Source organism: Rhinoderma darwinii, unplaced genomic scaffold (assembly GCF_050947455.1).
Source record: "Rhinoderma darwinii isolate aRhiDar2 unplaced genomic scaffold, aRhiDar2.hap1 Scaffold_70, whole genome shotgun sequence".
Classification (NCBI taxonomy): domain Eukaryota; kingdom Metazoa; phylum Chordata; class Amphibia; order Anura; family Rhinodermatidae; genus Rhinoderma; species Rhinoderma darwinii.
The window spans coordinates 631,280-703,368 of NW_027464260.1; the positions used below are offsets into that span (position 1 = coordinate 631,280).

Below are 72,089 nucleotides of genomic sequence, written 5' to 3' on the forward strand. Positions count from 1 at the left end.
TATTATAAATTAGATTCTAATTTATAACATTTCCATGTGCTGGTCACTAGAGGGAGCAATTCCCAAAATTGCAGCATTGGCATGTGGTAAAGCAACCTCGTTGCCTTATGCTGCAAATTTGTAGTAGACACACTCACTCTAGTGTCCTCACAGAGTCCCCCCTCCTTTATCCTGGCTAGTGCCAGGAGAAAGGAGGGGGTTGAATGTTCACACCTCCTACACTGTGTGCCGCCATTTTCTGAGCGAATGCACAGTGTAGGAGGATTAGATACAGTGCTCAGCAGACAGTAAAACACTAACATACACACACATCACATACACAAACATAATTTACCTGCTCCTGCCGCCGCTGCCGCCTCCGCCCTGCCGCTCCTAGTCCTTGCGTCTGCGCTGCTTTAAACATATGGCCGGAAGCCACGACTGGAAGTCGTCATCTTACTGTCCGGCCGTGGCTTCCGGTCCACATGAAAATGGTGCCGGATGTCGCTCTACCAAAGACCTTCCTTTTGGTCTGTGTGGGAGTGGCGCATGCGCTGTTCCCACACAGACGGCGTACGCTATAGTGAATGGAACGGCTCCCGTTCACATTCTCTATGGGGATGTATGTGCCGAATTCCGTGACACCTTCCGTGACACCTTCCCTTTAAAGGGGTTTTCCACGTTCTGACAACTGATGACCTATCCACTTCATAGGTCATCAGTATATGATTGGTGCGTGTCCGACACCTGGACCCCGCACCGATCCGGCACTCCAGCTGCCTCCGTGCACCGGACAACACTGCCGGAAGCAGATGGCTCCGGTCAAAGAATAGAGGCCGAGCTGCAGTTCTGCCGAACGGCCGCTATGCAGTGATTGGAGGCATCTGCTTCAGGCAGTGTTGTCCAGTGAACGGAGGCCACTGGACTGGCAGATCGGTGCGGGGTCTGGTGTAGTAACGATTGTTTGCCCCCATACATTACCGATGATTGCTCCTTGTGACACGCTGTATCGACGATTGGCGCTGGTTTTCATGGTCAGTATCAGGAAGTCTAAAAGGACCTTTATTTCCTCAGACACCACCATAACTAGGCATTGGAACCAACCCTCCCACCTTAGCGGGTAAAGATTAACCTTCTAAAAGGGTCACTATATACACATAAGGGCTAAAGGAAAAACACAGAGGTGCTCACCATATATCCAGCGTATAACTGTGTCCTCCAAATCTTACGGAGCAGGAGTTGTTCTAGATTCCTGTTTATATCCCAGACACGTTCATACCATTTTAGACAATGAATCGACATATCGCAAACTTGTGGTGAAACCAAGCACCGCATGTAAAGAATCTTTAAAAAATCTGCTAGAAGAAGGAATTGGATTAGGAGTATTAGCCAAGAAACAGGCAGAATACTTACTGATAGAATTCCCTATTGTTCCCATATTCCATGGGATGCCAAAAATCCATAACTTTGCATGGCATTGAAACTTGGGTTATCTGTGACGTAGTTGGCTAGTACCCCTGCAAACATGCCTGCCATCAGGGTAGTACCGCTGGTACTACTGTCAGGGCCCTGGCCACAAAAGTAAAATTAATTGGGCAGCCGCCGCTCATCAAGGTTAGAGATGAGCGAAACGGGACAACCGAACCCAGTTTCGGTCCAAACATCGGGAAAAGTTCGGTTCGCAGCGAATCCGAACTTCACCGGGTTCGGCCGAACACGTTTTGACCGAACCCGGTCAAAAATATTATACAAATCGGCAGCCACTTGTCTCTATCAATCACTGATAGAGAAAAGAGGCTGCTGATTAAAAATAAAATAAAAAAGCATTTCATACGTACCCGGTCATTGTCTTGGTGACGAGTCCCTCTTCTTCCTCCAGTCCGACCTCCTTTCCTGACGCGGCAGCCTGTGATTTGCTGCAGAGGCCGCTGCAGCCTGTGATTGGCTGCAGAGGCCGCGGCAGCCTGTGATTGGCTGCAGCGTTCACATGGGCTGTAACGTCATCCAGGAATGTCAGGCCGGATGTCGAGAGGGACGCGTCACCAAGGCAACGGCCGGGAGACCGTACTGAAGGAAGCAGAAAGTTCTCGGTAAGTATGAACGTCTTTTTTTTTTACAGGTACTCTATATTCTGATCGGAATTCACTGTCCAGGGTGCTGAAACAGTTACTGCCGATCAGTTAACTCTTTCAGCACCCTGGACAGTGACTATTTACTGACGTCGCCTTGCAACGCTGCCGTAATTACGGGTGCACACATGTAGCCACATGGGCCTCATGCACACGACCGTAAAAACTCCCGTTATTATGGGTCGTAATTACGACCCGAAATAGCGGGCCCATAGACTTCTGTTAGCCACGGGTACCTTCCCGTTTTCTCACGGGAAGGTGCCCGTGCCGTTAAAAAGATAGAACATGTTCTATTTTTTTATTTTACAGGCCGTGCTCCTATACTTTATAATGGAAGCACGGCTCGGAAAAACGACCGGCTGCCCGTGGCCGGCCGTGCCCGGCCGTGCTCATCTCCTGAAATACTCTGTGCTGCCTTAAACTCTGTGGATTTCTAAATGCTGCTGGGGAACCCGATCGATCCACTATACAAGGCTGCGCTATACAAGAAACAGGATCCTGACCTGTCCACAGAGTTTAAGGCAGCACAGAGCATTTCAGGAGATGAGCGTGCGGATCTTGTGCGGGGTGGTGACTTGCCAATCATGTGAAGGTGTTATTGAGGACAGGAGTGGAAGAGAGGTAACAGACTGAGAGCTACGTAATGGTAATAGCAGAGTTCACAGCAGCACTGAATCTGCACGCTCCTCTCCTGAAATATTCTGTGCTGCTGTGAACTCTGCTCTTACCATTACGTAGCTCTCAGTCTGTTACCTCTCCTCCACTACTGTCAACTATAACACCTTCACATGATTGGCAAGTCACCACCCCGCACAATATCCGCACGCTCATCTCCTGAAATACTCTGTGCTACCTTAAACTCTGTGGACAGGTCAGGATCCTGTCTCTTTTAAATGCTGCTGGGGAACCCGCTCGATCCACTATATAAGGCTGCGCCTCCATCCTCTTCTGCCCCAGTCACTTATTCCCAAGCACTGTAGCGCAGCCTTATATAGTCGATCGAGCGCGAACTCTTAGCCATTAAGTCGGCATTTGAAGAGTGGCGCCACTTCCTGGAGGGGGCTAGGCACCAGGTAACGGTCCTTACCGACCACAAAAATCTGGTTTTCCTAGAATCTGCCCGGAGGCTAAACCCGAGACAAGCTCGATGGGCGCTATTTTTTACCAGATTCAACTTTTTGGATACCTATAGGGCTGGGTCTAAAAATATTAAGGCCGATGCACTGTCGCGTAGCTTCATGGCCAGCCCTCCTTCGGAGGAAGATCCTGCTTGTATTTTGCCTCCTGGTATAATAATTTATTCTATTGATTCTGATTTAGTTTCTGAAATTGTGGCTGATCAAGGTTCAGCTCCCGGGAACCTTCCTGAGGACAAGCTGTTTGTTCCCCTGCAATTCCGGCTAATGGTACTTAGGGAAAATCATGACTCCGCTCTATCTGGTCATCCAGGCGTCCTGGGTACCAAACACCTCATTGCAAGAAACTATTGGTGGCCTGGGTTGCCTAAAGACGTTAAGGCCTACGTCGCCGCTTGTGAGGTTTGTGCTAGGTCCAAGACTCCCAGGTCCCGACCAGCGGGCTTACTACGTTCTTTGCCCATTCCCCAGAGACCTTGGACCCATATCTCCATGGATTTTATCACCGATTTGCCTCCATTCCAAGGCAAGTCGGTGGTGTGGGTTGTAGTAGACCACTTCAGTAAAATGTGCCACTTTGTGCCCCTCAAGAAACTACCCAATGCCAAGACGTTAGCCACCTTGTTTGTCAAACACATCCTGCGTCTCCATGGGGTCCCTGTCAATATTGTTTCGGACAGAGGGGTACAATTTGTTTCATTGTTTTGAAAAGCCTTCTGTAAAAAGTTGGAGATTGATCTGTCCTTCTCCTCTGCCTTCCATCCTGAAACTAATGGCCAAACTGAGAGGACTAATCAATCTCTAGAACAATATTTAAGGTGTTTTATCTCTGACTGTCAATACGATTGGGTCTCATTCATTCCCCTCGCCGAATTTTCCCTTAATAACCGGGTCAGTAACTCGTCAGGGGTCTCCCCCTTTTTCTGTAATTTTGGGTTTAATCCACGGTTCTCCTCCGTTTCACCTGGTAGTTCCAACAATCCCGAGGTAGAGGTCGTTCATCGGGAACTGTGCACAGTCTGGGCCCAGGTTCAGAAGAACCTAGAGGCGTCCCAGAGCGTACAAAAATCTCAGGCTGATAGAAGACGTTCTGCTAACCCCTTGTTTATGGTCGGGGATCTGGTGTGGTTATCGTCTAGGAACTTGCGCCTTAAGGTCCCGTCCAAGAAGTTTGCTCCCCGGTTTATTGGGCCGTATAAGGTCATTAAAGTCCTCAATCCTATCTCCTTCCGACTAGAGTTGCCCCCATCTTTTCGAATACACGACGTGTTTCATGCCTCCCTCCTTAAACGCTGTTCCCCGTCCTTGGCTCCCTCGAGGAAACCTCCTGTTCCCGTTCTTACCCCTGAGGGGGTGGAATTCGAGGTGGCCAAGATTGTGGACAGCAAGATGGTCCAAGGCTTCCTCCAGCACCTGGTCCATTGGAGAGGATACGGGCCTGAGGAGAGGACTTGGGTACCCGCCCGGGATTTTCACGCTGGGGTATTGGTCAGGAAGTTCCACCTTCGTTTCCCCAATAAACCAGGTCCACTTAGAAAGGGTCCCGTGGCCCCTCATAAAAGGGGGGGGGGTACTGTAAAGGATCTGCCAGGGCCAACTTCTGTGTATACGCCCATAGGTAATCAGTCTGCACCTGAGTCTATGTCTCTGAGACTGACTCCATCTTCCACCACTCAGGATGGCAGGCTTAGGAGCAGGAGAGCCTATCGCAGCCTGGCCAGACGGAGCTAGCTCCCGCCCTCTGTCTATTTATACCTGCCATTCCTGTTCCTCCTTTGCTTGTGATTCTTCTCGTGTGGTTTCCTGGCCCAGCTACAGCTTCTAACTATTTGATCCTGCTCCATACTGACCCTGGCTTACTGACTACTCTCCTGCTCTGCGTTTGGTACCTCGTTCCCTCCTGGTTTGACTCGGCTTGTTCACCACTCTTGTTGCTCACGGTGTTGCCGTGGGCAACTGCCCCATTTCCCTTAGCTTTATGTACCCTTGTCTGTTTGTCTCGTGCACTTACTGAGCGTAGGGACCGCAGCCCAGTTGTACCCCGTCGCCTAGGGCGGGTCGTTGCAAGTAGGCAGGGACAGAGTGGCGGGTAGATTAGGACTCACTTGTCCGTTTCCCTACCCCCATCATTACATTGCCATTGATTGATTTGCCTAAACCTGTCCTGGTAGTGGGTATCGACTCCACTCCACTTGCTAATGGTTATTTTACGCAGCATACCCCTGTTTTTGAACTCATTGTTGGCTCCATGCATTTGGAGCAGTGCTCTATACTGGTGATGCAGGGATTATCGTCCGATTTGGTTATTGACCTTCCCTGGTTGCAGATGCATAATCCCACGTTTTATCTGGAATATTGGGGATCTTACCAAATGGGGTAATGAATGCATGACGTCATGTTTTTCTGTTAATTTTATTTCTCTCCTTGAGGAGGTGAACACTCTACCTGAGTTTGTTCAGGACTTCACTGATGTTTTTTCTAAAAAGGCCTCCGAAGTGTTACCTCCTCATAGAGAATATGATTGCGCAATCGATTTGGTACCAGGAGCTAAGCTCCCTAAGGGTAGGATATTTAATCTCTCTTGTCCCGAACGTGAAGCCATGAGAGAGTATATCCAGGAATGCCTGGCCGAGGATTACATTCGCCCCTCTACTTCTCCGGTAGGTGCTGGCTTCTTCTTCATAGGGAAGAAGGATGGTGCTCTTAGGCCATGCATCGATTACCGAAACATTAATAAGGTCACTGTAAGGAACCAGTATCCCCTTCCTTTGATTCCTGATCTTTTCAATCAGGTTCAGGGGGCCCAATGATTCTCTAAGTTTGATCTTCGGGGGCTTATAACCTTATCCGCATCAGAGAGGGGAATGAGTGAAAGACTGCGTTTAACACGCCCGAAGTTTATTTTGAATACCTCGTCATGCCCTTTGGGTTGTGTAATGCTCCCGCGGTCTTCCAGAATTTCATAAATGAGATTTTAAGAGACTACCTGATTTCTTGTAGTGTACCTTGATGACATACTTGTGTTTTCCAAGGACTGGTCCTCCCACATTGAGCATGTCAGGATGGTGCTCCAGGCCCTTGGAAAACAAACTGCTTGCTAAAACTGAAAAAAGTGTGTTTGGGGTGCAGGAGATACCATTTTTGGGTCAAATCCTCACTCCTCATGAAATCCACATGGACCCTGCCAAGGTTCAGGCTGTGGCTGAATGGGTCCAACCTGCCTCCCTGAAGGCGTTACAGTGCTTCCTGGGGTTTGATAATTATTACAGGAGATTTATTGCTAACTTCTCGGTTATCGCTAAACCTCTTACGGATCTTACTCGCAAAGGTGCTGATCTCCTCCACTGGCCTCCGGAGGCGGTCCAGGCTTTTGAGGTCCTTAAGAAGTGCTTTATCTCGGCCCCAGTGCTGATTCAGCCTAACCGAATGGAGCCATTCATTGTGGAGGTTGACGCCTCCGAGGTGGGAGTGGGTGCTGTCCTGTCCCAGGGTACCAGGTCCCTCACCCATCTCCGTCCCTGTGCCTACTTCTCCAGGAAGTTCTCGCCCACTGAAAGTAACTATGACATTGGAAACCGCAAACTCTTAGCCATTAAATAGGCATTTGAAGAGTGGCGCCACTTCCTGGAGGGGGCTAGGCACCAGGTAACGGTCCTTACCGACCACAAGAATCTGGTCTTCCTAGAATCTGCCCGGAGGCTAAACCCGAGACAAGCTCGATGGGCGTTGCTTTTTACTAGATTCAACTTTTTGGTCACCTATAGGGCTGGGTCTAAAAATATTAAAGATGATGCACTGTCGCGTAGTTTCATGGACAGCCCTCCTTCGGAGGAAGATCCTGCTTGTGTTTTGCCCCCAGGTATAATCATTTCCTCTGTTGATTCTGACTTAGTCTCCGAAATTGCGGCTGATCAAGGTTCAGCTCCCGGGAACCTTCCTGAGAACAAGCTGTTTGTTCCCCTGCAATTCTGGCTAAGGGTACTCAGGGAAAATCATGACTCTGCACTATCTGGGCATCCAGGTATCCTGGGTACCAATCACCTCATTGCCAGAAACTATTGGTGGCCTGGGTTGCCTAAAGACGTTAAGGCCTACGTCGCCGCTTGTGAAATTTGTGCTAGGTCCAAGACTCCCAGGTTCCGACCAGCGGGCTTACTATGTTCTTTGCCCATTCCCCAGAGAACTTGGACCCATATCTCCATGGATTTTAGCACCGATCTGCCTCCATCTCAAGGCAAGTCGGTGGTGTGGGTTGTAGTAGACCGCTTCAGTAAGATGTGCCACTTTGTACAATTTGTTTCATTGTTTTGGAGAGCTTTCTGTAAAAAGTTGGAGATTGATCTGTCCTTCTCCTCGGCCTTCCATCCTGAAACTAATGGCCAAACCGAGAGGTCTAATCAGTCTCTAGAACAATATTTAAGGTGTTTTTTCTCTGACTGTAAATATAATTGGGTCTCCTTAATTTACCTCACCGAATTTTCACTTAATAACCGGGTCAGTAACTCCTCAGGGGTCTCCCCCTTTTTCTGTTATTTTGGGTTTAATTCACGGTTTCTCCTCTGTTTCACCTGGTGGTTCCAATAATCCCTAGTTAGATGTCATTCATCGGGAACTGTGCACAGTCTTGGCCCAGGTTCAGAAGAACCTAGAGGCGTCCCAGAGCATACAAAAGACACAGGCAGATAGAAGACGTTCTCCTAACCCCTTGTTTGTGGTCGGGGATCTGTTGTGGCTGTCTTCCAAAAATTTGCGCCTTAATGTTCCGTCTAATAAATGTGCTCCCCGGTATATAGGGCCGTACAAGGTCATTGAGGTCCTTATCCCTGTCTCCTTCCGACTGGAGTTACCCCACGTCTTTTCGAATACACAACGTGTTTCATGCCTCCCTCCTGAAACGCTGCTCCCCGTCCTTGGCTACCTCGAGGAAACCTCCAGTCCCTGTTCTCACCCCTGAAGGGGTAGAATTCGAGGTGGCCAAGATTGAGGACAGCAGGATGGTCCAAGGCTCCCTCCAGTACCTGGTCTATTGGAGAGGATACGGGCCTGAGGAGAGGACTTGGGTACCCGCCCGGGATGTTCACACTGGGGTATTGCTCAGGAGGTTCCATCTTCGGTTCCCCAATAAGCCAGGTCCACCTAGAAAGGGTCCAGTGGCCCCTCATAAAAGGGGGGGGGTACTGTAAAGGATCTGCCAGACACAGCTTCTGTGTCGACGCCCGTGGTTAATCAGTCTGCACCTGCTCCTTGGTCTGATAGAGTGAGTCGATCTGCTATCACTCAAGCAGGTAGACTCAGGAGTGGGAGAATCTATCACAGCCTGGCCAGACGGTTCTAGCTCCCGCCCTCGGTCTATTTATACCTTCATTTCCTGCTTGTCTTTGCCTGTGATTTTTTCCTGTTTCCTGGCTCTGCTGCTCCTGCTATTATTATTGACCTTGCTTCATTTTGACCCTGGCTTTACTGACTATGCTCCTGCTCTGCGTTTGGTACCTCGTACACGCCTGGTTTGACTCGGCTCGTTCACTACACGTATTGCTCACCGTGTTGCTGTGGGCAACTGCCCCATTTCCCTTAGCTTCTGTGTACCCTTGTCTGTTTGTCTGTCGTGCACGTATTGAGCATAGGGACCGTCGCCCAGTTGTACGCCGTCGCCTAGGACGGGCGGTGCAAGTAGGCAGGGACTGAGTTTCGGGTAGATTAGGGCTCACCTGTCTGTCTCCCTACCCCATCATTACACGTGGTATCTAGGTTACATCAACACTTTCATGACGTATCTTGTGGTTCACGCTTGGGCATTGGAGATGAAGAAGACTGGAAGAAGTCATCATGGTGTTCTGGGCCGGATGAAGAAGAAAAGAGAACGTGAACGTCTCCAATCTAAGAAGATGTCACCAGTGAGTCACTGAATTTCACTGCACTGTATTCACTTTTATGTTCTGCAGAATGAATGTGTAGGACTGATATCTGTCACAATATGGTGGGAATATTGGTCTTTGTTTTACTACACACATTTTTAGTACACAATTAAGAGTGTTCAAATTATTTCTATATAGTTGAAGGGTAGACCCCCAAGAATTATTTCCTTTGGTGGGTCCAAGGTACCTCAGTCAGACACTGAGTGTACAGATCCTTGCAGTAAGATATTGTATTACTGTCTGTAGCCTTAGAGGAGAATTTATTAACCTTGCTAAGCCACTAATCTGGCATAGAAAAGTCCCAAAAGTGCGGGAAAGTTTTTGGGCAGTTTATGCTGCGCTTGGCACTTTTTGAAAAGTGTGTGGCGGTTTGCGGAAAGGGCAGACAATTTTACTATCATTTACACCAGTAACGGGCGTAATGTAAAGCAGAAATCAACGCCAGCTCCGAGCTAGTGTACAATTTTACATTGAGTGTGTAACAAAAGGCCTAAGCCAGACCCTGTATCTCCCCCACTAATCAGACTGTCTTGTGCCACAAGACATGTGTTTTGCTCACCCCCCTAAAAAAAAAAAAAAGATATATATATCTGAGACAGCGTATCTATAAGGGTATATTCACACGCTGTGTTTTCAGGTGTATTTCGGGGCGTAAACGCCTTAAAATACGCCTGAAAAATCGGTAGCCCAATGCCTACAAATATCTGCCTATTGTATTTTAAAACGGCACGTAAAAAGAAGGAGCATGTCATTTCTTGAGCCGTTTTTGGAGATGTTTTTCATTGTGTCAATGGAAAAACAGCTCCAAAAACATCTAGAAAAAAACACCTCAAAAAACTTTTCCAGCTTAAAAAACGGCTGTAAATCAAAGGCTGTGTTCTCTGAAAACAGCTCTGTAATTTTCAGCCATTTTTGACTTTGCGTGTGATCCCTAAGAATATGACACCTGATAGCTCTGCTACTTGATAGGAGACAGCGGCTCAGCAGACAGTATCACATATAATATGCTTAGATACAACTGCTTAGCAGACAGTTTCACACATGCTAGGCCCAATTAAAAGGTTAATTGGGAAAAATGTCTTATAGTGTTTTTCAATAAAGGTCACTTGAACTGGTATCATTTAAACAGTTAACCGATGAATGGCGCTGTTTACGTGGAATTTACCCTGCGGCCTAATGTACCATATAATGTATTTTAAAAAAATGTAAAAAAACCTACTTTTTGTGGGCTGAATTGAAAAAAAACCTGTAATTCCACCATTTCTGTTTTGATTTTACAGTGTTTATCGGGCGGCATGATTTGCATGATAACTTGTTTCTGCGGGTCGTTACGATTATTGCGATACCAAATTTATATAGTTTTATTTTTTACAAAATAATTTGTTTTTGTGACGCTGCATTCGAAGATGAACTACATAGTTTTTCAATGCAACAGCACTTCATAAGGCAGGAAAGTGCTAAAGCCCAATCTTTGAAGCCCCCCTTCAAGATACATTTCAACTAATCTGGCCCCCATGGCAGAAATATGTCTTTCCATCTGGCACCTCCAGCAGACTCCTTTCAGTCTAGTTTGATTTCTTTTACCTCAGAGTTCCTCTTTTTCCCTTTTTTTAATTTCTTCTTTCCCTCTCCCCTTCTTCTCCTTCTCCCCCAACTTTTTTTGAACTATTTCTAACAGGGGTTGTGCAGGATTAGAAAAATATGGCTGCTTTCTTCCAAAAACAGCACCACACCTATCTACAGGTTGTATCTGGTATTGCAGGTTAGCTCCATTGAAGTGAATGGTAATGAGCTGTAATACCACACACAACCTATGGACAGGTGTGGTGCTGGTTTTTGGAGAAAGCAGATAAGTTATCTCATCCTGGAAAACCCTTTGTCATGGATTGTTCTTGTGCGGAGATGCTCCCTGCATTATCCCTTTTCCTTTATGGCCGCTGATATGTTCTATTCAGCTTTATGGCATCTGTACTAAGTACATTACCAGTCATTAAAGGGTTAACACTTCTGACCACTGTGGGTGACGTCACAATGTATGAGTTGTGCAGTGGTAAGAAACTCCTGTAGTAATGATGATGAAGGTGCTGATGTCATAAATACAAATGTTTATGACATAAAGAAGATTCCATATTAGAAGGTTTTACTGCCACATTCAGCGCCATATTGGATGGGACTGAGGACCTTGAGCTTGACTTCCCCACCAATGCCGACCTGATGTAATTTGGAGGTTCTAGCAGGGAAACCCTACACCCAAGAGCACTTCTTCATTACAGTGATGCCGTCCTCTTCATACGGGTTGTCTGTAATAGAGGGGGGTTTCCAGCAGGAGATCCCCCCCTATTAGCCAGAGCGGAGACAGATGCTACAAGGAGGCATCTGGAGAACCCGTCTCATCCGTGGATCAACCATTAATTTTAATGGGTGCCCAGGAAGAGAGACATCCGCCTAGCCAACCAGATCAGCCGATTTATGTGTTTGTCTTTCGTTTGTTCATTCGTTCGTTCGTTCGTTCGTTCGTTCGTTCGTTCGTTCGTTCGTTCGTTCGTTGCATTGTCTTTCCTTGAAAATCTGAGAAAACGTACAAATTCTGTTACGAATTATATTTTGGCACCTTCTAAGCCCAGAGGAAGGGCAATCCTCCAGCCATGGTTTCCCTAGAGGTTTCCCCCACAGGGGGTTTTTCCTTTCCTGCGTGCTGGAGGGTGACTCTTCGTGAGTCGGAGGTTTGCCATTTTAGGTTTGGTCACATAATATAATAAAAGTTTTGACCATTTAACACCCAATTATAATGTTTTGTGTCTTTATTTTGCATTCTTTGGTTTGGTGATTGGGATTCTGGGTCTATCACATATCACAAAATCATAAGGCCGGACATCTACTTCCCACACTGACATAGAATGGAGACAACAAGCGTTGCTGCACAATTAAGTGTACACATACTTACATTAAGATATTGTATTACGGTCTGTAGCCTTTGGGGGGAATATATTAACCTTTCTACAACAGTTTACTAGCGTAGAAAATACACAAAATGCGCAAATGTCGATATTTTTGGGGGCAAAAAATGAGCGGGGCTTAGCAGAAATGGCCAATAATTTTACTATAATTTACGCCAGTAACTGATGTAAATGATAGCAGAAATCTATATGTATAATGCGGCCCAGATTTATCTCTGGGGGGCGTAACAAGGCAAAGGTCCGTGCCAGACCCATACCTCCTCTCAATCAGACTGTTTGCCCCCCCAATTAGACCATAAAATACATTTTAAAAATGTACTTACCTCACCAATCTGATTCTCCCTCCCGGATTCCCTCAGGCTCTTACAGCAGGCCGCAGCACCTAGAAAGTACTGATGACAGGCCGCGTTGCAGCTAAAAGATGCGACACATTTATTAAGAGTCGTTCGCCTGTTAATAAATGTGTTGCATCTTACTCCAGCAAACTGTTTAATAGGACTGGTGTATGAAACGCCAGTATTAAAGGGAATGTGTCGCTAGAATTTTATTTTTCAGTTAAACAGTTAGTATATAAATAAAAAAAGAACAAAAGGAGATAAAGGAGCTAGACAGCCAATAATAATAAAATATCTTTAATTGATACATAAATACACAAAATATTAAAATTACAAATGGACAAAAGGACTCTGTAGTTCCAAAACAGCACAACAGGAGAAACTCCCAGAAATAATCCAGGGCAAGATAATCAGACAATTAGGTCCAGAGTATGAGACACAGTGTCTAATGGTACAGGTGAATGTTTATATCCTATTACAAGTACAACCTTCACATACAAAGGACAGGGTAAAAGAGTGGAAATAAATCACCTGAAAAAGGTACACAGACTGAATAGTCAGTCACCACCCGTTTATTTAAAGAAAAATTGTCATAGTAAATGGACCGGGAGAATCAATCAAATGTGCTGTATAACCCCAACGGGCGTTTCGCAGTCTGCTTCCTCAAGGGGTATGATGTATCAGAGAATGGGACAGCAATATATATGGTAACCAACAGGTGTTCATCACTGGTTCAATTACCACCCTCCAATGAGCAGCGGCACACATTCCCTGCCGAAAACCGGAAGTGAGGAATGCCCCACCTCCAGCCCCCGGCGCCATAGCGCACATCCGGAATCCCCGACGCATACAGGGATCCCGAGCATGCGCAGTGCGCCAAAGGGGGCGGGAGCGAGATAGAGCCACACAGCGGGATCATACAGGAGACGCGCGCACCTCATTGGAAGGTGGAAAGAGGGCAGAAGAAACGATGCACTGTCAGAATACGTAAGTGGCTGTATGTAAAAGCGTATAAATCGAAATCATCGAAGTGAAACGATAACTAAGTAGAAAAATGGGTAATAAGAGTGTAGTACCAAGAGGGGTGAAATAAGAAAACGATAATATAAAGAATACATATAGTACTCTAATAATAGCAATGAGAAGTAAATGTGATTATGTATAGCAAACCCTACACATTAATCATGATTAAGACTGAGGATACTGAAAGACACAGTATAAGTCCGCAGATTTAAGAGAGACACTAAGGGTATGTGCACACACACTAATTACGTCCATAATTGACGGACGTATTTCGGCCGCAAGTCCCGGACCGAACACAGTGCAAGGAGCCGGGCTCCTAGCATCTATTTATGTACGATGCTAGAAGTCCCTGCCTCGCTGCAGGACAACTGTCCCGTACTGTAAACATGTTTACAGTACGGGACAGTTGTCCTGCAGCGAGGCAGGGACTTCTAGCATCGTACATAAGTATGATGCTAGGAGCCCGGCTCCCTGCACTGTGTTCAGTCCGGGACTTGCGGCCGAAATACGTCCGTCAATTACGGACGTAATTAGTGTGTGTGCACATACCCTCAGTCTCGTATTAAAGTAAGTGATAGGAAAAGGATAAAAAAAAGGGAGAGATGCAGGGATAAAATCACATGAACCAATATGTGTGTGTATGGTGTAAACATTACAGTGGCATAATTAATATATGGGTATACACTATTAAAAAGACGTGAAACATACTGTCAGCAGAATATAACCTTGAGCACAGTATCACTGATCAGGGAAATACGTATTAGCAATATGAAAGAAAAGCACAGAGAGATACAGAGCTATTGCTGCCTTAAACACATGAATTGTGATCAGTTCATAGATCAGGAATATACAAAAAGACATGTACATCCATTTCTGGTATTACGATGTTATCTTCTTTCATCTTGATAGTAGGATCCAGTGAGGGATTTCAAGGTCTCGTCAGAGATAAATGCTGTCACAGAGTTAATGCATCAAATGCCTATATAGCAAAATCAAGATACAACAATTAAAATAAAATGACATTAAAAGCAAATGGTGGTACGGAAATTTATAAAAAAGGGGCGAAATTTAGTTGTTCATTAAGCCCACTAGGGGTCACTAGTGATCGTTAGGGTATCTGAGCTCCTGTTGTATAGTTTTTGTAAAACCAATTTACGCGCAAACAGGTGAAGATCTTTTAATGCTGTAAAAAAAATCGAAAGGGTTGGTAGGTGAAAAAGTCAATCCCTTTGTAAAGGATCTGCCAGGCACAGCTTCGGGGTTAACGCCCATAGGTAATCAGTCTTCACCTGAGTCTATGTCTCTGAGACTGACTCCAGCTTCCACCACTCAGGCTGGCAGGCTTAGGAGTGGGAGAGCCTATCGCAGCCTGGCCAGACTCAGCTAGCTCCCGCCCTCTGTCTATTTATACCTGCCTTTCCTGTTCCTCCTTTGCTTGTGATTCTTCTCGTGTGATTTCCTGGCCCAGCTACAGCTTCTGACTATTTGATCCTGCTCCAAATTGACTCCGGCTTACTGACTACTCTCCTGCTCTGCGTTTGGTACCTCATACACTGCTGGTTTGACTCGGCTCGTTCACCTCTCTTGTTGCTCACGGTTTTGCCGTGGGCAACTGCCCCATTTCCCTTAGCTTTGTGTACCCTTGTCTGTTTGTCTCGTGCACTTACTGAGCGTAGGGACCGCCGCCCAGTTGTACCCCGTCACCTAGGGCGGGTCGTTGCAAGTAGGCAGGGACAGAGTGGCGGGTAGATTAGGGCTCACTTGTCCGTTTCCCTACCCCTATCATTACATATTCACAAGCCCATTACCTAGTCTACCCTGGTCCCTGTCTCTACTATGGACCCCCTTGAGACCCTGGCCCAGCAAATGCAGGGTCTCTCCCTACAGGTCCAGGCCCTGGCTCAGAGGGTCCACCAGCCTGACGCTACAATGGTAGTGCCCCTCACCTCTTGAACCCCACCTCAAGTTGCCTGACCGGTTCTCAGGGGACCAGAGGACTTTTCTCTCCTTTCGGGAGAGTTGTAGGCTCTACTTTCGCTTAAAGCCTCACTCCTCAGGTTCTGAGAGCCAGCGGGTGGGTATAATTATGTCCCGGCTCCAGGAAGGGCCCCAAGAGTGGGCCTTCTCCTTGGCTCCTGACGCCCCTGAACTTTCCTCCGTTGATCGTTTCTTTTCTGCTCTCGGACTCATTTATGACGAAACTGACAGGACTGCCTTTGCCGAGAGTCAGCTGGTGACCTTACGTCAGGGTAAGAGACCTGTTGAGGAGTATTGTTCTGACTTTAGGAAGTGGTGCGTAGCTTCTCGGTGGAATGACCCTGCCTTAAGGTGCCAGTTTAGGTTGGGTCTGTCGAACGCCATGAAAGACCTGCTAGTTAGCTATCCCTCTTCTGACTCCCTAGACCAGGTTATGGCTTTAGCGGTACGACTTGACCGACGTCTCAGGGAACGACAACTTGAACGTTTTTGTGTTTTCCCCTCTGACTCCCCCATGATGCCTCCCGAGGTCCCGTTGCTTCGCTCTTCCACGGAAGACTCGGGGCCTCCGTGTCCCCCCGACAACGTAGAGAGTTCCGCAGGATGAATGGTCTCTGCTTCTATTGTGGGGATGACAAGCATCAAGTGAACACCTGTCCTAGGCGTAAGAATAAGCAGCCGGAAAACTTCCGCGCCTAAGTGATCATCGTGGAGGTCACTTGGGCGCACAGGTATTTCCCGTAAATATGAAACATAATAAAATCTTGCTTCCCTTTCAGGTCTCTTTTGGTGGTAGGTCTGCTACCGGCAGTGCCTTCGTGGATTCAGGGTCTTCTGCTAATATCATGTCTGTGGAATTTGCTATGTCTCTAGCTATGCCTTTGATTGATTTGCCTAAACCTGTCCCGGTAGTGGGTATCGACTCCACTCCTCTTGCTAATGGTTATTTTACACAGCATACCCCTGTTTTTGAACTCCTTGTTGGCTCCATGCATTTAGAGCAGTGCTCTGTACTGTGGATGCAGGGATTATCGTCCGATTTGGTTTTAGGCCTTCCCTGGTTGCAGTTGCATAATCCCACGTTTGACTGGAATACTGGGGAGCTTACCAAATGGGGTAATGAATGCTTGACGTCATGTTTTGCTGTTAATTCTATTTCTCCCCCTGAGGAGGTGTACACGCTACCTGAGTTTGTGCAGGACTTCGCTGATGTTTTCTCTAAGGAGGCCTCCGAAGTGTTACCTCCTCATAGAGAATACGATTGCGCTATCGAATTGGTACCAGGAGCTAAGCTCCCTAAGGGTAGAATATTTAATCTTTCTTGTCCCGAACGTGAAGCCATGAGAGAGTATATCCAGGAATGCCTGGCCAAGGGTTACATTCGTCCCTCTACTTCTCCGGTAGGTGCTGGCTTCTTCTTCGTAGGGAAGAAGGATGGTGGTCTTAGGCCATGCATTGACTACCGTAACTTGAATAAGGTCACTGTAAGGAACCAGTATCCCCTTCCTTTGATTCCTGATCTCTTTAATCAGGTTCAGGGGGCCCAATAGTTCTCTAAGTTTGATCTACGGGGGTCGTATAACCTTATCCGCATCAAAGAGGGGATTGAGTGGAAGACTGCGTTTAACACGCCCGAAGGTCATTTAGAATACCTCGTCATGCCCTTTGGGCTGTGTAATGCTCCTGCGGTCTTCCAGAATTTCATAAATGAGATTTTAAGGGATTACCTGGGGGTATTTCTTGTAGTGTACCTTGATGACATACTGGTGTTTTCCAAGGACTTGTCCTCCCACATTGAGCATGTCAGGAAGTGCTCCAGGTCTTTCGGGAAAACAAACTGTTTGCGAAAACCGAAAAATGTGTGTTTTGGGTACAGGAGATACCATTTTTGGGTCAAATCCTCACTCCTCATGAATTCCGCATGGACCCCGCCAAGGTCCAGGCTGTGGCAGAATGGGTCCAACCTGCCTTCCTGAAGGCGTTACAGTGTTTCTTGGGGTTCGCTAATTATTACAGGAGATTTATTGCTAACTTCTCGGTCATCGCTAAGCCTCTTACGGACCTCACTCGCAAAGGTGCTGATCTCCTCCACTGGCCTCCTGAGGTTGTCCAGGCTTTTGAGGTCCTTAAGAAGTGCTTTATCTCGGCCCCGGTGCTGTTTCAGCCCAACCAAATGGAGCCATTTATCGTGGAAGTTGACACATCCGAGGTGGGAGTGGGGGCTGTCTTGTCCCAGGGTACCAGGTCCCTCACCCATCTCCGTCCCTGTGCCTACTTCTCCAGGAAGTTTTCGCCCACTGAGAGTAACTATGATATTGGCAACCGCGAACTCTTAGCCATTAAATGGGCATTTGAAGAGTGGCGCCACTTCCTGGAGGGGGCTAGGCACCAGGTAACGGTCCTTACCGACCACAAGAATCTGGTTTTCCTAGAATTTGCCCGGAGGCTTAACCCGAGACAAGCTCGATGGGCGCTATTTTTTACCAGATTCAACTTTTTGGTTACCTATAGGGCTGGGTCTAAAAATATTAAGGCCGATGCACTGTCGCGTAGCTTCATGGCCAGCCCCCCTTCGGAGGAAGATCCTGCTTGTATTCTGCCTCCTGGTATAATCATTTCTTCTATTGATTCTTATTTAGTCTCAGAAATTGTGGCTGATCAAGGTTCAGCTCCCGGGAACCTTCCTGAGGACAAGCTGTTTGTTCCCCTGCAATTCCGGCTAAGGGTTCTTAGGGAAAATCATGACTCCACACTATCTGGTCATCCAGGCGTCCTGGGTACCAAACACCTCATTGCTAGAAACTATTGGTGGCCTGGGTTGCCTAAAGACGTTAAGGCCTACGTCGCCGCTTGTGAGGTTTGTGCTAGGTCCAAGACTCCCAGGTCCCGACCAGCGGGCTTACTACATTCTTTGCCCATTCCCCAGAGACCTTGGACCCATATCTCCATGGATATTATCACCGATTTGCCTCCATCTCAAGGCAAGTCGGTGGTGTGGGTTGTAGTAGACCGCTTCAGTAAGATGTGCCACTTTGTGCCCCTCAAGAAACTACCCAATGCCAAGACGTTAGCTACCTTGTTTGTCAAACACATCCTGCGTCTCCATGGGGTCCCTGTCAATATTGTTTCGGACAGAGGGGTACAATTTGTTTCATTGTTTTGGAGAGCCTTCTGTAAAAAGTTGGAGATTGATCTGTCCTTCTCCTCTGCCTTCCATCCTGAAACTAATGGCCAAACTGAGAGGACTAATCAATCTCTAGAACAATATTTAAGGTGTTTTATCTCTGACTGTCAATATGATTGGGTCTCATTCATTCCCCTCGCCGAATTTTCCCTTAATAACCGGGTCAGTAACTCGTCAGGGGTCTCCCCCTTTTTCTGTAATTTTGGGTTTAATCCACGGTTCTCCTCCATTTCACCTGGTAGTTCCAACAATCCCAAGGTAGAGGTCGTTCATCGGCAACTGTGCACAGTCTGGTCCCAGGTTCAGAAGAACCTAGAGGCGTCCCAGAGCGTACAAAAAACTCAGGTTGATAGAAGACGTTCTGCTAACCCCTTGTTTATGGTTGGGGATCTGGTGTGGTTATCGTCTAGGAACTTGCGCCTTAAGGTCCCGTCCAAGAAATTTGCTCCCCGGTTTATTGGGCCATATAAGGTCATTGAAGTCCTCAATCCTGTCTCCTTCCGACTGGAGTTGCCCCCATCTTTTCGAATACACTACGTGTTTCATGCCTCCCTCCTTAAACGCTGCTCCCCGTCCTTGGCTCGCTCGAGGAAACCTCCTGTTCCCGTTCTCACCCCTGAGGGGGTGGAATTTGAGGTGGCCAAGATTGTGGACAGCAAGATGGTCCAAGGCTCCCTCCAGTACCTGGTCCATTGGAGAGGATACGGGCCTGAGGAGAGGACTTGGGTACCCGCCCGGGATGTTCACGCTGGGGTATTGGTCAGGAAGTTCCACCTTCATTTCCCCAATAAACCAGGTCCACTTAGAAAGGGTCCGGTGGCCCCTCATAAAAGGGGGGTACTGTAAATGATCTGCCAGGCACAGCTTCGGGGTTAATGCCCATAGGTAATCAGTCTTCACCTGATTCTATGTCTCTGAGACTGACTCCAGCTTCCACCACTCAGGCTGGCAGGCTTAGGAGTGGGAGAGCCTATCGCAGCCTGGCCAGACTCAGCTAGCTCCCGCCCTCTGTCTATTTATACCTGCCTTTCCTGTTCCTCCTTTGCTTGTGATTCTTCTCGTGTGGTTTCCTGGCCCAGCTACAGCTTCTGACTATTTGATCCTGCTCCATATTGACCTCGGCTTACTGACTACTCTCCTGCTTTGCGTTTGGTACCTCTTACACTCCTGGTTTGACTCGGCTCGTTCACCTCTCTTGTTGCTCACGGTTTTGCCGTGGGCAACTGCCCCATTTCCCTTAGCTTTGTGTACCCTTGTCTGTTTGTCTCGTGCACTTACTGAGCGTAGGGACCACCGCCCAGTTGTACCCCGTCGCCTAGGGCGGGTCGTTGCAAGTAGGCAGGGACAGAGTGGTGGGTAGATTAGGGCTCACTTGTCCGTTTCCCTACCCCTATCATTACACCCTTGCTCAGAACCTCAATTTGGGCATCAGAGAGAGTGTGAGAGGATAGGTTAATTACCTTAATTACCTCCAATTTATTGGCTGGGTTCTTATCTTGCTGGTGTTGTCGTATGTTTTTTTGTTTGCCATTTCTGTCATAGTGCCGTCTTGAAACGGGGGGTCCCTGATTAGTCCCAGCATTAGTATTGACATTAATATCCCTGATCTTATAGCTATCATCACCTGAAATTCGAGATGATGTGGATGAGGATCTAGAATGGGAAAAGGATCTAGATCTCAAACGACCCTGTCTCATGTGCCATCTATAGACTTTATTAGATGTATAGTCTAACAAGTCTCTTTTGAATTTCCCTGATTTAGTGGCACATATCTCCTTCTCCCATTTAGCGTGTTCCCTGTCTAAATCCTCTTGTATCTTAGTCTGTATCTCATTTGAAAAATCTTTTTTCAATGTTGCCTGGACATCTTCAATCTCTTTTTCAAGTTCAATAAGTGTGTTAGTATTGGATTGCACCAGGAGGTCCATAAAACCCCTAGAGCAGGTGTCAGCCAAAGACTCCCACTTATTTTTAAAATCGTCATGTTCTACATTAAAGGAAGGGAACACTTGAACCCTCAAGCCTCTGGGAATCAAACCCCTAGAAATATATTTGGCAAGGAAAGCTTTGTTCCACCAGATTTTTATTCTCTTATTCAAAAGGAGCTTTAGTTGGTTAAAGAGCTCTCTACTGTCCCTACCACCAATTACTGGGACTAAAACAGGGTCCTCATTAAATATTTGGTCCAATTGTAAGAGCCATGATTCATCACGTGCTCTGAAGTTCATCTTTTGCTGAGAGCCGGTTGCTGTGAGGAACACAGAATACAATATGGCTCATATGGCAAATAGAGTCAGGGGCTAGGTGCTATATAGTTAACGCATCCTCCCTCAATACCAAGAAAAGGCAACTCCTATAGATACATTAAAGAACAAAAGGAGATAAAGGAGCTAGACAGCCAATAATAATAAAATATCTTTAATTGACACATAAATACACAAAATATTAAAATTACAAATGGACAAAAGGACTCTGTAGTTCCAAAACAGCACAACAGGAGAAACTCCCAGAAATAATCCAGGGCAAGATAATCAGACAATTAGGTCCAGAGTATGAGACACAGTGTCTAATGGTACAGGTGAATGTTTATATCCTATTACAAGTACAACCTTCACATACAAAGGACAGGGTAAAAGAGTGGAAATGAATCACCTGAAAAAGGTACAGAGACTGAATAGTCAGTCACCACCCGTTTATTTAAAGAAAAATTGTCTTACCCATAGTAAATGGACCGGGAGAATCAATCAAATGTGCTGTATAACCCCAACGCGCGTAATTAATTGCATCACTGCTGATCTTAATGGTGACGATCCGCGGTGCACGCCATGTGCAAGTGCGGAACACAAGGCTACCTAGCCCGAATATCTTAATGTGCTGCTGCCTATAGTCTCTGACGCACCAGCGGAGATAACTGACAGCAAGCACTTAATACATCGCTGCTGATCCTAACAGAAGTGGTCAGCGATATGTAACAACACAGTGTGGGCTGCCGAGTTACTTCACTGATTAACGCACACAGAGTTTTATCAGCAGTTCAAGTTATAAATCTTAGCACGACACCTTATCGTGCTTTTGTCTATTGTATCTTGCATCTACACCAAGAGAATCCGAAGACACTGATACAATGTTTACTTACTAACAGCAAAAGCTGATCCACTCAGTGCACACAAGAGAACTGAAAGAAACGCATACAGTGTTCATTGACCATCAGCAAATGCTGATCCACTCAGTGCACACAAGAGAACTGAAAGAAACGGATACAGTGTTCATTGACCATCAGCAAATGCTGATCCACTCAGTGCACACAAGAGAACTGCAAGAAACGGATACAGTGTTCATTGACCAACAGCAAATGCTGATCCACTCAGTGCACACAAGAGAACTGAAAGAAACGCATACAGTGTTCATTGACCATCAGCAAATGCTGATCCACTCAGTGCACACAAGAGAACTGAAAGAAACGCATACAGTGTTCATTGACCATCAGCAAATGCTGATCCACTCAGTGCACACAACACAGCACACTTGCAATAAAGATCATTATACCTCTGTTATCAGATCTCTACAAAGTTTACCACAAAGCGACGAATATAGCTCAATTCAAAGTCATATTCTTACCAACCTCAGTCATTAAAAGGTTTGGTTTCTTGTATGAGAAGTAGCAAATGATAGCTAATTATACATAAGGCAAATTGTGCCTTCATGGAGCAGGATAGGGGGTCATCTGCACCGTCATTTAATTTGACCTACGTTGGACAATTGTAAAAAAAAAATAAAAAAAAATTAAATTTAATTTGTTAAATAAAGTTTATTGCTTTCACTATTTTAATTTCCCCTAGGAACCATGACTCTTATCCCTTCTTCCCATTTCCTTAATAAAAATGAGTACAATACTCGTGGTACACACCGTTGTGGTTCCCAAAACTCACTCTATGGGGGGATTCACACGAGCGTGATTTGCGTGTGTGCAGGCCGCGTTTTTTTCGCGCGCCACGCACAGCCCTATAGAAGTCAATGGGGCAGTTCAAACAGTGCGTGATTTTTGCGCAGCGTTTGTTTGCTGCGTACAAAACGCGACAGGTTCAATATCTCTGCTTATTTCGCGCATCACGCACCCATTGAAGTCAATGGGTGCGTGAAAATCACGCATGTCATACGGTGGCAGCAGCGCCGACACGTTGGCTCTATGCTAAGGAGTTTGAACTAACTAGTTGAAACCAGCAGAAAAGCAGGAAGTACCTTAGAGAGCAGGTTTTCAAAAAGAGGCCAAACCGTTTACTACAGCACCACAAGCAGCTTGCAGCCATGCCTCGCCAGATGGATGTTGCTAAGCTCATCGCTTTAGTTCAGGAGCGTCCGGAGGTCTGGAACACCCATGCGGAGTCATACCATGACCGCACAGTCAAGGAGGCAGCATGGGAGCATATTGCCGAAGCGGTGTTAGAGCAGGAGTGGGCCGACAGCCGCACCCGTGACCGCCAACGCATTGGTGAGTGTATATATGTGTGTCGACATATATGTGTATAATGACATCCATATTGCCTATTGCGTCCCTGGTGAATAAATGCCTGTCATTGGCAACGTTTCCGTTCAGTGGCATCTTTATAGTATCATCAAGTTAGGTGTGTTCTTGTGTGGACGTGTGGTACACCAGTTTATATGCACTGTCTGTGTGCGCAGTAAAATCTGGTGTGTTTCTTGAATGATGTGTTCTTTATTATTTATACAGTGGACGATGTAAAGAGACGGTGGCGAAGTTCAAGGGACCAGTTCCGGAGAGAATATGGTTCCGGCAGGCGCAGCGGAGAAGGTGGCACCAGGAAACGCCGCTATATTTATTATGAGCAGTTGTTGTTCCTGCGGGAGATAATGGACATGCAACCGTAAGTACTCGTTGTTGTCCCTTTTTGCAAACGTGATCTCCCAAAAATGTAAGATACGCCAAAGCAGCTTTGTGTTTGCACAGTAAATTGGGTTCCTCAACTGACGTCTCCCCTATATTCTAGAACTAGCGACACTCTTGACGCGTCTGAAGAGGAGGCACGGCCCGAGTCTATCCAGGCGTCCGAAGCCGCCGCTCCCCTGGTCACCCTAACCCCGGACCCCACCAGAGAGGATCCAGTCCCAGTCGCCTCAGCGCCTGAAGCTGGGTCACCGGACCAAGTGGCACCTAGCCATGCAGCACCCCGCCGCAGACGCCCTGTCAACCCACCCGCAGGTGCACTGGTGGACGCGCGTGTTCTGGAGTACCTGCGCCGTGCAGCTGATGAGGACAACCACAACTTTTTTTGTCGCAGCATGGCACCTTTAATGCGCCGGGTACCAGTGCATAGGCTGGTGTGGCTGCAATCGAATATGCTGTTGATAATCGACAGTGCTACACCCCCGCTTAGTCCAGGGCGGTGCTTCACAGCTATCGAGCAGTGGCGTAGTGTCTTTATGCCCTCCGTGGGGGTCCATTTTCCAGGGCCCTCCCAACCTGCCCCTGGAATATCGCAGATGCCGCAATATCCTCCAGGCCCAAGATACCTCTCCCCTGGCCCAATGGCTGGCCCTGTCCGTCACTTACCTCCATACTCCCTACCTGCCCCAAGTTTACAGTCTCCCATGCAGCCCCACGGCTACCAGACCCAGTATCACCCCCACTATGCTGTGCAGGAACATCCTCATCAGGGCCGGGGACAGCATAGTGGTGCGGATATGTCTGCTTACACCTCGCCGCCCCATACCTATCACAATCTGTAGGGGCGTGTGTGTTCTAAGGCCAAATGTTAAAAAGCCATGACACCCTAGGAATCCTTCCAGGTTTCTTTATGCAATGCATCATGTTGGTGCCAATTTTTGTTGGGGTATGTTCTCCCGTGTGTGTTTTTTTGTGTTATGGAGTGTATGTGCAAATAACATAAATGCCAATGTTTTATATATTTCACTCCCGTGTGGACAATCCTTCTGTTACATAGATCACCGATTTCTACAGCCTCTACCGCTATGAGGTGCCATGGCGTAAGAGGTTTGGACGGTATGACATTTCTCCACCACATCGTTGAGGTCTTCGTTGATCGGAAGGGGTTTGGAATACCAGGAACTGAGGTGTTATTAGTATAGTTATTGTTTGCCCATACCTACCTTTACGCAGAAAGGGGCACTGACATATAGGGCAGGAAATCCTTTGTCTACACAAGAGGATGTTATGTCCAGGAATTATTGGCTTAAAAAAAGGGTATTCCAAATGCCTCCCGAGCCCACGTCAAGGGGCCTCAAGTTTTGCGAGTCCCTAACCCCCCCCCCCAAACCAAAAAAGGACTAGAGGGATAAACAGATGTTCGACAAAAAAATACTAACTTCACCACACCTCAAATGGCTACGTTCTGGCAGGTTACATATCAAGGCTGGCTGTCAAAATACTCAGCAAATTGGTGGTGCACTCGCAGGCCAGATGTCGGTGGCCGCCCTGGCCGAGCAGCCTGGGCGAGGCTGGTGGTGGGTGCAGATATTAACATATATTCCCCATCATGAGTGGCATCATGGATGCGGGTAAAGTTGTGCAGCACAACACAGGCTTTGATCACACATGTCACATTTGACGGCGACATTTGCATTGCTGTCATCAGGACCCTCCACTTGCTGGTCATGATGCCAAAGGCGCATTCCACCACTTTCCGTGCTCTGCCTAGCCGGTTATTGAAAATGCGCCTACGGTTATCCATGCCCCTCCGCGCATATGGACGCATGACTTGTCTGCTGAGGGCAAAACCCTCATCTGCAACCATAACATAAGGAACGGGTGGACCGCTGGTGCCAGGGAGGATGCTAGGCTCGGGAACATCAAGTTGGTTAGACATTAGACGCTGGCCCATTCTGGACGAGCGAAAAATGCGGGCATCCGCAGAGCTTCCATAGGACCCGATGTCCACGATGGTAAAGCACAAATTACAGTCCGACAAGGCCAGCAAGACTATGGAAAAAAACTGCTTGTAGTTGAAGTATCGAGACCCAAAGTGGGGGGGGGGGTTTGGACACGGATGTGCTTCCCATCCAGTGCACCAATACAGTGGGGAAATTGAGTGTTGGTTTCAAACTGCTGGGCTATTCGAAGCCAGTGTTGGGCCGTAGGCTGAGGGATCACGCTGCTCTTCAATCTCAGCCACAGGACCACACAGGTTGCTGGGACAATGCCGGAAATAGTGGACACTCCAAGAAGGAATTCGAAATGAAGGGAATGGTAGCTATTGCCAGTCGCCAAAAATCTAAAGGAAATCAGGAAAACAAACCACAAAGCCAACATGTTAGGTAGGACATGAAGCACCTAAAACAGTGTGTAACCTGGATAACGAAACAGCACATACCGTAAGGTGACAAGGAGACGCTCCTCTGGGGAAATACAGCGCCGCATGTTGGTGTCCTGATAGGTTATTCCAGGCCGAACCAGCTCCAGCAGCATATCAAAGGCAGGCACAGACAGGCGGCAAAAGGAGCAAAAATTTTTCGGGTGACGACGGAGGTCAGCAAAGAGGGTATGAAAATGCCCTTTAGAGGTGCGTTGGGCCACTATTGGGTGAACCCACATCCTACCTGATCTCCGCCGGTGTGGCCATAGAATGCTACCGCGTTGGCCAAACCTCCGGGATACCATCCATGCTAATAGGACACGGGCCAGAGAGCTAGGTGGCATCAATGCAGTGTGGCATACAAAGTAACCGCAAATACTGGTTTGAACACTGGGTTGCACCAAAAGCACACAAATGAAGAAACACAGGTGCACACATCAAGCAGGGGTGTTGCTTTCTTGGCCTTTTTGTATGCTGGCGTAAACAGAACAGCTGCGTGCGTTTTTTACACGCGCAGGAAAAACGCATGTCTTACGCGCGTAATACACACACACATGGTTAAAATACGCATGGCACACGCTGCTGACATGCGCGCAAAACGCTGCGTTTTTTGCGCGCGCAAAAACGCAACGTTCGTCTGAATCTGCCCTATATGATATAAAAAAAGAGAGTGTATTTGCAAAATCCCTATTACTGAAAAAAAAAGTAAACCAATATATATTAGCCCATAATGGACAAGATTGTGGTATGCGATGTGAGCATTTACTGATGCATATGCCGAATGTGCACTGCAAATGCAGTGTGAATGGACCTTTAGACAACCTTTTTACACAACCCCTCAGTTGGGTAAAGCAGAAATCCAGTGTAAGGAGCGACTCTACCTTTGCAGGACTTTTCATATTTGTGTCTTACACTGACGTCCGATTTGCTGTCCGATTCCCCCATTGATAACAGCAGATTGTGGTAGGAGCTCAACAGAAGGCCCCCTGTGGTTAGCATATTGCTAAGGTTGTCCTTAACCCCTTCCTGCTCCGCTCATTACTATTACAACAAGCTGAGCAAATTGTTCGTGCTCAGCTCAGTAACAGTATGGTGCAGGTGAAATCCAGCGCCATTCCCAACCCCCGACACATTTATGAGTTGTGATACCTGCTGTATCGTACAGCAGTTATCACAGCTCATACCTCGGGGATCGATAGCAGTGGTTTACGCCGATTGACCCCTTAAATGCGGCGCTCAATAGCAATCACCAAAACTTAAGGGGTTACAACGCCATCGGCGACCTTGCGACGCAATTGCAGGGTGTCGATGGTTGCTATGGTAACCGGAGAACTAATAATAGCCACTGGGTCTGCCATCTGCAGAAGGCGATTACATAAGTATTGTAAGATATTATAACAGCGATCGGACAGTTGGACCTTTGGGGTCCAGTGGTGGTGGTGGTGGTTACTTGTTGTTGCTGTATCTTGGACCGTTTATGGGTCAGTTTAGTGGTACTTTTTAGTCCATGTGTCCTTAGGACATGTTTATTATGTCATCACGAACTTGAGGTTTGTGTCCCATATTTTTTGTGAAGGTTTTTTCTTTAGTAGTGTATCTAGCCTTATAGGGGATGTTGTTCCCAGTAAAATATCTTTTTGTGCCACTTGGGAAATCTCTCTACTTTGTGACTTTTGCCTGATCAAACCGAGTTGTGATACATTGTTTGCACCATATAAATAACTATATATTTGAAATTGTGTATTTTCTGACCACCACTGCAATCCTTTGTTTTAGATTATTTTAACTGTTTTTATGAGATTATATTATATTATCTGTATATATTGCACTAATAAAGATATTTTGTTATTGACCATGTGTCGTTTTGCTATATGGTTTTGTGGTATACATTTGTAGGTATTTGACAGGTATAATACCCTGCAACACATAAGTATTGTAGGATATTATAACAGCGATCGGACTGTTGGACCTTCAAGTCCCTAGTGAGACGAAAAAAAAAAGTACACATTTTTTTTAGACAAAAATAAAAAAGTAAGAATTTAAAGTAATAAATTTAAAACTCACCCTTTTTCCATTATCAAGAACTTAATTATTAGAAAAAATAAATAAACTATACGAATTGGCATCGCCGCATCCGTAATGGTCTGAACTATAAAAATATTATGTAATTTATCCAATGCAGTGAACGCCATAAAAAGAAATAATAAAAAACGATACCAGAATTGCTATGTTTTTGGTCATCAAAATTTTTTTTTATAAAAAGTGATCAAAAAGTTGCATGTATCCAAAAATGGTACAAATAAAAAGAAATATAGCTCGAATTGCAAAAAACAAGCCCTCATACAGCTCTATCGACCAAAAAATAAATAAAAAATGTATGGTCCTCAGAATGTGGCAACAGAAAAAATACATTCTCTTTACAAAATAAATGTTATTGTGCAAATAGTTGTAAAACATAAAAAAGCAATATAAATTTGGTATCGCCAGAATCGTACTGACCCGCAGAATAAAGTAAATATGTCAATTAGGCCGGATTTACACGAGCGTGTGTGTTTTGCGCGCGCAAAAAACGCTGCGTTTTGCGCGCGCAAAAGGCATTTGACAGCTCCGTGTGTCATCCGTGTATGATGCGCGGCTGCGTGATTTTCACGCAGCCGCCATCATAGAGATGAGGTAGTCGACGCCCGTCACTGTCCAAGGTGCTGAAAGAGCTAACTGATCGGCAGTAACTCTTTCAGCACCCTCATCAGTGAATGCCGATCACAATATACACCAACCTGTGAATAAAAAAAGACGTTCAAACTTACCATGAACTGCCTGCTTCCTCCAGTCCGGTCTCCCGGCCGTTGCCTTGGTGACGCCTCCCTCTCTTGTCATCCGGCCCCACCTCCCAGGATGACGCGGCAGGCCATGAGACCGCTGCAGCCTGTGATTGGCTGCAGCCTGTGCTTGGCCTGTGATTGGCTGCAGCTGTCACTTGGCCTGAATTGTCATCCCGGGAGGTCGGACTGGAGGAAGGAGCCGGGACTTATCGGTAAGTCCGAACTTCTGTGTTTTTTTACACGTATATGTATATTGTGATCGAAAGTCACTGTCCATGGTGCTGAAACAGTTTAAGTCTTTGAGCACCGTGGGCAGTGACTGTCTCCTGACGTCGCGTACCCGAACATTTTTTGCCGGGTTCGGTCAAAACGAGTTCGGCCGAACCCGGTGAAGTTCGGTGCGCTCATCTCTAATTTGACACTCCGTTTGGATGTTTGTAACCAGAAAAGCACGTGGTGCTTTTCTGTTTACATTCATCCTTTTGACAGCACTTGCGTGATTTTCGCGCATGCAACGCAGGACCGTCCGTGTGGCATGCGTTGTTTTCACGCACCCATTGAAGTCAATGGGTGCGTGTTGCGTGAAAAACGCAAGAATATAGAACATGTCGTGAGTTTTACGCAACGCACTCACGCAGCGCAAAATTCACGCATCGTCTAAACAGCCCCATAGACTATTATAGGTGCGTACGACACGCGTGAAAAGCACGCGCGTCGCACGCGCATATAATACGCTCGTGTAAATGAGGCCTAATAGTGCATGGTGAACGCTGTAAAAAAAAGAATAAAAAACAATAGCAGAATTGCTGTTTTTTAGTCACCACGCTTCTCAAAAAATAGAATAAAAAGTGATCAAAAAGTTCCATGTATCCAAAAATGGTACCGGTAAAAACTACAGATTGTCCTGCAAAAAATAAGCCCTCACACTGCTCTGTCACAAAAAAGAAGTTATGGCTCTCAGAATATGGCGACACAAAATGTGCATAGTGCAATCCAAAAGGGGGATAAGATCGGGCACCATTTATCAGTGTGACACAGGCCACAGAACTGCGGATTATTATTTATTTACCACATTATTATATCCTCTTATTATATACTGATGTACTCCGCACAGTTTACATATGCCCCCAGATTATAAACTGAAATACCAGCAAAACCCCAAACAGAAAAATTACTGAGCAAAATCTGTGCTTCATAAACCAAATGGCGCTCCCGCCATTCTGAACCCTTCAGTGTGCCCAAACAGCAGATCCACATCCACATATATGGCATTGCCATACCCGGGAGAAACGGCTTAACAGTTTATGATGTATTTGTCTTCAGGGACACAAGCTGGGTATAACATATTGTGCACTAAAATGGCATATCAGCGGAAAATCCACTGCACATTTTTCTAGTAAAAATAGTAGTATTGGGTCATACTCACTGCACCCCTTAATAAATGCCTTGAGGGGTATATTTTAAAAAATGGGGTCACTTCTTGGAAGTTTGTTTTACTATTTGACCTCAGAGCCCTGCAATTGGGGCAAACTATGGAAAAATCACTAACATAGACCTCAAATGTGCATAGTGCTCTTTCACTCCTATCATCTAACACCAATCCAGCAAAATCTGCGCTCCTACAGCCAAATGGCGCTCCTTCTCTTCAGAGCCCTGCCGTGTGCCCAAACAGCTGTTTAGGGCCACATATGGGATATTGCTGTACTCAGGAGAAATTTAGTAAAAAATTGTGTGGTGTTTTTTTCTCCAATTACCCCTTGTAAAAATAAAACATTTAGAGCTAAAACAGCAATGTTTCGGGAAAAATTTAATTTGTAATTTTCACTGCCTAATTCTAATAAAATCTATGAAACAGCATTGGGGTCAAAATATTCACTACCACCCTACAGCTGCATGCCAAACAGGGTACCTGCCATTCTGAGCCCTGCCGTATGTCCAAATAGCAGTTTATGACAACATATGGGGTATTATGCTACTTGAGAGAACTTGGTTTACAAATGTTGGTGTTCTTTTTCTCTTTCATTCTTTGTGAAAATGAAAAATTTTTAGATTTTACTTTCTATGACCTAATTTCAATAAATTCAGCAAAACACCTGTGGGGTTAAAATGCTCACTATACCGTTAGATGAATTACTTGGGAGTGTAGATCCGAAATGGTGTCTTTTTGGGGATGTTTCCTTTGTTTTGGCACCACAAGACCTCTTCAAACATGACATAGTGCCTAAAATATATTCTAATAAAAAGGAGGCCCCAAAATCTAGTAGGTGCTCCTTTGCTTCTGAGGCCTGTGCTTCAGTCCACTAGGGCCACATGTGGGACATTTTTAAAATCTGCAGAATCTGAACAATAAATATTGAGTTAAGTTTCTCTGGTAAAACCTTCTGAGTTACAGAAAAAAAAATGGATTATAATGGAATTTCTTTAAAAAATATATATATATTTGTAAATTTCACCTCCAAAATGTTAACTAGTAACTATTTTGTTTTGTATTACTATCTGTCTTAGAAGCAGATACACTCAAATTTAGAAAAATCTAAATTTTTTAAAAATTTCTCTAAATGTAGGTGTTTTTCACAAATAAACACTAAAGGTATTGACCAAATTTTACCACTAACATAAAGTACAATGTGTCACGAGAAAAAATTCTCAGAATCGCTTGGATAAAGAATAGCATTCCAAAGTTATTACCAGATAAAGAGACACAGGTCAGATTTGAAAAATGGTGTCTGAGCCTTAAGGCCCAAACTAGGCAGCGTCATTAAGAGGTTAAAGTGGTTTTACATCTCATAAAGTGGGGGAATACAATTAGGATATGCCATCACTTTCTGATCGTGGAGTTCTGACTGCCATGACTACTTGATGTTTAGTAAAGCCAATCCCTGTCTTTACAGTTTACCAAATGGGCCATCAATGGTCTAAGAAATGACCCAGATGAAGAGACTATGAAGAAATTCTTCGGTTCTCTTGACTATAAATGCAGCAGAGATTGTGGTATCCATATAATGCAGCCATTTTTAATGAATACATATGGTTGTTGGCCTTCTACCCTCTCTGGTAGGCCTATGATATATATAATTTACGCTGCATTCGTTCACATCAGGTACGACCGTCTTGTCTCAGGATGTCTCGATCGATTCTTACCCCCTCTATTACCTTTCCAGGACATGGTTCATGAGGTAATGGCTGCCCACAGCTGTTCTGATACCTATTACAAGCTGGTAGGGGAATTGTGAAGCAGTATGTATTCAGGATTGTAAGGAGTAAGAGGGCTGAGCACAGGAGATGCAGCATGTAGCGTGTTCTTACTGGTGCACAGTCACATCCTCTAATGGGGTTTTTTATTAAAAGTCAAAATTAAAATGATGTATTTTCAGATAATATAAATTATTTCCCCCATGTCACACAGACAGAAATGATCATTTATCACCTATAAAGAATTCATCAGAGTACGTTCCCATTAAAAACTACAATTTCATTTATTTTCAATAAAAAAATTCTCTATACAGTAAAGCAATTGATGAAAATACCCGGAAAAAATTAGCGCTCACAGATCACACTAAACTTTTCTAGAGGTACAAATCATACAATATCATCAAATTCATATTCCCAATACAAGTTATAATAACCTGAATAAGATTATCACTATCTCCCTGCTGTGTGCACTGATGTTCTCTAAAAAGAGTCCCATATTAGTTTGCAGGTTAAGAGAAGTATAAATCAATAGGTAACATACCCCAGGTGGATCTGCAGCGCTACCCCAACGTACGTTACGCTTCAGCTTCGTCAGGAGAGTGAAATGATAATTTATCAGATGTTCAGCAGCTGCAGATCCTTACAGATTGTAATAACTATACACACACTAAACCGACTGTGAGAGATGAACATTACAAGTTCTATGCACCACGAGTGACCCATATGCCCGACTTGTATCATATATTATGGGATTTAATTCTATTCCTGAGCTGTAATCTTGGCAGTGCTGGGTAAGAGTCTGACCACAGACAAACATTATGAATATAGAAATTGCATTAAAAATGTACATAAAAATCAAACAATAAAATGAATGGTGAAGCCATACTGATATATGTAAATGATAAGTGTGGTCATAAAAGCAGCTCACACCGGGTATATCTATTGTGATGTCACTACTATAAAAAATTATAGTAAATCCCTATTGAAATATGCAAATTATTGGTGTGGTCATAAAAGCAGCTCACACCAGGTATAGCTATTGTGATGTCACAGAGCGTAGGTATATACTATGGTGCTGGCCACAGATCTGTCACTCATCAGTTGGATGTGACCGGTAAGTTCTCTACCAATGCTACATCTGTACTTCTCGCTAATCCATTTCTTTTATTAGGAACATTGAATTATTCAATTTCTAGAAGATATTGTGTGATAGTGGTAGTAATATGGTATTAGTATTAGTGTGCAATTAAATTCTGAGCTTGGTGGTTTAAGTGGCTTGTGAACTAAGTGGAGTTCTAAAACCGGATTGTGTTGCTGTACTTCTGTATTGTGTTGCTGTATTTCTGTGTTTGTGAATCTGTTTTGATTGCTAGCAAATAGAAGATAGCAAAAACTCACACAATTTAAAAAAAAAATTTGTAAATTTTTTTTTTTTTTTCCCTTGCAGATTCGTTCCAGCTGAACAGCTGACGAGGGGGAAGGGGTTAACTGGACACAGGTGGTATAAATTAGTCAGCAGACCTCATTTTGAGCTTGCTCTTTCTGAGCTTGGTGGTTTAAGTGGCTTGTGAACTAAGTGGAGTTCTAAAACCGGAGTTGAAAAGAGGAGTTGAAGCCCCAGTAAGTACTCTTCTTTTTCTTTGACAATTATTCGCTGTTTTGGTGTAACTTGGATAATGGATAGCAAGATTGGAGGTTTTCTTCAGTGCACAGTTTGTCATATGTATACACGACTGGAGCCGGAGTTCCAGGGTGAATATCTCTGTGGCAGATGTGAGCATGTTGTTCACCTGGAAGCTCGTATTAGAGATCTGGAGGAGCAGAATGCAACACTGAGGAGGATAGACAATTTTGAGCGGAGCTTGCTGCTCACAGAGCATGCAGTTAGTGGGTTAGAACTGGAGGGTGAAGACATGGGTGAGCAGGATCAGGTAAGTAGCTGGGTTAATGTAGTTAGGGGCAGTAGAAAGGGGTCAAAGACAAGGAAGGCCGATCCGGTTTCTGGTATTCCAAGCAAAATTGCCAGGTTGGGTGATGATGCGAGGGTGTCAGTCTCAGAAAAGGCAGCCCTAGTGGATACTGATCTCCCTAACAGCCGGGAGAACAGCCCAGCTAGTAGTCGGCGGGATGGTAATGCAGGCAAGCCAAGACAATTGATAGTCGTAGGGGATTCTATAATCAGGAAGACGGATAGAATAATTTGTCGCCAAGACCGCCTCAACCGAATGGTTTGCTGTCTCCCTGGTGCCAGGGTTCGGCATGTGGTGGAACGGGTGGACAAATTGCTGGGAGGGGCTGGTGATGATCCAGCTGTCGTGGTCCATGTCGGTACCAACGACAGAATAAATGGTAGGTGGAGGAGCCTTAAGAATAATTTTAAAGAACTAGGCTACAAGCTGAAGGGAAGGACCTCCAAGGTTGTATTCTCAGGAATACTGCCTGTGCCATGCGCATCACAGGAAAGACAGCGGGAGCTTAGGGAGTTAAATGCATGGCTGAAGTCTTGGTGTAGAGGAGAAGGATTTGGGTTCCTAGAGCACTGGGCTGACTTTTCATTGGGGTACAAACTGTATTCTGCAGATGATTTGCACCTAAATGGAAGGGGGTCCGCTGTGCTGGGGGAGAGAATTCTAGCTGGGGTGGCGGAGTTTTTAAACTAGGGCTGAGGAGGGAGGTCAATGTAGAAAAAAAAGGGGTAGCCAGGTTAGAGAGGGGTCAGACTATATTGGTGGGGGGAGAAACAGAATGTGGGGAGAGGACTAGACAACAAGATAAGGAGATCCTTTCGTTACAAAACATCAGTGTAAATAAAAAGGACCGATTAATGTCAAATCACATTTCTGATAATAAAAGTGAAAAACTGACAGGCAAGTTAAAGTGTATGTTCACAAATGCCAGAAGTCTAGCAAGCAAAATGGGGGAGCTGGAGGCCTTGATACTGGAAGAAAATATAGATATAGTTGGTGTTGCTGAAACATGGCTGGACTCTTCACATGACTGGGCTGTAAATCTACAGGGTTTTACACTTTTTCGTAAAGACAGGACAAATAGGAAAGGTGGTGGTGTATGTCTGTATGTGAGAAGTGATATGAAGGCGAGTGTGAAAGAGACAATAGTGGGTGAAGACTGTGAGGAGGTTGAAACCTTGTGGGTGGAACTAGAAAGGGAGGTGATCACTGAAAAAATTACTTTTGGTGTAATCTATAGACCCCCCAATATAACTGAGGAGATGGAAGGTCAGATATATAAACAGATGGAGCGGGCTGCACAGGCGGGTACTGTAGTGATAATGGGAGATTTTAATTTCCGGGATATTAATTGGTGTCATGGTTCGGCTTCAACTGCAAAGGGGAGACATTTCCTCAACCTGTTGCAGGAAAATTTTATGGGCCAGTTTGTGGAAGACCCGACTAGAGGTGAAGCTCTGTTGGATCTGGTCATTTCTAATAATGCAGATCTTGTTGGGAATGTCAATGTTCGTGAAAACCTCGGTAACAGTGATCATAATATAGTTACATTTTACCTATACTGTAAAAAACAAACGCAGGCTGGGAGGGCAAAAACATTTAATTTTAAGAAAGCCAATTTCCCCAGGATGAGGGCTGCAATTCAGGATATAGACTGGGAAGAACAAATGTCAAATAATGGAACAAATGATAAATGGGAGATTTTCAAATCTACTTTGAGTTATTATAGTGCAAAATTTATTCCTACAGGTAATAAGTATAAACGACTCAAATTAAACCCCACATGGCTTACACCTTCTGTGAAAGGGGCAATACATGACAAAAAAAGGGCATTTAAAAAATACAAATCTGAGGGTACAGCTGTAGCCTTTGTAAAATATAAAGAGCTTAATAAAATCTGTAAAAATGTAATAAAATTAGCAAAAATACAAAATGAAAGGCAGGTGGCCAAGGATAGTAAAACAAATCCTAAAAAATTCTTCAAGCATATAAATGCAAAAAAGCCAAGGTCTGAACATGTAGGACCCCTAGATAATGGTAATGGGGAGTTGATCACAGGGGATCAAGAGAAGGCAGAGTTACTAAATGGGTTCTTTAGCTCTGTATATACAACAGAAGAAAGAGCAGCTGATGTAGCCGGTGCCAGTGCTGTTAATATATCAGTTGATATACTGAATTGGATGAATGTAGAGATGGTCCAAGCTAAATTAAATAAAATAAATGTGCACAAGGCTCCGGGACCAGATGGGTTACACCCTAGAATTCTTAAAGAGCTTAGTTCAGTTATTTCTGTCCCCCTTTTCATAATATTCAGAGAATCTCTAGTGACTGGTATAGTGCCAAGGGACTGGCGCAGGGCAAATGTGGTGCCTATTTTCAAAAAGGGCTCTAGGTCTTCCCCGGGTAATTATAGACCAGTAAGCTTAACATCCATCGTGGGGAAAATGTTTGAGGGGCTATTGAGGGACTATATACAGGATTATGTGACAATAAATAGCATTATAAGTGACAGCCAGCACGGTTTTACTAAGGACAGAAGTTGTCAAACTAACCTAATCTGTTTTTATGAAGAGGTGAGCAGAAGTCTAGACAGAGGGGCCGCTGTGGATTTAGTGTTTTTAGACTTTGCAAAGGCATTTGACACTGTCCCCCATAGACGCCTAATGGGTAAATTAAGGACTATAGGTTTAGAAAATATAGTTTGTAATTGGATTGAGAATTGGCTCAAGGACCGTATCCAGAGGGTTGTGGTCAATGATTCCTTCTCTGAATGGTCCCCGGTTATAAGTGGTGTACCCCAGGGTTCAGTGCTGGGACCACTATTATTCAACTTATTTATTAATGATATAGAGGAAGGGATTAATAGCACTATTTCTATTTTTGCAGATGACACCAAGCTATGTAATATAGTTCAGACTATGGAAGATGTTCATGAATTACAGGCAGATTTAAACAAACTAAGTGTTTGGGCGTCCACTTGGCAAATGAAGTTTAATGTAGATAAATGTAAAGTTATGCATCTTGGTACCAACAACCTGCATGCATCATATGTCCTAGGGGGCGCTACACTGGCGGATTCACTTGTTGAGAAGGATCTGGGTGTACTTGTAAATCATAAACTCAATAACAGCATGCAGTGTCAATCAGCTGCTTCAAAGGCCAGCAGGATATTGTCGTGTATTAAAAGAGGCATGGACTCGCGGGACAGGGATGTAATAATGCCACTTTACAAAGCATTAGTGAGGCCTCATCTAGAATATGCAGTTCAGTTCTGGGCTCCAGTTCATAGAAAGGATGCCCTGGAGTTGGAAAAAATACAAAGAAGAGCAACGAAGCTAATAAGGGGCATGGAGAATTTAAGTTATGAGGAAAGATTGAAAGAATTAAACCTATTTAGCCTCAAAATACGTCTGAAAAAAAAGCCTTGAATACGTCGGCAAACATCTGCCCATTCATTTCAATGGGTTTGCCGATGTACTGTGCCGACGACCTGTAATTTTAAAATTTAAAATTTTAAAATAACAGCCTCGTCAAAGAAGTGCAGGACACTTCTTGGGACGTAATTGGAGCCGTTTTTCATTGAATCCAATGAAGAACAGCTCCAAATTACGTCCGTAATTGACGCCTCGCAAAATGCGAGTACGAGCAATTACGTCTGAAATGCAGGAGCTGTTTTCTCCTGAAAACAGCTCCGTAATTTCAGCCATAACTGACGTTATCGTGTGCACATACCCTAATAGAAATACTTTATCCTCTGTCAAGAAAATGATTGTGTCTTAGATTTACAGTAACAGAAATATCAGTGTGTCTGGTGTACAGAGTGCGGACCCACATCATGGAACTCCACCAGTCTCATCTTCTAAAATGTCAATAGAAACCCTATTCAAATAAATACTATTTGCAGAAAATGAATTGTTGAGGGAACATTCAGACTACACAGCCCAAGAAGTAGATATGATACCTAGATAATATATGATAAAGAAACCTATTGTCAGAGAAAACTTAAATATGGTGGTTGTCCTAAATTCCAGGGGGTTATATTCACTGATATGTATATTTTTGGTTGGCAGTTGGGGCAGTCTACAAGAGGATCCAGGACTATAAAACTATCACCGAGGGTCTCCGTCTGCCTCAAATTATTCCGGAAAGAATAAACTCCAATGCCTGTGAGTATTACTTATGTGGTTGAACCTATCGATTCCTTTATTTATCTCCATTGAGTCTAATGCAGTCACGTGGTCTAATTGTGTCCTGTGTTTTTTTCATTCTACAGTGGACGTCACCAGCCGCTTTGATCGGGTTTTTTGGTTTGGGGATCTCAATTTTCAACTAAAAGAGGACAGAAAAAACGTGGAATCTCTTCTGAAAAACATTAAAGGAAGAGATATGACCAGTCTCCTCAAACACGACCATCTGAATGAAGCCAAGAACAACGGTACAGTTACTAGTAGACAGATCTCTATCACTCCTCAGCCATTACCACATACACCTCAACAGATCAATACAAATCACTGTCATGATGGTTCATATGTTCCCCACATTCTTATATAGTCCTACATCTCTTGCACATGTTTTTAATACTGACATGTTTTTTTTTCTTTTAACTTAAGGGTCCATATTTGTAGGGTTTAAGGAGCACACCATTGAATTCCTTCCTACATACAAGTTCGACATTGGCACAGACACCTACGATACATCAGAAAAGCAGAGAATTCCATCATATACGGTAAGATATCTTATTTCCAGGTCTACAGAGCTAAAGAAACAATAGATGTCATGGATAGATTTTCAAACCTTAAATGCAAGAAAGTCTCAAAATTGATATTACTTAAATAAAATAGGCCGAAATGTTCAGTCTATGATGCTATGAGGTTTATAAATAAATGATAATATGATTGCACTGATGATATTTGTTATTTTCATGACCTCTACAGGACAGGGTGTTGTTTAAGAGCCAATACGAGGGAGATGTGCGAGTCCTGAGATACGACTCATGCCCTGTTTTGAAGACCTCAGACCACCGACCCGTTTTTGGCATCTTTGAAGTAAAGCTCAGACCTGGTTCAGATAAGTAAGTCATGTCCATGTTGTTGGTATGATCCTTTCAGTAGCCGCCATTACTACATGGGCCTTATAACAGAGCTCACACTTTGGGGCAGGTGGCTGTATACCTGGGTGACAGTACTGGAGTAATATAGGATGAGAAACGAAACAATTATTGTGTGGTTACCCGCTAACATTATCATATGTCTTACATCAGTATATTTCTGATTCCAGCATCCCATTGGCTGGTGGACGCTTTGACCGCAAGATCTATTTGAAGGGCATTAGGAGGTTAGGACAAAAAAAGTAGCTGCGTCTGTTCATGTCCTGACAGCACATAAGGTGAGAGCATTGTACTTGTCTAGTATGTTTGCTGTGAGAATGTTCTTCCACCTCTTAAGTCTTCCTCTGAATCTGTCATTTAATTTATCAACCAACATAAAGAAATTGTAAATAAGTAATTCTATCTTCTAGTTACATTTTCTTGTTTTCAGATATTTTTTTAATTTCTAAATGAAGGTTGTGGGTTTTAGAGGAAAACTGTAAGCATGTATATAGTATAATAGATTGGTGGGAATTTATTAAGACTGACGTTTCTTATACCGGTCTTAATATAAAAAAAACTTGGAGTAAAATGTGCCTAATTTATGAAAACGCCCGCACCTTAATAACTAATAATCCATGTTATTATGATAAATGTGTCGGCCGCTGATGGCTCTGCTCCTCCAGCTACTCTCTGTCCACTTTTTAGAAAAGTGCCGTAAGCGCAGAAACTACACAGATCACAATTTTTACCGCAAATTGTGACTTTTGTTCCGTTTATAACTTTTCTACATAAAAAAAACTGGCATAGAAAAGTAAAAAAATGTCCCCATTTGAAGTGTCTTAAAGAATCCTGCCACTAGGATGGATGGATAAACTGTATTTTATGGTGCATTAGCTTCTAAGCAAGCATGATAGATACAAGGAACATTGTTATGGATGTAAGACATTACTTGGCATCTTGCAGGACTCCTAAGGAACATTTACCATCTCAGGTGCATAAAACAATGATTCCACCTTTGTGAACATCAGAAAGTTCCTGTAACATCCTGAACAGCGCAGCTTTAGATCAAACCCATCGCTTGGATCAACCATCTTCAAGGTTTGTATGTGTAATCCGCAATAAAACATCTTCTATATTTTGTGCCTGCTAAGAAACACACATTAGTAGAGCATTAATAGCAAATATTTCTCTTGCAGCATAAACATAAATTCCGCGTTATATCTGGCGAGAACAGCGCTCCCTGTCACCGGAGGAGCCGCCATCGTTGCTGATAGAAAGAAAGGTAAGTTCCTCTAGATATGTCCTCTCTATATTTGTTAAGCAGCCTGAAAAATGAATATTTAATAGGGTTGTGCGCTTCTCCCCCCAGAGCAAGTCAGCAGATATCAACAGAACATCAACATCAATGCCAATAACAACCAAGGGCAGAACCCGCCATCTTACAAGTATCCCAATGGCGAGACTTAAAATTGTCTACATCTGTCACGGAAGAGACATCAGTGTGGTTATCGGGACATCAATGTCACCCAGAAGACCAGGCCCAGAACAGGAGAACATGTCATCTCTTCCTGTGTCTCTGGAATACAGATTTACCACCCCTTACTGACATTACAGTATATACTGGGACATATTCCATTGTTTTTGCTGGATCTTGTATTACCATCATCTTTACCATCTTATATTTTGATCAACAAAAACCATAAATAAATCTTTAACATCAATCCATAAGTGTGACTGGTATTTATTAGTGTGTTAAGTGCCCGGCTGCAACTTACCACGGTGTATACAATTCACTTAACCGACTCTTCACAGCGCTATTTGTGTGACATCGCGTTTAATCCAGTGGTAGGTGACAGGACATTGTAAAATATGTACACAAGAGAGAGAGTATGGAATGTGCCGCCATATGTACTGGATTAGATCATATGTCGTAAAAAAAGTGACAGGAGATGTAAAACAGTGATATATTTGATAGTTGTTTAACCCCTTAACGCTCAGCGACGTAATATTCCGTTGTGCTGACCATCCCATCCCGTTCGCGCTCAGCGATGGAATATTAAGTCGCGGGAGTAACGGCCATTTCGGTCGTCTTCCCGACACATACAGGAGCTGTGACAGCTGCTGTCTCGTACAGCAGTTGCCGCAGCTCCTACAGCGGGGACCGATCGCTGTGTCACCGCTGATTAATTCCTTAAAAGCCGCGGGTTCAATACTGAACGTGGCTTTTTAGGGGTTAAGCTACCATCGCAGGCCTGCTACACGATAGCGGCCGGCGATGGTGACTATGGCTACCGGACTCCTAACAATGGCGTCCGGCTATGCCATCGACGGAAGCCTAGTGGGTCCTGTCAGTGAGTAGCTGACTGCTCTAATACACTGCACTACGCATTTACTAAATAAAAGTTTTAAAAGTAATAAAAGTAAAAATCCCCCTTTTTCCCTTATCAGTCCTTTATTATTAATAAAAATAGATAAATAAACAAATAAACTATACATAATTGGTATCGCCGCGTCCGTAACGGCCTGAACTACAAAATTATTTCGTTATTTATCCCGCGCGGTGAACGCCGTAAAATAAAATAATAATAAACCGTACCAGAATCACAATTCTTTGGTCACTTCACCTCCCAAAAAATGGAATAAAAAGAGATCAAAAAGTCGCATGTACCTAAAAATGGTACTGATCGAAACTACAGTTCGTTACGCAAAAAATAAGTCCTCGCACGGCTTTATTGATTGAAAAATAAAAACGTTATGGCTCTTAGAATAAGGTAACACAAAAAGTGAATGATTGTTTACAAAATGTATTTTATTTTGCAAACTCCATAAGACATAAAAAAAACTATAAACATCTGGTATCGCCGTAATCGTATCGCCTCGCAGAATAAAGTGAATATGTCATTTATAGCGCACGGTGAACGCTGTAAAGAAAATAGAATAAAAAAACAATAGTAGAATTGCTGTTTTTTAGTCACCACGCCACTTAAAAATAGAATAAAAACTGATCAAAAAGCCACATGCACCCCAAGAAAACTACAATGAATTCCTCAAGGGGTCTAGTTTCCAAAATGGGGTCACTTTTGGCGGTTTTCTACTGTTTTGGCACCACAAGACCTCTTCAAACCGGACATGGTGCCTAATAAAAAAGAGGCCTCAAAATCCACTAGGTGCGCCTTTGCTTCTGAGGCCGGTGCTTCAGTCCATTACCACCCGAGGGCCACATGTGGGATATTTCTCAAAACTGCAGAATCTGGGCAATAAATATTAAGTTGCGTTTCTCTGATAAAACCTTTTGTGTTATAAAAAAAAATGGTATAAAAAGGATTTTCTGACAAAATAAAATAAAAATGCAAATTTCACCTCTACTTTGCTCTAAATTCCCGTGAAACACCTAAAGGGTTCATAAACTTTCTAAATGCTGTTGTGAATACTTTGAGGGGTCTAGTTTCTGAAATGGGGTGTTTGATAGGGGTGTCTAATATATGGGCCCCTCAAAGCAACTTTAAAACTGAACTGTAACCTAAAAAAAAAATTAAATGAGTCAATACTTCGCTTCTTACATTATACCGATAATGAGCCGTGCCCACTCCAAGATGACCCCAGTTTTGACCGTTTGTATAAACAGAAACCCCTATTAGACCGTTTCAGCGACTGGTTTTCCCAATCATACACCCCCGAGAAGTGTATTTCTATTGATCCTTGGTACATTTTAAAGGGAAGCTTCAATTCCGCCAGTACCTGCCGGGTAAGAGGGCAAGGTATGGTGCGAAGATGTATAAGCTGTGTGAGAGTGCATCAGGGTATACGTACAAATTTAGGATATATGAAGGGAAGGACACCAGTATTCAGCCCCCAGAATGCCCCCCCCCTTTTTTAATGCAAACATTTTTGGGATTTGGTCCACCCACTGCTGGACCAGGGTTACCAACTCTACCTGGATAATTTTTATACCAGCATCACACTCTTCAAGTGCCTCGCTTCCAGAAGTCCTGCGGCATGCGGCACCGCTAGAAGAAATCTGAGAGGCTTCCCTAAGACTCTGCTTGGCAAACACCCAGAAGGGGTGAGAGCAAGGCACAATCCAGCAGCAACAGATTGTGTGTCAAGTACAAGACAAGAGAGATATCCTTGTATTGACAACAATACATGCCCACACCAGTACCCATGTACCTGTACGAGGTACCAGTACAGAGACCCCCAAACCAGACTGCTTCCTGGACTACAATAGGTACATGGGAGGAGTGGACTTGTCAGATCAAGCCCTGAAGCCCTACAGCGCCATGCGGTGTGGTATAAGAAGCTGGCCGTGCACATCATACAGATGGCATTATACAATGCGTACGTGCTACGTCGATGTACAGCCCAGAGGGGAACTTTCCTGGAATTTCAAGAGGTGGTTATCAAGAAACAAATTGTTAGGGACCAGGAAGGGGGAGCACCCAGTACTTCTGGAAGCGAGGCCACACGCATCGTACCAGGGCAACACTTTCCAGGAGAAGTTCCCCAAACTGGCAAGAAGGGAAAAAGTCAAAAGAGGTGCAAAGTCTGTTATAAGAGTGGGATAAGGGAGGACACAATATATCAATGTGACACGTTTCCTGAAAAACTAAGGCTCTGTATGAAAGAGTGTTTTAAAATGTATCATACATCACTTGATTTTTAATCTACCCCAGTTTTACTTACCCTGATGCACTCCGCACAACTTATCCCCCTCATCTTTCCCTTCTGAGCCCTTCTGTGTGTCCAGGCAGCAGATAACAGCCACATGTAGGGTATTGCCATACCCGTAAGAACCCACATTACAGTTTATGGGGTGTATGTCTCCGGTCAAAATGCTCACTACACCTCTAAAAGAATGCCTTAAGGGTGTCGTTTTTAAAACGGGGTCACTTCTCGGGGGTTTCAACTGTACTGGTACCTCAGGGGCTTCTGCATACATGACTTCGCACCAGAAAATCCCCAGTAGGCCAAATGGTGGTCCTTTCCTTCTGTGCCCTACCATGGGCCCAAACAGCAGTTTATCACCACAAATGGGATATTGCCACACTCAGAACAAATTTGGCAACAAAATGGACCCTTTTTTTTTGCTTGTGAAAATAAGAAATTTTTAGCTAAAACTACATATTATTGGGAAAAAAGTAATTTTGTTTTAATTCCCTGCCCAATTCAAATAAGTTCTGTGAAGAAACTATGGGGTCTAAATGGTCACATTACCCATAAATGAATTCCTTGAGGGGTGTAGTTTCCAAAATGGGGTCACTTCTGGTGGGTTTCTATTGCTTTGATACCTCTGGGGCTCTGCAAATGCGACATGGCACCTGAAATCCAATCCAGCAAAATCTGGACTCCAAAGAACAAATAGCGCTCTTTTCCTTCTGAGCCCTCCTATGGACCCAAACGGCAGTTTATCAGCACAAATGGGGTATTGCTGCACTCAGGACAAATTGGGCAACAAAATGGAGTATTTTATTTCTTGTGAAAATAAGAAATTTTGAGCTAAAACTACATATAATTGGAAAAAAATATTATTTTTTTTAATTCCCAGCCCAATTCAAATAAGTTCGGTGAAGAAACTATGGGGTCTAAATATTCACATTACCCATAAATTAATTCCTTGAGTGGTGTAGTTTCCAAAATGGGGTCACTTCTGGTGGGTTTCCATTGATTTGATACCTCTGGGGCTCTGCAAATGCGACATGGCACCCAAAAACCAATTCAGCAAAATCTGAACTCCGAAGAACACACAGCGCTTCTTCCCTTCTGAGGCCTCCCATGGGCCCAAACGGCAGTTTATCGCCACAAATGGGGTATTGCTGCCCTCAGTAGAAATTGGGCAACAAAATGGGGTGTTTTGTTCCCTGTGAAAATAAGAAATTTTGATGAAAAATTTAATTTTATTGGAAAAAATTTCATTTTTTAAATTTCACAGCCCAATTCAAATACGTGCCGTGTAAAAACTGTGGGGTCAAAATGGTAACAACAACCATAAATTAATTTATTGAGGGGTGTAGTTTCCGAAATGGGGTCACTTTTGGGGGATTCCTACTGTTTTGGTACCTCAACACCTCTTCAAACCTGGCATGATGCCTAAAATATATTCTAATAAAAAAAGAGGCCTCAAAATGCACCAGGTGCTTCTTTGCTTCTGCGGCTTGTGTTTTATTCCACGAGCGCAGTAGAGCCACATGTGGGACATTTCTAAAAACTGCAGAATCTGGACAATACATATTTAGTAATGTTTCTCTGGTAAAACCTTCTGTGTTACAGAAAAAAATTGAATACAACTGAAATTCAGCAAGAAAAATGAAATGTGCAAATTTCACCTCCACTTTGCTTTTTTTTCTGTCAAATGCCTAAAGGGTTAAATAAACTTTCTAAATGCTGTTTTGAATACTTTGAGGGGTCTAGTTTTCAAAATGGGGTGTTTTATGGGGGTTTCTAATACACAGGCCCCTCAAAGCCATTTCGAAACCGAACAGGTACCTTAAAAAAAAAGCCTTTTGAAATTTTCTTAAATATATGAGAAATTTATGTTCTAAGCCTACTAACGTCCAAGAAAAATAAAAGAATGTTCAAAAAACAATGCCAATCTAAAGTAGACATATGGGAAATGTGAACTAGTAACTATTTTAAGTGGTATAACCATCTGTTTTACAAGCAGATGCACTTAAGTTCTGAAAAATGCTATTTTTTATAAATTTTCTCTAAATTTTGCAATTTTTCACCAATAAACACTGAATATATCGTCCAAATTTCACCACTAACATAAAGCCCAATGTCTCACGAGAAAACAATCTCAGAATCGCTTGCATAGGTTTAAGCATTCCGATGTTATTACCACATAAAGTGAAATATGTCAGATTTGAAAAATGGACTCTGAGCCTTAAGGCCCAAACTAGGCTGCGTCCTTAAGGGGTTAAACTTCAGTTCCATAAAATTTTATTTTGGACTCTCTTTACAAGCGGAGACAAACACATTAAGCAGGGAAGCCGCTAGGGTGACACAATCCCCACGGATCTCCTATCAACTCATCAGGAAACAAGTTGAGTCTCCATAGATAAGATGTCAATGTGCTCTTGAACGACATTTGGTTGCGTCTTCCGGTGACCATATGAATTTACAATATGAACAGTGAAAGTAATTTTATTGTGTAAAAAGTTGTAAAACATAGAAAAGTTCTATAAATTAGGTATCGCCGGAATCGGACTAACCCGCAGAATAAAGGTAACATGTAATTTATAACGCATGGTGAACGCTGTATAAAAAAACCTAAAAAAACTATGGCAGAATTTGCTGTTTTTTGATCACCTTGCCTCCCCAAAAAAGGATAACAAGTGATCAAAAAATTGCATGTACACCAAAATGGTACCAATAATAACTGCAGCTCATCCCGCAAAAATCAGCCCACATACCAATACGTTTATGAAAAAATAAAATTAGTTATGGCTCCAATAAGTCAGGAAAAAAATATATGCAGTTGTGCTGGCCCGAGGGGAACATTTCCTCTGTTTCAAGTGGCGATTTATCAAGGCCCTAAAATTAGGGAAACAGGAAGGGGAGGGCCCAAACATATCTGCTGGAAGCGAGGGTGCCCGAATTATACCAGGACAACACTTCACAGCAAAATTCCCCAAACTGCATGGATGTCCATAGGATGTCCAAACAGGTAAGTCTTCTCAGTCGTCTTACAACAGCCTATATTCTCTCTCGTTTCTCTACTTATTGTAGGATCACTCTCTACTTTTCCTATTTAACCTCAGAGGCCATACTATGGATTGTTTAACAGATAAATTGAGGATCTTAATCTGGCGTCATTTATTAATATATAAATAAATGTAATTGTGTTTTCTTGTAGGCGGAAATGGGAGATAAAATTACAGGAGACCCTTGGTTCGCACTACGTGCTATACCACTCATCCGGGCTCGGAGTCCTGTATCTCACCATCTTTATTAGACGGGAACTGATCTGGTTCTGCTCAGGTGTGATTCACTTTCTTACATCTACATTCTGTGTCCTGATTATAGGAATAAACTATTGTGTTATTTAGTCATTAGAATTAGACGCTTGACAGCTCCACTCTCAGATTCTTCACTATATGGAGTATTGGAGATCTGAGAGCTGATTCCAGAGTTACAAAGTGTAATATAATGTTTAGTAATATTTCCAGCGTTTAAGAGGAAATTATCTATGTTTCATTGATGCATGTGGTACTATTACCACTGACCCTTCTCCTTGTGTTTCTTATACAGAGGTAGAGCACACCCATGTAACAACCAGGCTATTCCACCATGTAAAAACTAAAGGAGCTTTGGGTGTTGCCTTCACCGTCTTTGGAACATCTTTCCTGTTTATTAATTCCCATATGAAATGTAAGTATGTCCGATATTAATATGTGACTATGTACAGTTTTACTGTGTATAAAAGTGCTGCTGTTTAATAATAAACTGAAATATATTATATAATATGAAGAGATCTGTACTATTATTGTTTGGGTGCAAAATGAAAGGTTCTTCGGCCATTTGTTCAAACTTTTTCTAATCCATCAAACTTATTCTATGTAATGAGAGGAGAGTAATAGTGGATGGATAAACGACCTAATGTCCTCTACAGACCGCTATAGAAATTCATTATCCTCTATCAAAAACATTATTAGTCGATATAGAGTACCAGAAATATCAGTGCGAGTGAGAACCAGATCATGGAACTCCACCAGTCTCCTCTTCTGAAATGTCAAAAGATGAATTTAGATGGAATTCCCATTTAACTATAAACTATTTGCAGACCACACAACCTAAGAAGTAGAAACCTAGATCAGATCAGATAAAGAAACCTAGATTATATTGTCAAAGAAAATGAAAATGTGGTGGTTGTCCCAATTCCAGGAGGTCTCATTTACTAATATGCATATGTTTTGTTGGCTGTTAGGGCAGTCAAAAAAGGATCAAGGACTACAAGACCATAACCGAGGGTCTCCGTCTGCGTCAAATTATTCCGGAAATAATAAACTCCAATGCCTGTGAGTATTACTTATATGGTTGAACCTTTGGATTTCTTTATTTCTCTATTTATCTCCATCGAGTCTAATGCAGTCATGTGACCTAATTGTGTCATCTGTTTATTTGATTCTACAGTGGACGTCACCAGCCGCTTTGATCGAGTTTTTTGGTTTGGGGATCTCAATTTCCAACTAAAAGAGGACAGAAAAACCTGTGGAATCTCTTCTGCAGAACATCAAAGGAAGAGATATGTCCAGTCTCCTCAAACACGACCGTCTGAATGACGCCAAGAACAACGGTACAGTTACTAGTAGACAGATCTCTATCACTCCTCAGCCATTACCACATACACCTCAACAGATCAATACAAATCACTGTCATGATGGTGGATATGTTCACCACATTCCTATATAGTCCTACAATCATCAGTTCCACATGTTTTTAATGCAAATACTTTTTTTTGTCCTTTCAACTCAAGGGTCCATATTTGTAGGGTTTAAGGAGAACACCATTGAATTCCTTCCTACCTATAAGTTTGACATTGGCACAGACACCTATGATACATCAGAAAAGCAGAGAATTCAATCATACACGGTAAGATATCTTTTTTTTTTGGTCTTCAGAGCTAAAGAAACAATAGACAATAAATTCCATGAAGTATCGCCCGGGTTTGTAAGTTTAAGCTGTGTGGATCAAGAGCAAGACAAATCCTCTAAATAAAGGACCACCACAGCAGCTACCCATCATTAACCCATGATATAATGATAATAAAGTCTTAATATTTGGCAATTTAAATAAATTGGGCCCAGAATTTATCTATATGATGCAATGTAGTAAATAAAAAATGTATAATATGATTTCACTGATATGTTATCTTCATGACCTCTACAGGACAGGGTGTTGTATAAGAGCCAATGTGAGGGAGATGTGCGAGTCCTGAGATACGACTCTTGCCCTCTTTTAAAAACATCAGACCACCGACCCGTGTATGGCATCTTTGAAGTAAAGCTCAGGCCTGGTTCAGATAAGTCATGCTTTCCTCCATGCTGATATGATCCTCTCAGTAGCCGCCATTACTACATGGGCCTTATAGCCAGAGCTCACACTAGGGGGCAGGTGGCTGTATACCTGGGTGACAGCACTGGAGGATTATATGATGCCAAGCTAAACAATTATTGTGTGGTTACCCGCTAACATTATCATATGTCTTACATCAATATATTTCTCATTCCAGCATCCCCTTGGCTGGTGGACGATTTGACCGCAAGGTCTATTTAATGGGTATTAGGAGGAAGTGCCAAAAAACTTAGCTGCCTGTGTTCATGTCCTTACAGCACATAAGGTAAGAGCATTGTAATTGCTAATTATGTTTTTGTGAGAATCTTCATCCACTTCTTAGGTCTTCCTTTCTACTATATTAGAATTGTTCCTCTTAGTCCCATAAACATTAAATGGGGCGGTGGGTGCATACTCGACCGCTGCTCCATTCAAGCTCCTCCTCACTTTGAGGGGGGGCGGTGCAGTAAGGATGAATGAGGAGTTCAGGATCCCCATTCTCGGGATTAGTGGGGGTCCCAGTTGAAAGTATTTATGTAATATTATATAATTTGTTTTTTAAGGAAAAGTCACGTTGACATTACTTGGCATCTTGCAGGACTCCTAAGGAACATTTACCATCTCAGGTGGATAAAACAACAATCCAACCTTTGTGAACATCAGAAAGTTCCTATAACATCCTGAGCAGCGCAGCTCAAGATCAAACCGACTACTCGGATCAACCATCTTTAAGGTTCGTAGTATGACCCCCAGGACCATTTAGGGAAAATCCACATTAAAACATCTTCTCTATTTTGTGCCTGCTAAGAAACACACATTAGTAGAGCATTAATAGCAAATATTTCTCTTGCAGCATAAACACCAATTCCGTCGTACATGTGGCGAGAACAGCGCTCCCTGTCACCGGAGGAGCCGCCTATGTTACTGATAGAAAGGTAAGTTTCTCTAGATGTGTCCTCTCTATATTTGTCATGCAGCCTGAATGATCCATATTTAATAAGATTTTGTGCTTCTCCACCCAGAACAAGTCAGCAGATATCAACATAACATCAACACCAATGCCAATAAGAACCGATGGCAGAACCCGCCATCTTACAAGTATTCCAATGCCAGACTTAAAATGTCTACATCTGTCACAGACGAGACATAAGTGTGGTTATCGGGGCATCAATGTCACCCAGAAGACCAGGCCCAGAACAGGAGAACATGTCATCTCTTCCTGTGTCTCTGGAATACAGATTTTCCACCCCTTCCTGATACTACAGTATACACTGGGACATATTCCATTGTTTTTGCTGGATCTTGTATAACATCATCTTTACCATCTTATATTTTGATCCACAAAAACCTTAAATAAAACGTAAACATCATTCGATGAGTGTGACTGGTATCATTAGTGCAGCAAATTGATCAAAACTGTCTAACAGTATAACTGTCCTTATTGCCCGTAGCAACCAATCAGAGCTCAGCTTTCATTTCTTAGCCTGGTGTCACGGTCACAGGGTATGTGGACCCACTAGGCCGCTCTGCCGTAGCGGGGAGGCAGCTGACCAGGTCACAGTCTATACGAAAGTCAATAGCAGATAGCAATGCTTGGGTACCTGAACTAGTCCAGGCGGTGGCTGTGGCTTCAGCACGGATGGAGGCTGGTGCGGCAGGTAGCGCCAGATGTGGCGAGCAGTATCCGATGTAGCAGAAGACCCTGGACGTGGCAGAAGACACCGGACGTGGCAAACAACACTGGACGTGGCAAACGACACTGGACGTGGCAAACGACAGCAGGTGCAATAGACACGACTCCAAAACTGGTAGGCACAGGAACAAGAACAATACGGAATACAGGAACAGGTAACAGGGCACGGGTAACAACTGGAACGAGGAAACACTAAGGGACTGTTTGCGAGACAGACTGGGATAGACTAACAACGCTCAGGCAAGGATCAGAAGGCCTGGGGCCTTCTTATAGACAAGGAAATCATGGCACTTTGGGTACCTGAACTAGTCCAGAGGGTGGCTGTGGCTTCAGCATGGACGGAGGCGGGTGCGGCAGGTAGCGCCAGACGTGGCGGGCAGTATCCGATGTAGCAGAGGACACTGGACGTGGCAGAAGACACGATGTGGCAGAAGACACTGTACGTGGCAGAAGACACTGGACGTGGCAAACGACACTGGACGTGGCAAACGACAGCAGGTGCAGTAGACATGACTCCAACACTGGTAGGCACAGGAACAAGAACAATACGGAATACAGGAACGGGTAACAGGGCACGGGTAACAACTGGAACGGGGAAACACTAAGGGACCATTTGCGAGACAGACTGGAATAGACTAACAATGCTCAGGCAAGGATCAGAGGGCCTGGGGCCTTCTTATAGACCAGGAAATCATGGCAGTTGATGATGATGACGGAGTGGAAGTGAGCACTGGCGTCTCCTAGGAACCATGGCTGCGGGCGTCGGGAGGTGAGTAACCCCGACGGCCCGTGGCCATGGATGCTACACCTCGTCTGAATAAAAGAAAGCTGTGCTGTGATTGGATGCAATACGTGTATTCAATTAACTTAATGGACCCTTCACAACACACCGGGGGGAAGTTTATTAACTTTTCTATGTCAGTTTACTGGTGTAAAAAAGGTGCAAATACATGGACAGCCAGAAATGCACCGAATTTAATAATAGGCCTCTGCGACTCTTATTATATTAGGCACATCTTTCTACAACTACCTGTATATTAAGACTGGAGTATAATATTCGTTCTCTCACGGTCAACGCTGTAAAAACTAAACTCCACAAACAATGAAGGAATCGCTATTTTTTTCCCAATCCACTCCACAACTGAAATTTTTAGTTTCCCACTATATTACATGGTACAATAAATAGTGCCATGAAAATCTACAAAAAAAAAAATTGCCTTTATACGGCTATATCGGTGGAAAAATTTAAAAGCTATGGCTTTTGGAATGGGTGGAGGAGAGTACTAAAGTGAAAATCCGAAAAACGGCTGCGGCTGGTAGGGGTTAATTCATGAAGCTGGTGGGCTTCATACATAAGAATATAATGTTTGGTGGCAGCCATTGGATGATGAGGACGTAAGACATTTGTACATCCCTTAAGCACTTCTTCATCGTCAGTAAAGTCGCTCCCTGTCTTTACAGTTTAACAAATGGGCCAGCAATGGTCTTAGGAGTGACCCGGATGAAGGGGCCAAGCTGGAACATGTAGAAATAAAGAAAAATGAGTAAGCAGGCTCACCACACTTCCTTGTCGGTGCTTGTAGTTAAAATCCAACCAACCAATCCTGAATGCTAAATGGTAACTTTCTGAGAATCCATATGATATGATCAGTGATTCATTACTAAACATCGTTATATCTATATTCTAATGCAGAACATAAGATTTCATAGATATTTAGTAAGTCACTTTTCTAAACCTTTAGGAAATCTCGTTTCCAGCTGCATTATCCAGAACTAGAGATGAGCGAACCGGGACAATCGAACCCGGTTTCGGTCCGAACTTCCGAAAAAGTTCGGTTCGCAGCGAATACGAACTTCACCGGGTTCGGCCAAACCCGTTTTGACCGAACCCGGCTACATTTTGGCGCCTGCCACATGTTACATCTAAAATGGAGGATTTCACAAGATTACCTGACATCAGGCTACCCCATAATGCCTTGACAAACCTAAAGTTCGGAGTCTGACACACCAAAATAATTTAAAACAAACGTTTCTTTATTAAATACATCTAAAAAATAACATGAATTAAAAACAGAGATGAATTCCACAGTGCAGAAAGACAACCAGATCACAAGTATGTAATATATCCAAATATATGGGTGTTGGGCGACACTGTTAAGATACAGAAATGCAAAGATACATCAGTGGTATATTACATTTATATGATGTGCATATTCTGTTACATAGCCAGCATGAAAAAATAATAAGTAGCAGCAGAAAAGAGGGGCTATTCAGCAGCAGGACAGCTCTGTATATCTATCTACAGAAACAAGGTAGAATCAGAATAGATGTAAATTACAGCGTGTATTGAAATGTAAATACCCCTGATAAGAGCCAGACAAAGAGACCAGTATTCATACTATGCACACAAATTACGCACACAAAATATATGGCTCAGCTTGACCCCATAAATGAAGAGCACAAAGCAAAATCAGAGCTGTGGCTGTGTTGTCAGCCACAAATGTAAACAGCCACTGCCCATTGTATTAATCTAAATGCAAGATTCATAATGCTGCAGGTAGACATATGCTGGAAACGGAGCTCATACCCAGACGAAGCCTTCCGGGCCGAAACGCGCGTCGGGGTGACGCCAGTGACGGTGACTTGTTCAAATGGGTATGAGCTCCGTTTCCATCATATGTCTACCTGCAGCATTATGGACTGCAAGGACCCATTATCCACTTTACCTGCCCAGGACCTTAACCATCCTTCTTTGAATCAACACACCAACACCTTCTTTATGGAAATGTGGAAGTGGCCACAGCTTTATTCTTATTTACAAACATCGGCATGAAGACATATATATATATTTATTTCTCTCTCCTCCTGAAATGCCGATGCTCCCTGTCTCCATCAGGCATGTAGGGTGCTACCTCCGTCTTCATCTGCCGTACTTTCCGCCAGCTGTGACATCTACGAAAAAACCAGAAAAACGCCAGAACAAGAATATCACCGTAGAAAAATCTTTCAAAAACAAAAACAAAAACAAAACCAAAACCACCAGGGGAGGGAGGGCGGGTGTTTCTTCCACTGCAGCTTGAAGGTAAGAGGGGTTTCTGCTCCAAACCCCTGCCTTATATCTTCTTAACCACGCCCCTCTTACTCCTTGTTAACCAATCCTGGTCCTGGGCATTATTTTAAACCGTTCCATCCTTTCTTAACCCCTTGCAGTCCCTGACACTCTCCCTAGGCGCTTCAGTGTCTGCAAAATCTTGCATTTAGATTAATACAATGGGCAGTGGCTGTTTACATTTGTGGCTGACAACACAGCCACAGCTCTGATTTTGCTTTGTGCTCTTCATTTATGGGGTCAAGCTGAGCCATATATTTTGTGTGCGTAATTTGTGTGCATAGTATGAATACTGGTCTCTTTGTCTGGCTCTTATCAGGGGTATTTACATTTCAATACACGCTGTAATTTACATCTATTCTGATTCTACCTTGGTTGTGTAGATAGATATACAGAGCTGTCCTGCTGCTGAATAGCCCCCTTTTTTCTGCTGCTATTTATTATTCTTTCATGCTGGCTATGTAACAGAATATGCACATCATATAAATGTAATATACCACTGATGTATCTTTGCATTTCTGTATCTTAACAGTGTCGCCCAACACCCATATATTTGGATATATTACATACTTGTGATCTGGTTGTCTTTCTGCACTGTGGAATTCATCTCTGTTTTTAATTCATGTTATTTTTTAGATGTATTTAATAAAGAAACTTTTGTTTTAAATTATTTTGGTGTGTCAGACTCCGAACTTTAGGTTTGTCATTTATTCAGCGGGTCACCGTTATTACCATGCCTCATTCCCCATAAACTATTATGTATTAATGTCAGATGTGTGACTACAATAAATGTATCCGGGGGATAATTTTCGTGGTGCTCTTCATGTAGGTTTACTACCCCATAATGCCTTGCAAACGGCTCTCCCAGCCAATCGGGAGGCAGCATAGGGGCGGGCTCAAGCCTGCAATAAAAGTATATGCACGGAGCTCGGCGGCCATTTTAGAGACAGGAGCTGTAGGGATAGCATCTCTGTGTGTGGTGGCCCGTTGGTGGCGGGGGATGCAGGAACCCAAACTGGTGGATACTGGGCTCTCTGTCTTGTGTCACGGTGGTATTTTGCCTTGCAGGCCTTCCCACCTCCCAGGGACACACACACACAGTGATGAGGGGGCTGCACAAGATGATGATGATGACTGTTGTTTCCCCCGGGGCACTCCCTTGGTGGCTGACTCCTGTCTGGTGTTATTTGGGGTGCCCTTGGTGTAGAGTGCAAATAGAAGACAGGAGACGGTGGTGGCAGTTAATCAGGAGAGCTTGCATGCACACTTTTACTTTTCAAGATGGAGATTGTACAATACAAATATGTCATCCAAATTCAGCTCAATCAGTGTAGCCCAATGCTAAATGCAGGAGTGCTATTATCTCTCTACTCACAGTCTCTCTTTCTGGACTCTTCTGGCTCCTTGAGCTGTTATTCCAATAAATCTCTTTAGGCCTGTCTTTCTCTGTAATCCGAAAATGGCTGAACTCAGGAGCACCTTCACTGTGCTTCCTGCTGCATCCACTCCTAGCTCACCACTGCCCTCACTCACTCTAACCACTCCCTAATTAACTCCTCCCAGCTTCTGTTACATTATAGAAAACCACTCCGCATAGGCTGAAACACAATGTCATAACATTTCTGGACCTGTAGATGGCAGCATAACACAACACATGAAGACAAACATAGTTTTCATAGTAGTGCTCCTGTGGGACACTACATACACCCCCTCTTTAAATAAAGCCGTCCTCGGCGTCCGACTCTCCAGGCGGCAGGTTAACCTAAAACAAAGGTTAATCACAATTGCAATAATAAACTAAGAGTCCATACAGTCTCTGAGGAATGTGAGGATATAATGCTGAACAGGGAAAATGTCCAAGAGTCCTTGTCATATGAACTGGGGAAAATGAAGGGCTTGTTACCCAATTGGGATGCAAACAATACACTGTCTCTGGTGAAGGATAATCCAAAAATGAAGTCTCAGATTCAACAGTTCAATCTTGATATCGAGCTGGCATCTTACCTCGGGTAGCTCTATCAGATCTCCTCAGGGGCTCCTCTATAGCAATTTCAGGGTCCCTGGATTCCTCTGGACCAGGCCGGAACTCGGATGACGAGGTCACTTGGTCCTCGCCGGGATCAAGAACAGTTCTTGGAACAAAAATAGACAGCCAAGGTTGGAACAGCCAATCAAGAGGGGACATACTAGTTGTTGGCGGTAGCGGTTCAGCTGCAGGAGATTTCTCAGTTGTCTGTGGTTCTGCTGGTACCTCTTCCTTTAGGCAGAGCTTGAGACGATTACGGTGGACGACTTGGGAATCTCGGCCTTCGCGCACAATCTCATAGACATCAGTCCCAGGGTGCGGGATGGACTTAATTGTGTATGGTTCTTTCTGCCACTTGCTGTCCAACTTACTTGAACGATGGTTGTTTTTCAGCCACACACGGTCTCCAATTTGGAAGGGTTCTGCTTCGGCCTTTTGATCAAAACCTGCTTGTTGCCTTTGACGAGCATCTTCCATCCTTCTTTCCACAATCTCGTTGGCTTCAGCCAGGCGACGCTGGTGATCACTCACCCACTCTGTGTTTGGCAGGGGGTTGATAGTATCTGGAACTTCGACATCCATGGCCAAGTCCGAAGGCAATTTGCCCTGACGGCCAAACAGGAGATAGTAAGGAGTGTACCCTGTGGAGCAGTGCACAGTGTTGTTATACAGGTACACCAATTCTGGCAGGAGAGTCGGCCAATCAGCCCTCTTCTGGGACGGAACAGTTCTTAACATCCCAATAAGAGTCTGGTTCATCTTTTCACATAAGCCATTACCTTGTGGATGATAAGCGGTAGTTCTCAGCTTCTGACAGCCATAGAGGGAACACAACTCGTGGAACAGTTGAGACTCAAATGCGGAACCACGATCAGTCAGGATCTTGTCCGGACAGCCATAGGGGAGTACGAAATTCTTCCAAAAGATGGCAGCGGTGGTCTTGGCAGTCAGGTATTTCACTGGCATAGCTACCACGAACTTCGTATAGTGGTCAATTATAGTTATAGCATAAGTATACCCAGTGCGGCTTGGTTCAAACTTGACATGGTCAATGGCTACCAGTTCCAGCGGTCTATGACTGATGATGGGGTGAAGTGGGGCTCTCTGGTCATGACGCTCTCCTCGGCTCTGAGCACAGTTGGGACATTCTCTGCACCACTTCTCTATGTCGTCTCTCATGCCAATCCAGTAAAATCGTCGGCGTATGGTATCTTCCGTTTTATGAACCCCAAAGTGTCCCGATCTGTCATGGTAGGCTTCCAAGATGGATTTGGAATCTCGCCGGGGTACCACAATTTGATGTAGACGCCCACCCGTTACTGGATCCAGGGCAGTCCTCTGTAGTAGACCTCTGGACACGAAAAGTCGATTCCTCAGTCTCCATAGACAAATTAATTCCTGATCAGCTTGACCTCTACGTATTCGGTCCGGAGTCCTCTTCTGAAGAAGGGAAGTCTGCAATTCCTGTAGGTTTCTACTCTCCCGTTGGAATCTAGCCCACTGTCTGGAATCTTGGGAGCAGTCAGGAACATTTGGTTGCGGATGTTCGTTTCGCTTCCTCTGAGCGATCACCGAATTCTGGGTTGCAAACTGGGCATAGAATGTAGGCATCTCTACCTCTTCCCATTCATCATTACATCGGACCGGTTCTTCACCCACAGGCAAACGGGATAAGGCATCGGCATTCACGTTGGACGCACCAGTCCGGTACTTGATCACAAACTGATAATTCGCCAGTCTGGATGCCCATCGCTGTTCAAGAGCTCCCAGTCGCGCTGTATCCAAGTGGGCCAGCGGATTATTATCCGTGAAGACGATGAAGGGTGTTGCAGCCAGGTAATCTTTAAATTTTTCGGTCACTGCCCACACAAGGGCCAGGAATTCCAGCTTAAAGGAACTATAATTCTGGTCGTTCCGTTCAGCGCCTCGAAGACCTCTGCTGGCATAAGCGATGACTCTCTCTTTCTGGTCCTGTACCTGCGACAGGACGGCCCCCAATCCCTTCTGGCTGGCATCAGTATACAGCCTAAAGGGTTGGTTGTAGTCAGGATATCCCAGGATAGGTGGTTCGGTTAACAGCTGCTTCAGCTTCTGGAAAGCGGCTTCATGGGCTTCAGCCCACTCAATCGGGATCCTTCTCTTCATAGCTTCCTTGGAGTGACCTCTCAACAATCCCTGGAGGGGTTCTGCAATCTGGGCAAAGTGTGGGATGAACCGTCTATAATACCCTGCAAATCCCAAGAAACTTCTCACCTCCTTGACTGTGGTAGGGGCTGGCCAGCTCTTTACTGCTGCTACTTTGCCTGGATCAGGAACCACTCCTTCTGCACTCACGACATGGCCTAAGTAATGGACTTCCGGCTTCAGGAGATGACACTTGGAGGGTTTCACTTTCAGGCCATATTTGATGAGGGTTTTGAGGACTTCTGCCAGGTGCTGTAGGTGTTCCTCATAAGTCTTTGAGTAGATGATTACGTCGTCCAGGTACAAGAGGACGGTCTCGAAGTTTTGGTGACCCAGGCAGCGTTCCATCAGCCTCTGGAAGGTTCCTGGGGCATTGCATAGCCCAAAGGGCATACAATTAAACTCGAACAACCCCATGGGAGTAGTGAAAGCAGTCTTTTCCCTATCTTCGGGAGCCATAGGTACCTGCCAATACCCGCTGGTCAAATCCAGAGTTGAGAAGTAGGCAGCAGACCCCAAAGCAGTCAGGGATTCTTCAATGCGTGGCAGGGGATACGCATCCTTGTGAGTGATATTATTGATTTTGCGGTAGTCCACGCAGAATCTAATGTTGCCATCCTTCTTTTTCACCAGGACTAGGGGTGCAGCCCATGGACTGTAGCTCTCCCGAATCACATCTGCGTCCTTCATTTCCCGAATCATTTTCTTCACTGGCTGGTACATGGCTGGTGGAAGGGGACGGTACCTTTCTTTGATGGGTGGATGGACGCCTGTAGGGATGGTGTGCTCAATGATAGTAGCCTTCCCAAAATCCATAGGATGTTTACTGAAGGCTTGTTGATGGTCTTTGGCCACCATCAGGGCTCCTTCGATCTCCTCTTCGGTAGTATTAGCATCGCCAACATGGATCTCGGTCCACCAGGGTTTTGTTGTCATCTCAGGGGTAACTTGATTCTGGGTAGCTTGCTGGAACACTGTAGTCTCAGGGCTCCAGACATCTTGGAAGAAGACCTGTGAGAGCTTAGCAACTGGACGGTATTTACTCAGTACCACAGCCGTATCACCAATGTTCAGGAGGCGAATAGGTACCCTCCCATTAGAAACAGTCACTAGACTTCTGGCTGCTAGCACGGTCGGATGATCTTCCAGAAGAAGAGGTTCCACAAGGGCCTGGTAATCTTGACCTTGCAAACCTGGACGAGCTCGACACCACAGAATGGTTTCCGTCTCTGGTTCCAGAGTCACTGGTTGTGAGTCCATGATGCGGGCACGGCAGATCTCACCCTTTTCATTCGTGAACCTCTGTTGGGCATTCAAGAGACGGATAGCATGCTGGATTGCATTTTGATTGGAGACAGGGACTGTAGAAAGTGCTCGGTGTAGGGCATCTAGCATCTCTTCATAGCAATTCCTAAGAACATTCATGCCCAGCACCACTGGCGGAAAGTCATCATCCCAGACGTTCACTACAATTACGCCTTGCTGGGGCAGTTCAGTTTCTCCCATCTGGATCGTGGGTTCCCAGTAGCCCCGATGGGGTATCGATTGTCCATTACTGGCTACAATGTTAAGCCACGTGTCTGGGGGTTGTATCAGCTGGTCGAGGTCCCAGTACTTCTCAAACCAACTTCTCTGCAGAGTGGTGACTTGAGAGCCAGTGTCCAGTAAGGCCGACAGTGGGATCCCATTTAGGTGGATCGTAATCACTGGACACTGCCCAATGTACCGGGGAATCCATTCTGGTGTTGTGGGACCTATTGGTCTTCCTCCCGAGGGGCGGTCCTCTGCCTCGGGGGATTGTCGTTTAACTGACGACATTCTCTTTCAATATGGCCAGCTCTTTGACACCTACGACAAATGGGTCTTCCGGTGGTATCAAATCTGTCAGAAGAGCGTCTACCCCAATTCCGGTAACTTCCCCCTTCTGATCGGTTACTGAACCTGTTACTGGAGTAGCGGCGGCTTTCGTTCTGGCGTTGCTCCATATCTTCCATTTTCTGGCACATTTTACTGAGGCTCTTGGTGAGGACAGCAATTTGGTCCCTCAGTTCACCAACTGGATCTTGAGCTTGCATGTGAGCACACTGAGCTAGTGCAACTTGACTTCCCGCTGCTGTAGGATGATCTACTTGCGACTCCGTAGGAGTCTCTATGGAATAGGGGAAAACTTTGGCTTGAACCGCTGCGGCTTCAGTCCCCAGGATTCTAATTGCGAGCTCTTTAAAGTCCAAGAAGATACAGCTTGGGTTCTGGGAGGCCAACATTCTGAGCTGACTTAAGAGCTTCAGATGCAGCTCCTTCAACAAACTGCTCCCTTAAGGCCTTGTCAGCCTCTGCAGCCTCTAAGGGTTCTACTTGCATAATTGCGCGCTGGGCCTCCTGCAGGGATAAAGCAAAGTCTCTCAATGACTCACCGGGCTGCTGCTTCTTTCCAAAGAACCTCATCTTGAGCTCTGCCACAGTCCTTACTTCAAATGTGGCACGCAATCGGTCCAGTATCTGTTCCACTGTTTTTTTCTCTGTTCTGGGCCAGGATTTCACTTCTCTTAATGCTGCGCCCTCTAGTTGTCCTATCAATATCTCAACCCTCTGGTCTGTTGAGACAGGATACAAACGGAACATGGACAGCATCTTCTCTTTGAATTCCCTCAGGGAATGAACTTCGCCTTTGTAGCGAGGAAGCCATGGTGCTCCAAAGTAATAGGGCATAGTGAGTGGCATCACTTGTGCTGTTGGAGGTGACCCACTGGGGCTTGGAGAGCCGTTATCTCCGTCATCAGACATTTTCTGCAATAAGTCCTACAGTAACCCCTAGCAACGGGTGTTCAATTTCAGGCTATGCACTAAGCCTCTTTTCCGGATATCTTTTCCGGTGTCTCTACACTGTTAACTGCCACTTTTTACTTTAAATCTCATTTACTGGCCTATTCAGGCACTCACCAGCTTTCTCTTAGCTGCTCCGCTGTTTTCGCGGGTTCTGTTGTGCAGTTCCTTGCCACTTCCAATATGGCGGCGACTTGGCGGGAAACTTTTATTCCGGCTGTAGCGAAATGTCTGTAACTCTGCTCCGGCTGTGGCGCATCAGCGCTGACTTAGTTCATAAGGCACAGAGGCCATAGAGATCCTGTTCACAGCGCCAAAATTATATGTGGTGGCCCGTGGGTGGCGGGGGATGCAGGAACCCAAAATGGTGGATACTGGGCTCTCTGTCTTGTGTCACGGTGGTATTTTGCCTTGCAGGCCTTCCCACCTCCCAGGGACACACACACACAGTGATGAGGGGGCTGCACAAGATGATGATGATGACTGTTGTTTCCCCCGGGGCACTCCCTTGGTGGCTGACTCCTGTCTGGTGTTATTTGGGGTGCCCTTGGTGTAGAGTGCAAATAGAAGACAGGATGCGGTGGTGGCAGTTAATCAGGAGAGCTTGCAGCACACTTTTACTTTTCAAGATGGAGATTGTACAATACAAATATGTCATCCAAATTCAGCTCAATCAGTGTAGCCCAATACTAAATGCAGGAGTGCTATTATCTCTCTACTCACAGTCTCTCTTTCTGGACTCTTCTGGCTCCTTGAGCTGTTATTCCAATAAATCTCTTTAGGCCTGTCTTTCTCTGTAATCCGAAAATGGCTGAACTCAGGAGCACCTTCACTGTGCTTCCTGCTGCATCCACTCCTAGCTCACCACTGCCCTCACTCACTCTAACCACTCCCTAATTAACTCCTCCCAGCTTCTGTTACATTATAGAAAACCACTCCGCATAGGCTGAAACACAATGTCATAACATTTCTGGACCTGTAGATGGCAGCATAACACAACACATGAAGACAAACATAGTTTTCATAGTAGTGCTCCTGTGGGACACTACATGTGCAGTAAGGGAAAGCTTTAGGAATCTAAAAGGCAGGAATCCAGCAATCGAAGGGGCTCATCCACTACTCACTACTCAGCCAGTGTGTGAATACGCTTTTATAAGGGGCTCATCCCCGTTGCATCCAACTTTCAATACAGGCAGCCTTTGTAGTAGTGGTAGTAGTAGTACTACAAGGCCCAGCATTCCCTGAGTGCACTGCAGCGTGGCTGATAGAAATTCTCATTCATTGCCATTTGCCAAGCCAGTGTCCGTGTGTGAATACGCTTTTAGAAGGGGCTCTTCCCCGGCCCGTTAACATAACAAACAAATAACAATACAACTTGCGATACAGGCAGCCTAGTAGTACTACAAGGCCCAGCATTCCCTGAGTGCACTGCAGCGAGGCTGATAGAAATTCTCATTCATTGCCATTTGCCAAGCCAGTGTCAGTGTGTGAATACGCTTTTAGAAGGGGCTCATCCCCGGCCGTTATTAACAGGAATAACAATCCAACTTGCCATACAGGCAGCCTAGTAGTACTACAACGCCCAGCAGTCCCTGAGTGCACCGCGGCGTGGCTGATAGAAATTCTCATTCATTGCCATTTGCCAAGCCAGTGTCCGTGTGTGAATACGCTTTTAGAAGGGGCTCATCCCCGGCCGTTAACATAAATAACAATCCAACTTGCGATACAGGCAGCCTAGTAGTACTACAACGCCCAGCATTCCCTGAGTGCACCGCGGCGTGGCTGATAGAAATTCTCATTCATTGCCATTTGGCAAGCCAGTGTCCGTGTGTGAATACGCTTTTAGAAGGGGCTCATCCCCGGCCGTTATTAACAGGAATAACAATCCAACTTGCCATACAGGCAGCCTAGTAGTACTACAAGGCCCAGCATTCCCTGAGTGCACTGCAGCGAGGCTGATAGAAATTCTCATTCATTGCCATTTGCCAAGACAGTGTCAGTGTGAATACGCTTTTAGAAGGTGCTCATCCCCGGCCTGTTAACATAACAAACAAATAACAATACAACTTGCAATACAGGCAGCCTTTGTAGTAGTGGTAGTAGTAGTACTACAAGGCCCAGCATTCCCTGAGTGCACTGCAGCGAGGCTGATAGAAATTCTCATTCATTGCCATTTGCCAAGCCAGTGTCAGTGTGTGAATACGCTTTTAGAAGGGGCTCTGAAATGTCTGGGAAAAAAAAGGTTGGGAAAGGGCAGGGTAGAGGAAAAAACACCCATGCCGTCTCCTCTTCCAGTTCAAATGTTGGATCTGTTGGTGCCAGACCCAGTACCAGCATTTGTGGCACAAGACATGTGCCCAGTTCCACTAGTAGCAGCTGCCATGTGCCTGCTCGTAGTAGTATCAGCAAGCCAGACTTGTCCATCTCCTCCGGTGGGCGGGTTACTTTAGACAATACGGCCATTGTGGACTGGTTGGCTGGCTCACGGTCATCTCAGCAGGAAGACTCTGACGATCTGGCTTCAAGCCAGGTTTCGTTGGATTCCAGATCCTCTACAGTTCCTTGGCACGGTGACAGTAGTAATATAGGTATTTCTAGCGTTTCCATTCCATCATCTATGTCTTCGCTCCCCCTTCCTAGCGGGAAGCCATCTTTCCTGAGAGTCCTAAGAGACATCTCCTCGGGTGCGAAGGAAGATACTGAACAACATAGTGATGATGATGATGATGATTTGTTTTCCGCGAGTCAGCCAACAGAGTGTGTTGCGGCGGTGGTGGAGGTGGAAGCGGTGACCGAGACGCATAGCTGCGGTAGTGGGGGTGTTTGTGGTGGTAGCTGTGGTGGCAGACGCAGTAATGAGGGGGGGCATGGAGCCCGCCATGATGTCACATCACATTCACAACACAGTGACAGAAGTGGCGGGGATGATGAGGAAGGCTATGATGATGATGTTGTTTTAGACAGGACGTGGGAACCAGGTGACGAGGTGATGACGGCGTCAGAGGAGGAGGGTAGTAGTGGCGGCACTGGACGTGATAAACAGCCAAGCCGAGGTAGGGGCAGAAGTCAATCTGCAAAACGTTGCAGCGGTAGGGTCAGCTCAGGAGCCGGTGACGGCGACACAGATGCTGGTGTAGGCTCCCGAAAAAGGCCTGCCAGACAAGGGGCAAGCTCGGGTGGTTGTTGTGGTGGAGGTGGTGGTGGTGGACGTGGTACTACCTCTTTACGGTACTCTGCCGTGTGGCAATTTTTCTGTACCTTCCCGGAGGACGAAAACATGGCACAGTGCCATATCTGCAAGCAGAAAGTAAGGCGTGGGCAGGGCAGCAATGTAGGAACTACCGCTCTACGTAAACACATGGAGCAGTATCACAAGGCCATGTGGGACAATCAACATGCCCCACCATCATCATGTACATCTAATGAAGACCCCTCTTCCGCTGCTGCTGCTGCTCCGAGTCCCTGTCATCTAAGTAGTAGCCAGGCCTTATCCACCATGTCATTGTCATCATCTCATCACTGTCATCTAGTGCTCCTCCTACGTCCCGTCAGTTATCCATTACAGAATCGTTGTCCAATAAGCAACAATATATACCCAGTCATCCACTTGTCGTGCGGCTTAATTCACACCTGGCTAAGTTGTTGGTGGTGCAGTCGCTGCCGTACCACCTGGTCGACTCCGCCGGCTTCAAGCAATTGATGGCGTGCGCTCAGCCTAGGTGGCGAAAACCTAGCCGACATTACTTCTCCAAAACAGCTGTCCCTGCCTTGCACAAGCATGTGGAGGAAAAGGTGTGCCAGTCCTTGCAATTATCCGTGTGCAGCAGGGTAAATGCCACCGTCGACACGTGGAGCAGCAACTATGGGCAGGGACAGTACATGTCTTTCACGGCCCACTGGGTCAATATTTTGCAGTCCGATGCACCACCGCAGCAATGCCAGGCATTACCACCTCCACGCTTGTATCTTTCTGGTTCAACTCCGGACACCAGGCGCCTACCAACCTCCTCCTCCTCCTACTCCTCCTTGCCTTCCTCCTTGGAGGTCTTCCCGTCCCCGTCAGGACACAGCGTATCTTCCACTCCTCCTCCCTCCTCTTTTCATAGGTGCAAGGTGAAGCCCCACAACGCTGTCTTACACCTGCTGAGCCTGGGCGAGAAAAGCCACACAGGGCAGGAGCTGCTGCTGTGCATCAAGGAGGAAATCGCACGCTGGCTGTCTCCTCTGAAACTTACACTGGGCAATGCTGTCTCTGATAACGGCAAGAACGTTGTGGCTGCACTGCGTCTAGGTCACCTGACACACGCTCCTTGCATGGCACATGTGATCAATCTGGTCATAACACGCTTCTTAAAGTCATATGTTGGTTTGAAGGGTGTGCTGGCCACGTCCAGGAGGGTTTGCGTTCACTTTAGACGTTCGTATGCATTTAAGCACGCCCTCCTGGACTTGCAGCATCAAAACAATCTCCCAGAACACAGCCTGATTTGCGACGTTCCAACACGATGGAATTCCACCCTGCACATGTTGGACCGTCTGTACGAACAACGGAAAGCCGTGAATGATTTCCTGATGCAGCAGACGGGCAGCGTTTGGAGCCAGTGTAATTTCGAGCTCAGGCACTGGCAGCTGGTTAGAGACGCATGTCACGTTTTGAGGCCCTTTGAAGAGGCCACACGATTTGTGAGCCGTGACGCTAGCGGAATGAACGATGTTATGCCGCTGATATTCATTATGGAGCAAACGCTCACAGCGATGATTCAGCAAAGGATGGAGGAAGGATCACATCTGGCTATGGATGTTGAGGAGGAGGAGGATGAGGATGAGGAAACAGAACCTGAAGAGGAGCTGGATTTGGAGATGGAATCACAGGAAGGGATAGGGGACGAGGCCGCCGCACAACATGACAGTGATGGTGGTGATGACGAGTCTGACGACGACCTTGATGATGGACAACCATGGCAGTATGGGGCGGAGATGGAACCAACCGGGCCCACTGAAACGCTGGCCAGGATGGCGAGCTGTATGCTTTGTTACTTGCGCGCTGACTGTCGTATTGTTAGCATGAAGCAAAGAGATGAGTACTGGATAGCCACACTTTTAGACCCTCGGTATAAAGCCAGAATGGGGGAGTTTTTTGCGCCTTCCGAGAGGGAGGCAAAATTGGCTTATTATCGAGAGAAGCTATGCAGCCAGCTTGTCATGGCTTTCAAACGGCAAACACCTGCTGCAAGCATGTCTGACCGGGGGGCCACTCTCCGCTCCCCACTGTCTCATCGTTCCACCGCCTCTGGCAGAGCTACCTCTGCAATAGGCGGCAGCCGCGGCAGCAGCGGCAGCAGCAGCAGCCAATTCAGTTTGGAAAATATGATGACAAAATTTTTACATCCAATACCCCGACCTGACACACATCGTAGTCACCAAAGGGATGTTCACCATCACCAGCACCTAAACAACCAGGTTCACTCGTACTTGGACTGTGCCCTTTCTCCGTCAGAAATGCTGATCCCAGACCCCATGGACTTCTGGGTCAGCAGATTGGATCATTGGCAAGAACTGGCCCAGTTTGCCATGGGTGTACTGTCTTGTCCACCCTCCAGTGTAGCGTCAGAGAGGGTATTCAGCGCGGCAGGGGGCTTCGTCACCCCTAAGCGAACAAGATTGTCCGCCAACAGCTTGGAAAATCTCACGTTTCTGAAAATGAATCAAGTGTGGATCGGTGAGGATTTTAAAACCCCTGTGCCTGATGCCACTGATTAGATCTGACATTGCTGCTGCCGCTGCCGCTGCCGCCTGCTACTGCCGCCTGCTACTACGGGATTCTGTCCTGTCCACTCTTTTTTTAATGTGCCGCTGTTGGTGCTGCTACTACTTCTACCACCAATCCACCCCCAGTGCCGTCTGCTACAAGCAGGCCTGCCCCACCAGAGGGCTTTGTCCTGTGACTGTCCAGTCTCTTTTTTAATGTGCTGCTACTACTACTACCACCCTTGCTGTCTGTGTTGGCTAGTCTACCTCTACTACCACCAATACACCTCCACTGCCACCCGTCTGCTACAAGCAGGCCTGCCCCACCACAGGGCTTTGTCCTGTGACTGTCGTCCAGTGTCTTTTAATGTGCTGCTACTACTCACCCTTGTCAATAAAAAAGCTAAATTTTTGGAGGGCTCGTGAAAAGCCATTGCTTGTTGCTTTAATGCTTTTACATCTATGTATGGAAGAACCCCGCCAGGCATCTGCCAAAAAAAAGGGTCAATTTTTGGAGGGCTTGTGAAAACTCATTGCTTGTTGCTTTTACATCCATGTATGGAGGAAACCCGGCAGGCATCTGCCAAAAAAAAGGGTCAATTTTTGGAGGGCTTGTGAAAAGCCATTGCTTGTTGCTTTTACATCCATGTATGGAAGAACCCCGGCAGGCATCTGCCAAAAAAAAGGGTCAATTTTTGGAGGGCTTGTGAAAAGCCATTGCTTGTTGCTTTTACATCCATGTATGGAAGAACCCCGGCAGGCATCTGCCAAAAAAAAGGGTCAATTTTTGGAGGGCTTGTGAAAAGTCATTGCTTGTTGCTTTTACATCCATGTATGTAGTAACCCCGGCAGGCATCTGCCAAAAAAAAGGGTCAATTTTTGGAGGGCTTGTGAAAAGCCATTGCTTGTTGCTTTTACATCCATGTATGGAAGAACCCCGGCAGGCATCTGCCAAAAAAAAGGGTCCATTTTTGGAGGGCTTGTGAAAAGCCATTGCTTGTTGCTTTTACATCCATGTATGGAAGACCCCCGGCAGGCATCTGCCAATAAAAAGGGTCAATTTTTGGAGGGCTTGTCAAAAGCCATTGCTTGTTGCTTTTACACCCATGTATGGAAGAACCCCGGCAGGCATGTGCTAATAAAAAGTGTCAATTTTTGGAGGGCTTGTGAAAAGCCATTGCTTGTTGCTTTTACATCCATGTATGGAAGAACCCCGGCAGGCATCTGCCAAAAAAAAGGGTCAATTTTTGGAGGGCTTGTCAAAAGCCATTGCTTGTTGCTTTTACATCCATGTATGGAAGAACCCCGGCAGGCATCTGCCAAAAAAAAGGGTCAATTTTTGGAGGGCTTGTCAAAAGCCATTGCTTGTTGCTTTTACATCCATGTATGGAAGAACCCCGGCAGGCATCTGCCAAAAAAAAGAGTCAATTTTTGGAGGGCTTGTGAAAAGCCATTGCTTGTTGCTTTTACATCCATGTATGGAAGAACCCCGGCAGGCATCTGCCAATAAAAAGGGTCAATTTTTGGAGGGCTTGTCAAAAGCCATTGCTTGTTGCTTTTACATCCATGTATGGAAGACCCCCGGCAGGCATCTGCCAATAAAAAGGGTCAATTTTTGGAGGGCTTGTCAAAAGCCATTGCTTGTTGCTTTTACATCCATGTATGGAAGAACCCCGGCAGGCATCTGCCAAAAAAAGCGTCAATTTTTGGAGGGCTTGTGAAAAGCCATTGCTTGTTGCTTTTACATCCATGTATGAAAGAACCCCGGCAGGCATCTGCCAAAAAAAAGGGTCAATTTTTGGAGGGCTTGTGAAAAGCCATTGCTTGTTGCTTTTACATCCATGTATGGAAGAACCCCGGCAGGCATCTGCCAAAAAAAAGGGTCAATTTTTGGAGGGCTTGTCAAAAGCCATTGCTTGTTGCTTTTACATCCATGTATGGAAGACCCCCGGCAGGCATCTGCCAATAAAAAGGGTCAATTTTTGGAGGGCTTGTCAAAAGCCATTGCTTGTTGCTTTTACATCCATGTATGGAAGAACCCCGGCAGGCATCTGCCAATAAAAAGTGTCAATTTTTGGAGGGCTTGTGAAAAGCCATTGCTTGCTGCTTTTACATCCATGTATGGAAGAACCCCAGCAGGCATCTGCCAATAAAAAGGGTCAATTTTTGGAGGGCTTGTGAAAAGCCATTGCTTGTTGCTTTTACATCCATGTATGGAACTCTTTTATTATAAAAGTAAAAAACATAACAACAACATCAGCCGATGTAAACCATAACCAAAATACAACATATACAAACATAAACATAAGACATTATATACATATTTTTAAATACATCACTGTATTCCTCCATGTTCCCGGACTTGGCCAATTCCTCAACCAGCTACACTCATCCACATTCAACTTTTATCGTATCCCCCGCCACCTCTCATTATCCATTTGCCCCCACTCACTCCCTTCCGTACTCATTTGAAACAATCAGCCGGAATGTGTCAAACCCCCCAACGTTCATACCCATATTTATATACAACATACTTTAATCTTTACACCCACATATACATAAGAATATATATACACCTATACTTTTTTTACACCTCCACCTATATACCTATATATATTTTTTTATTTTTATTTTTTTTTTATTATAATTTTTTTTTTTATTTTTTTATTTTTTTTTTGTTTTATTTTATTAAATTTTTTTTTTATTATTATTTTTTTTTATTTTTCCTCAATATATATACTAACCCTAACTCTAACTAACCTAACCCTTCACCACACCAGGCCAACACCCCGCCTCATGTCCCCTCATGTCCGCTTAGTCCTGATGCTGGCCTCCGCCACCACACCGTAGACCTCCCACTCAGACCCTCGCCCCATGTCCTCTCATGTTCTGCATAGTCCGGGCCCGAGCGGGAGAAAAAAAGAAAACAATATAATCCTCCCCACACCCCCCCATTCCCCCACCCAACCTATCTAAACCCCTGTCACTCTCCCTCGCATATACATAACAACAAAAACACAACCCGAAAGCACCAAGTTTGGTTCCTGTAAGCCTTTATACTGCCTTTATGTACAGAAAACAAAAAACTCTGCCGTGCACAATCCCAGCCTACCACCAGAAAGAGGAGAAAGAGACCCACCCGACCCCCCCGGGGGATAGGATCCACCCACGCCGACACCTCCCTATCGCTTCCCCTATCGCTTTCCCCTAAAGCTGTCCCTTCTCTTACCCTTTGTTTGATCTAGCCCTAAACTCGCCCTCCTTTCCCTATTGTTTTCCCCATCGCTTAATTTTTTAGTGCCTAAGCGAGGGCGGACCCCCCCCCCAGACGAGCCAGATGAGCCCCCCCTCCCCCTGAAGGTCAATACCCTAAGGCACCCCAAAAGAAAAGCCCCTCCATAGGCGAGAGACTTTGGATGCTCCCAGTCTATCAAGCTCCAAAGAACGTACCTTCACCAGGCCACCGATGATGTTCCCTACAACTTCTTCCACCAGAAGGATTTTGCTCTGCGTAGATACTAAACACCGTGCGTTCCAGGTAAAGTGCCTAACCACTATGCTAACTAAAAAAGAAGTGTTACGGTCCCTACCACCTAGGTCTCCGAACATCCCATAAGCCCACCCGGCGTAGGAGAGGTTGGCTAAGCCGAGCCAGCCGATGGAGGCACCCACCCTTTTGTACACCTCTGCATTAAAGGAGCAATGAAGCAGGAAATGCTCCATACTCTCTAGTGTATCGCTACACTCCTCCCGAGGACATCCTCTGTCATCAGTGTTTCTGTACTTCAAATTACCCCTTACGTACAGTCTCCCGTGGAAGCAGCGCCAAGCCAGATCCCAAAACTTCTGGGGAATCCTCACTGAATTTAAAAGTTTTAATCCCTCCCTGAGGTCACTACTTGGGCAGTCTTTGAGAGCCAGGGGCTTCTGGAAGTGGGTCATCAGAACCCTTCTGTCGAGGAATTTCCTCGGCATGATCCTGATCTCCCACACCTCCAGACCCCACCGGCGTACCATCTTCAAGACCAGGGCGGCATAAGCTGGGAGATGTCCATGGGGTGTACGCAGGTCTTTCACTTGGCCTCCTCTCTCCCATTCCTGGAAGAAGGGCTGAAACCACTCCCTGTAGGAGAGAATCCACCAAGGAGCCCTCTCTTGCCAGAGGTTTGCCATATTGATCTTAACAAAGGTGTTCACTAGGAACACCACTGGGTTAACCATACCTAACCCTCCTAGTTTCCTTGGTAGATACGTAACTTCTCTCTTAATTAGGTTGAGCCTGTTCCCCCATAACAGTTGGAAGAACAGGCTATAGACCCGAGCCCAGAGAGGTTCTGGCAAGATGCACACACTGCCGAGGTAGAGCAACATGGGCACCAGGTAAGCTTTGGCCAAGTGAACCCTTTCTCTAAGGGTTAAGGACCAACCCTTCCATTGGCCGACCTTCTGGGCAACTAACTTTAGCCTGTCATCCCAGTTTTTCTTGGGATAATCACCCGGGCCAAATTCCACTCCTAAGATCTTTGCAGACCCCTGAGGCTCTGGAAGGGTGTCCAGGAGACCAAAACTAGGATCTCCTCCTCCCAGCCAGAGACTCACGCACTTGTCGCGGTTAACCTTGGACCCAGATGCCCGTGAGTAACATTCCACTTCTGACATCACCCACTCCGCCTCCCCTTGAGAGGAGACGAAAATGGAGACGTCATCCGCGTATGCAACCACCCTCTGAGTGGCTTCCGGCCCTTCCAAGCCGACCCCGATCCCCGCCAATGGTCCACGGTCAACCCTTCTTAAAAAAGGGTCAATCGCAAACACATATAGCAGGGGACTCAGAGGACAGCCCTGGCGGACACCAGACCCAACCTCAAAGGGGGTTCCAACCCAACCGTTAACCAGCGCGAAAGTCTCTGCCCCAGTGTATAAGGTCTGGAGCCAATTGACAAACCCTCCCGGCAGACCATACCTCAGAAGGACCGACCATAGATACTCATGATTCACTCGGTCAAACGCTTTGGCCTGGTCCAAGGACAGGACGTACCCCTTCCACTGGCCAGAATTTCCCCGCTCCACTGCCTCTCTGACACTGAGGACAGCACTAAAAGTGCTGCGGCCTGGAACGGAACAATGCTGGACCGGCGAAAGAAGCCGGGGTGCAAATTTCACCAACCGATTAAACAGCACCTTTGCGAGAACCTTTCTGTCCGTATTGAGGAGCGCTATGGGACGCCAATTCTCAATACGGGTCGAATCCTTACCCTTTGATAGAACAATCAAAGCTGACCTCCTCATTGACTTTGGCAGAGTGCCCCGAGGATAGACACTCATTAAATACCGCTGTCAAGAGAGGAACTAGGGTTCCTTTAAAGGTCTTATAGAACTCGGATGTTAAGCCATCCGGCCCTGGCGATTTTTTGAGACCT

At 45.1% G+C, this 72,089-nt stretch overlaps 1 protein-coding gene across 1 annotated transcript; it reads left to right on the top strand.

Moving 5' to 3' along the window:
- The first annotated feature begins 25,918 nt into the window (after positions 1-25,918).
- On the top strand, positions 25,919-40,754 carry LOC142728948 (phosphatidylinositol polyphosphate 5-phosphatase type IV-like). Its single transcript, XM_075849195.1, has 9 exons — positions 25,919-25,925; positions 38,015-38,110; positions 38,218-38,379; positions 38,555-38,670; positions 38,879-39,015; positions 39,222-39,329; positions 39,997-40,131; positions 40,230-40,315; positions 40,403-40,754. Exons 1-6 carry the CDS (start codon positions 25,919-25,921, stop codon positions 39,295-39,297), a joined length of 594 nt encoding a protein of 197 aa, XP_075705310.1. The 3' UTR covers positions 39,298-39,329; positions 39,997-40,131; positions 40,230-40,315; positions 40,403-40,754.
- The last annotated feature ends 31,335 nt before the right edge of the window (positions 40,755-72,089 follow it).

Coding starts and splice junctions, on each gene's coding strand:
- LOC142728948 (XM_075849195.1), top strand. Junction 38,111..38,217: donor AAGAATAAACTCCAATGCCT/GTGAGTATTACT, acceptor TTCATTCTACAG/TGGACGTCACCAGCCGCTTT. Junction 39,016..39,221: donor CTCAGACCTGGTTCAGATAA/GTAAGTCATGTC, acceptor TTCTGATTCCAG/CATCCCATTGGCTGGTGGAC.